Source organism: Nelumbo lutea, chromosome 6, assembly GCF_056320005.1.
Source record: "Nelumbo lutea isolate HS-2025 chromosome 6, American lotus-T2T, whole genome shotgun sequence".
In the NCBI taxonomy this organism is placed as follows: Eukaryota; Viridiplantae; Streptophyta; class Magnoliopsida; order Proteales; family Nelumbonaceae; genus Nelumbo; species Nelumbo lutea.
Genome location: NC_142689.1, coordinates 59,433,533 through 59,505,621, shown reverse-complemented (window position 1 = coordinate 59,505,621; position 72,089 = coordinate 59,433,533). Strand labels below are relative to the sequence as shown.

Below are 72,089 nucleotides of genomic sequence, written 5' to 3'. Positions count from 1 at the left end.
GATAAAAATAAATAAATAAATAAGCAAAACGTTATTTTCATCCCAATCTAATTCAACTTATCCGAGTTTTCAAAACAGGAGAGCAGGCAGCACACAATGTATTCGGATTTTCCATCCAAACCATCACAGTCGGTGGTGTCATATATGGAAAGCACACTTCTCCTTTACCCACCAAATTCTGATGGATTTTTTGTTTTCAATTGGACTTTCCTTATTAAGCAAGAGTGTGACGTTTATTTAAAGATCCAGCCACCCCTTGGGCCATCTCCTTTAGAGTCTCCACTATCCCATTTGTATAGTTTAACCATTTCCCAGAGATGGCATGGCATGTAGTGTGGTGTTTGTCGTGCTCAATAAATTATTCTAAGGTTTAAAATTTCATAACATATCAAGTCATATCAGTCAATATGTCATTCGAGCAAAGTTTTGTTACGTAGAAAAACCATGGGTTTTATATATTTTCGGTATCTCTAATAATTCATATAAGTACTCCCTCCCCCCTCTCTCAATAATTTGTATATTTAATGTTAGGTTTAAGCAATGTTTAAATATTAATTTGAAATTTGAATTTGAATTTGAAATTTGAATTTGAATTTGAAATTCATCATTAAAAATCAATATTTTAAAATCTGACCTAGAGGCTGAACCAATTTTGACTCTTGGTCGTAGGTCACCAGTAAACCATCTGACTCAAATGGGTTAAACTATATGCCTCTTCCAGGGTGATTCTTCAAGTATGCAAGTATTCTCTCAATAGCTTTCCAGTGCTGAACCCGAGGTGCATGCATATATTGACTCACAATACTTATGGCATAGGAAATATCTAGTCATGTCATACACAAATACAACAGTCAACCTACCATTCTCTGATATCTCCCCACATCTTTTACCAGCTCTCTATCCATGGCAATAATTCTATGGTTTGAATCAATAGGAGTGTCAGCTGGTTTGGTTCCTAACTTTCTAGTTTCCCGTAGTAGGTCAAGAACATATTTTCTCTGATAAATGAAAATCCCATGCTTGGATCTTACAACCTCAATCTCCATGAAGTATTTGAGCTCACCAAGATATTTGATCTCAAATTCTTACTGCAATAGCCTTTTGAGAGCATCAATCTCTTTTAGATCATGTCCTATAACCACTATATCATCTACATATACAATCAGAATTAACACTAGTGTCTCTCATCTTCACAAAGAGGGCGTGATCAGACTGGGTTTGTGTGTACCTAAAATGGATAAGTGCCCCTCTGAACCTATCAAACCAAGTCCTAAGTGATTATTTCAAGGCATACAATGATTTTCTTAATTTGCACACCTTTCCTCTACCAATACTTTCATAAAAGCGACTGAAATGTCTATATATACCTCCTCTTGCAAATCACCATTGAGGAATGCATTTTTAACATCAAGATGAAATAGAGGCCATGAGTTGATTGATGCTAGAGATAACAGAATACGAACTGAACTCATCTTAGCTACTAGTGCAAAAGTTTCTAAATAATCAATGCCATATGTCTGAATATAACCTTTTGCTACCAACATTGCCTTGTACCTCTCTATCTTGCCATCAGCCCTATACTTCACAGTAAACACCCATCTACATCTAACTGTTTCCTTGTCTGAAGGAAGATCAACTATTTCCTAAGTTTGGTTCTTAACCAAGGGTTCCCTTGCTTCTTGCATGGTTGTTTTTCACTCAAGTTTGGAAAGAACCTCAGAAACATTACTGGGTATAGACATATAATCCAAGGAAGAAAGTAAAGCTCGATAGGAGGGTGATAAGGCACTATAAGAAATATGGTGTGAAATGCAATGAGTTGTACATTTTCTCTTTCCTTTGTGAAGAGCAATGGGAAAATCAGGTCAGTGGGATCAGTTGCAACAATAGTGTTAAGTAAAAGAACATTATCATTAGAAGAAATGACAAGCACAAGCTCAAGGGGAATACTTGGAACTGCATCTACGGAATCTGGAGCTTTAGAAGGATTGATGGAGAGTGGTGAGGGTGGTGGATGTATGGAGTCAACCATCATTTGTCGGCGCTACTCAAGTAAAGAAATTGATGGAGGTGTTGCTGATGGCTATGCTGATGGAGGCACAAATCTACTTGAGAAGAATCACTTGAGAAGTAAAAGGTAGATTCAAAAAAAGTAACATCCATAGTGACAAATCTACTCCTCAACACAGGGACATAACAACAATACCCCTTTTGGTTTTGCGCATACCCAAAGAAAACACATTTCTTGGCCTTATGATCAAATTTCTTACGATGGGAGTCAAGAATGTGAACAAAAGACACACAACTAAAAGCCCTCAGAGGAATGCAAAACATCTCTACATCTAGAAAAAGAAGGATGAATGGTACCTTAAACCCCAAAATATGTGAAAGAACACGTTTAATCAAGTGCATAGTTGTAAGAATTACATCTCCCAAAAAATAGACAAGAACTAAAGCACATACCATAAGACTTCTTACCACATCCACAATGTGTCTATTTTTCTTTCTACCACTTCATTTTGTCGTGGTGTATGTGTACAACTACTCTTATGAATTATACCATGCTCCAAAATGTATGTTGTCAATTCCTTCTCAAGATATTGTCTAGCATTATCTCTGAAGGCCTTAGTTCTTACTCCAAATTGTGTGAGAACCATCTGATGGAACTGTCATACCAAATTAGGGACCTCATCTTAAGATCTCATCAAATATATCCAAAAATGCCGTGTGTAATCATCTACAAATAGGAGAAAATAATGGTAGCCACCCATGCAAGGAATATGATACGGTCCCCATACATCAGTGTAAACAATATCAAAAGCAAACACACTTCTTTTATCACTTGGTTTAAAAGAATGTTTATAATATTTTCCTAACTAACAACTCTCACACTCCAAGGTAGATAACCGAACAAACTCAAATAAATTTGGAAATAGAAATTTTAAAGAATTAAAAGAAAGATGCCCCAGTTGATTATGCTAGAGCATAATCTGAATCACTTATTCTAATCTACTACTACTGTTGTAACTAACATGATGACTCTAATATCTCAGAATCTCATCTAGAAGGCAAATTATATTCACCTCATGACCACTCTCAATCATCTTCTTTGACTCTAGATCTTGCAAAACATAATTATCAGGAAGGAAAGTCACTAAATAATTCAGATGTTTTGTCAAATAACTAACTGAAAGTAGGTTAGTATGAAGTTTAGGGACATGTAAGACAGAGGATAAAGTTGTTAGACAGTGTATGCCCTTAGTTCCAATCAGAATGATGTACATTATGACATTTAATGTAAATGAATAAAGTACATATTTGATTCATGTTATTATGGTGTGTTTCTGTATAATACCCTTAAACTGGGCACATATGAGACTCGTATTAGTTTAGAATCTTCACAGTCGTTGGATAGATATGGAGAGATTTATCCTGCCAAGGCTGACATTGATGTGTCGCCAAGTTGGTTGGGGTGGCTTGTCTCAGCTGCTAGGGTGAGACCTGAGGTACATGCGTGTAAGTTTTCTTGAAACCCTGAACCGGACTAGAATTTCAGTATTGCCCTGGACCTTGGAGATAGATGGGCAACACTAGAATATTAAACCTGACCCCTAGACTCGATTATGATACTACACTAGGTGTTGGATTGGGATATCTTTGATATGCCAATCAGTGAGATCCTTAGAGGAGGTCAAAACCTAAGTATGTTGGGACAGTCCAAGATTTCATCTAAGTGGGTGATCATAGTGACAGGATCATCCCCTTTGTCGGACAAAGTGAATGATCGATGATGCACTATCTCTGTTGGAAACCAAAACTACCAGCAGTTGATTTCAACCGTTGAAATTTGTTTTGCAAAATATATTTATATAGATATATATATATATATATATATATATTATGGTTTCAAAATGTTTGCAAAAAGGTTTTAATTTCTAGGATCCATGTAAATAGAGAGTGTAGCACTGTACCTTGTAACCGAGGGAGAGGTCCTCTCTTATCGGGTAGTGTTTGATCATTATGGGCTGAGAGGTTAAGTGTAAAATCATTGAGGGTAATACCTGATGGGTTAATTTTGCATCTGCCCACAGTCCTTGGGTTTTTATAAGGTGGCTTGACCCAAGAACCATTTAATGCAAATATTGGACCCATTAAAAACGCATGATGATGGACTCAGGGGTTCACGGCTGTTTAATTGTGAATAGAATCAGTATTAGAATAAACTGAAATGATACATCATTCCCGAGAGGGAAACTTATGGGTGAATCTTATTTATTTATTAGCACTTAAAAACATCAAAGCTTGCAGAGATCTTATATTAAGATATGATACGATAGATCCGATACAAGTATATATATTCATAATGTACAAATAGAAGCACATTGTCACTTGCCACACGTACATAATCTAGACAACTAAGGTTAGCACTTCAAATTTAAAGCCCCTAAACGTTACCTTAGATTGTAACAACAAAGCAAAACAATGTATACATTGCAAGTTTACTTGACAATTACTTCTACGCCAACCTCACACTGTAGCTGCGTTGCATTTCACATTTGATGCGACTCGCTACCAAAATAAATAAAAACAAATTAAGAACAGAGAGAACAATTAATCAAAAACTAAATGAATGCTGAGGTGCGTCAGCCCTCAGCCAATTGCAGTTCGTTTAGACGAATGAATTTGCACGCAAAATCTTTGCTGGGAGATTGGATTTCCATGAATGAATCTCACACAACATAAATGTTGTTTTGACTTGATAAAAATAAATAAATAAATAAAACGTTATTTTCATCCCAATCTAATTCAACTTATCCGAGTTTACAAAACAGGAAAGCAAGGCAGCACACAATGTATTCGGATTTTCCATCCAAACCATCACAGTCGGTGGTTTTATATATGAAAAGCACACTTCTCCTTTACCCACCAAATTCTTGTGGATTTTTGGTTTTCAATTGGGCTTTCCTTGCTAAACGTGTGGCGTCTATTTAAAGATCCAGCCACCCCTTATGCCATCTCCTTAAGAGTCTCCACTATCCCATTTGTATAGTTTCACCATTTCCCAGAGATGGCATGGAATGTAGTGTGGTGTTTGTCGTGCTCAATAAATTATTCTAAGGTTTGAAATTTCATAACATATCAAGTCATATCAGTCAATATGTCATTCCAACAAAGTTTTGTTACGTAGAAAAACCATGGGTTTTATATATTTTCGGTATCTCTAATAATTCATATAAGTACTCCCTCCCTCCCTCTGTCAACAATTTGTATATTTAATGCTAGGTTTAAGCAATGTTTAAATATTAATTTGAAATTTAAATTTGAATTTGAAATTCATCATTAAAAATCAAAATTTTAAAATCTGACTTGGAGGTTGAACCAATTTTTACTCCTGGTCGTAGGTCACCAGTACACCATCTGACTCAAACGGGTTAGACCATACTATGTCAGAAAATCTATATCTATATTATATATATAAGTGTGGATACAGTATGAAACTTTTTAAACTAAAATAACCCTCTATTTTTTTTTTCTATTTGAGAGGTTATAAAAATAATTATATTATAGTTTCAATGTCAGATTTAATGGATACTATAGTGGTTATATTTGTGTATTCCACTATAAGAAAATAGGCCTATAGCTACAGCCAAATCCGTAGCTATAGGTCTATAGCTACAGATTGGCTACGGTCAAGAAAAAGTAGCTACAGTCACGGTGGTTATAGGCAATAGCTACGGTTGAACAAATCCGTAGCTAGAACTAACCTGTAGGTACGGTTTGTGTCCATGAATAAAGCCTAATCTAAATAAGTATATATGCATTTGTAGTTATGGTTTTTAAGTCATCCGTAGCTACAATGTTTGCTTTTTAGCTACGGTTTTGTGATGTCTGTAGCTACAAGACCCAAGTTGCCCGTAACAAAAAATGAAAAGCATATAGCTACAGCTTAAATATTTGGTAGCAAAAGACATCACTCTGTAGCTACGGAAGTGAAATATCCAAAATAGATTGTAGCAACGGTTTGCAATGACTGTAGCTAAAAACGTAAAGTGTTTTTCATTATTTTTTGAAGCCTTCTTTCATGTATCGAATACAAGCACAACTAATAATAATATAAGATGAACTAAATTTTAAAATTCCATTAAAAGATTATATAATAAAAAATGAATTATATCTCAAGGTGCTTTAACATTCATGCTAAAAATTCAAGGTTCATGAATACATGAAACTCAATCCAAAAAAAAAAAAATTGGCATGTAAAATTTGATCAAATGTCTCCATCCACACGTGTGAAGTCTCCTCCTTTACCATGTTCAGCCTATAAAAAAATAATAGAAAATAAATTAGAAATCACATTTTTGGAGATATAATAGAAAATACTCCCCTAATTGTATTGAATATTTTCTTTGTGTAAATAAATACATTTTTACATATCAAAAACAAATGATCCTCTCTCTCTCTCTCTCCAAAGTATCAAACTGAACAAGTGAATATAACAAGCATACCATTGCGAAATACCAATCATATCCTCACACTATACATACAATATCAAAAGAAGGATGATCAAAGTAATGACTATGGCAGTTTTGATTAAAAGCTATATTAACTAATCTATCATTACACATATATTAGCTTTCCTATAGCAATGAGTTAGAACTAAAGATGTACTTTGACCTATGAGCTCAAGGTGGCTTTAAACAAAGACTCATTTTTTAGAGAGAGAATGGAAATGGAACTTTTATAGGTAAAAGGGGCATTGTGGGTATATAAGAGTTTGAACATCGACTAAAGTTGGGATTGAAATTCTCTCTTTGTTATATAGGTTCTAGATATATATAATAGAGTTTGGATTTGGTGACTACAAAACACTAGCACATCCTATGCACAACACAAATGTAACTGCACATAGGGAATATCTTGCCATGAAAGACAGCAATAAGTACAAGGTAATGGTGGTCTATATTGGATTCAGATTGGTTGAATAGGCCCTCCAAAAATGATTCGATCTCATATGCTAAAGATGCACATCCAGTAAACAGATGGTCCGGAGCTAAGATATTATCCATGTTTAAGATCAGCTGATTAAATGAGAATTAATAATGGAATCCTTGCCTCAGATTATGCCTTTCTATTCTTTTAATTTCTACTATGGAAATCCAATTGAATAATTTTATTTTAAACACACTTGAATTAGTCAAAGACAAGGCTGGAATGATATTTTGATCAATTTAAAGGTGGTTTGGTACCATTGCTGTTTCGTCATGAAATGTTTTCGATTGACGTATATCAAATTGGCATACAACTATTACTCTAGCTTATTTATAGTTGAAATATAAACTTACCTTCCGTATTGTGAAACCTAACCAACCTTTAATGCTTGTTTACCAAATAAAAGTGTTTGTACTTATTTTCCAACAATTTCCAGATTTAATACCTGTAAGCTATAATAAGTAAAGTGAGATGGACTTGAATAGAAGGCTGGAAACTCAGGATTTTGGTTCCTTCATTAAAAGGTTTTGTTGGTGATCTCTTCTCTCCTTTTTCCCCATTCTTTCTTCTCTATCCCAACTTTTTTTCATTCCTGTCTCTCCTCATCATCTCTTCTCTCTTTCTCTCTCCTAAGATATTCCTTCCAAAATTCTTTAAATTGAGTCACATTTTGTATATCAGGTTGAATTAATCTGATGATGGAAAGATGCTGGTAGTGTAATTAGGTATGTTAAACATAGTTACTTCTTATTCTGCAATTGGGATATTACAACTTGAAGTGGAAGGAGAACTTGCAAACAATTATCAACTGGTTTAGAAATGGAGGTAGCCAAGAAGCAAGAAGTAGTTTTTGAGGGGACGGTGGGTTCAGAAAAGGGTCATAAATCAGCAAGGAGCCTAGAAGAAGCTGTGGTTTTTTCTAGGATCAATGCAAAGCCAACCTACCCAGTATGTGGTTACTTCAGCCCTCATATAATATGCCGCTGATAGAGAGTAAATTATCTTCTGGAGATCTTGATATTACTGCTTCTACCTAGTTTCTTCCCAAAGAAAGTGTTTTTGCCAAATTGGAAAGTAGCAAATCAGTACTACTACAAAAGCCATGGCATTAGTGCAGCTTTTGTGGCAGGTTTGCCTTAATCTTCACAAAGAGTTCAGTCTGGAACAAGTAATTCTCTTGAAATAGGCATCACTTAAAAAATATGGGCAGAGATGTTCATGGGTGTGGAACCCAAGAGTGTCCTTTGAAATACTTGGGACTTCCTTGGGGGGAGGGGATCCTAGTGAGAGGAGTTTTGGGATGGGGTGTTGGAGAGATTTCAGAAAAAGTTAGCTTCATGTAAAAAGAATTATATCTCAAAAGGGGGTCAGGTCACTTTAATTAAGTCTACTCTTTCTAATCTTACAACTTACTTTTTGTCAGTTTTCAAATCTCTTAAAGTGATGCAAGAAATGGAAAGGCTAATGAGGTAGTTTTTGTGGGATTCAGGTGGGGATCCTCATAAAAACCATCTCCTGAAGTGGGAAGAGGTTTGCAATCTAGAGAAAGTGGGGTTTGGGGATAGGAAGATTAATTACGGAGACTCCCTAAAGAGACTGAGCATTGTGCCATCAGTTATTAAAAGCATTTATGGGGTACACCCAAATGGTTGGGATACTGTACCAACTAGGGTGCCTAATGTAGAACCCCATCGAAAGTGATCTGTCTTTACTTGTCAATTTTTTTACAACATATGAGATATGATGACGTCACAGGATGAAGGGTCAAGTTTTGAGATGACCTGTGGAGGGGACATTCTCCTTTTGGTCTCCCTTTTCCTCGAATTTATAACTTATCCAATTTCAGAGACAAAACTTCAGCTGAAATTGTAACCTAGGAAGTACTAGGTTGGTATGGGATTTGGGTTTAAGAAGACCTCTGAGAGATTTTGAAGCCTGTGTTTGCTCGAATTACTCAAAGATGTGCAGCTTTCCCTTCAGGGTGTGATGAGAAAGTTTGGTCACCCAATGTTAAAAGTTTCCTCTCTTCCTTCTTTAGAACCTTTCTTCCCACACTTGAGCCTCCTTCCTTCCTTTCCTTCTAGAGAATTGTGGTTTAGTCTGATTCCCCCCAAAGCCAAGATTTTCTGTTGGGAAGCTACCAATCAAATCATAGATACCCAAGAGAGGCTTCAAAAGAAATGGAAGAACTGACACTTTCTCATGTGTGTGTGTGTTCTGCTTGAAGAGTGGGGAGTCCACCAACCACTTGGTTTTGCTCTGTCCCTTTGCAGATCAATCATGGAAGTATTTTTTGTCTTTATTGAGAAAGAGTCGGGTTGCACCAAGGGAGGTTGTGGACCTATTCAAGACAGATTTCATTAGCTTTACTACTCAGAGACAAAAGGTCCTTTGGAAGTGTTGAGAGGGGCAATTTTGTGGGGGTTGTGGGCTGAAATAAATGCAAGACTGTTTGAGGAAAACTGCAAGTCTGTTGAAGAGATATTAGAGTTAACAATAATTAGGGTGACACATTGGACACTAGGAACAGAGGAATTCAAGGGAGTTTCCATGAATGATTTGCTGAGGGGATGGCAAACTTTGGCTACTTTTCAGGTTAGAAAACAACAAAGAGTGCTAGATTGGAATCCTTCTAAAGCGGGTGTAATTAAGTTCAGTTATGATGGGTATTGTCTGGGGAACCTAGGGCCGTCCGGGTTAGGGGGTGTAGTAAGAGATCAGCAAAGCACTGTTATTCTCAGTTTTACAGGCCCAACAGGACAGGGTATCTCTCTTAGGGCAGAGTTGTTAGCACTGATTCAAGGTTTAGAATTGATACAACAGTAGGGGTGGAAAGATGTTGTAGGAGAAGGGGACTATCAAACTGTGATTCCTCATTCAATTGGGTTCCTAGAGTGAAAATATGGTGGCAGATGGTTTAGCAAGAGCAGGGGTGGGGAAAGAGGTAATAGAATAGGGTTGCCTGAGGCTGGGTTGTACTAGGTAAAGATCCTGGGTTGTTGCTTCAAATATGTTGAGTTCACACTTAAACTCCTACCCCATATGATTTATTTTCTTCCTTCAAATTAGTTGAGTTCACACTTTAAACTCCTATTCACATATTTCTCCATCATCAACTTCAAGGCATCCTAGGCCTCCTATTGATGAAGGTTTGTCCAACCATGGACAATTGTCATCAACTTTAAATCCTAACCTTCAAACTTCAACCAAAGTACTTGGCTTGGCATGACACTCATATATGGGTTTTCAAGAATCACAACTAGGTTATGTTTGGATTGATGTGTAGGAGTCAAAAAGCAGAACGGATTCCATGATTCTATGAATGATGTAATGATACCAAGTTCCAATTCATTCTTTTATCTATATCGACCAAAAATGCAGCATAAAACCCACTACTTCAAATACTTTGTGCTGCCCTTTTTCCAAGGCTGAACAAAAGAATAGTAAAGGTATTAGATTGAATACATCAGTGTAAATAATACCAAAAGCAAACACACTTCTTTTATCACTTGGTTTGAAAGAATATCTACAATGTTTTTCCAACTAACAACTCTCACACTCCAAGGTAGATAACCGAACAAACTCAAATAACTTTGGAAGTAGAAATTTTAAAGAACTAAAAGAAAGATGCCCCAGCCGATTATGCCAGAGCATAGTCTAACTCATTTATTTTGCTGCTGTAACTAACATGATGACTCTAATATCTTAGAATCTCATCTAGAAGGTAGACTCCATTCACCTCATGACCACTCCCAATCATCTTCTTTGACTCCAGATCTTTCAAAACACAATTAGCAAGAAGGAAAGTCACTAAATAATTTAGATTTTTTGTCAAAGAACCAACTGAAAGTAGGTTAGTATGAAGTTTAGGGACATGTAAGATAGAGGATAAAGTAAAATCATTGGTCACTCTAATTGTTCCCTTCCCAGCAATGGGAATATGATAACCATCTACTGTAGAGACTCTGTCTCTACTAGAGAACAATTGATAAGAACTGAAGAGGGTACAGTCATTAGTCTTGTGCTCAAATGCTCCTGAGTCTATAATCCAGGGAGGTCCTTCCTTACCTGAAGTGGATGCAAGGTTTGTAGTTGCATATGAACTACTTATATGTGCCAAAGAGGTGGTGTAGTTGGCTCCTACACTCTGCTATCCGTTTGGAAGACTAGAACTAGTTGTATCTTTTTTACTCATGAGTTGTCCAAACCTTTCCAATTTTGTTATCACAGCTGCTACTGCAATGGATTCCCAATCAATTTGGGAAAGAGGGGTTGAAGAGTCTTCTGTAGTGGTCACATTCACATTTTCCTTCTTGTTCTTGATTCGAGCAGGCATAAGATGTGGATGGAGTTTCCATCAAGTATCTCTGGTATGCTTTGGCTTCTTACAGTAATCACACACCAAGTCTTTCTTATCCTCGTTCTGGTCTCACTACTCCCCCCTGTCTCCATTCGGCTTAGGTTTGGATGTACTAACCATGACCGACTGGTCAATCCCAAGCTATCTCAACATGACATTACTCCTGCTTTTTGTCCGTTATCCGCAAGAATATGAAGTCATGCAAGTAATATAGTAAGGAGTACAAAATCGTTTCCATGAGGAATGAATTATTTAGCCACCTATTAAATTCTTCTCAACTTGTTTAAATCAATAATTGATTTGGTTTGCGATTTAGGAATTCAAACTAGTGCTATTGATTAAGGAAATTAAATGACAAAAATACGTACCTTGAACAAAGTCAATAACAAAGTTGCTAGGGAATAATCCTATCACAATCATCAAGGTTCAACATCAATAAATCTCACGAGGGTTGTCATATTCCAAGGTGTTTCCTAAAGGCACCAGTCGGTCATTCTCAAGAGTTGATTAGCTAAACCTATGTTCAATTAAATGGAATTATGATCAATGAATTCTCATTCTTTTAATCGAAATCCCCTTTGCATAAACGCAAGTTGTGAATACACCTATACGGAAATCCTACCAACAATTGATATCTCTACCTAATTATTGGCCGAATAGTTGTTATTAGTTCCACCTCAATTATCATCTCTCGATGCATAATCTTGATCAAGTAATGATTCATTGGTCATCAGCCAATGACATGTAATCAGCACAAATAGCACAATATAACAAGAACCTCATCAGTTTTATTAATGAATGAAATTCAATGCATGATCAAGCATTAGTCCCTAACAATAAAAACCTAGCCCCTCATGATATAATTAAGAACAATCAAACTACCCTAATTACTTTCGGATCAAACTACTCTTAATGATAAGAAGGAGTCACTGCATACAAGAATTGACAGAACTGATTCAACAATCAAATCTTTAAGCTATCTGACTGAGGTGAAGTCAGTCTTGGGTTGGCGAAACCCTAATCTATGAGCAGCCTCTCTCAAGTGTAGCCCACCCTATCTCTGAATGACAAATCCTGTATCTCTATCAGAATTTAGTCACCAAAGATGCATTAAGAACAAGAATTTGTAGGTCATCAATTCAGGTATGAATGATTGCCAACCGAACCATGCAACTTATCTCTAAGGTGCATTTAGTCTATTTCTTAATTAGATGATCTAATTACCAAAATCTTTCTCAAACAGTTTAAGTAATCAAAGATGCAAGAACAATTTGGCCAAGATTGTTCTATAAATCGAAACCCTAATCAAGAATCCCAAGAACAAAACATACTCAATCAGATCTGCCTAAGTTTAACTACAAAGTAGGATCAAAGCTCATCATGGTTCACATAAAAGGAAGAAAGAAGAAATATTAAATAGAGAAACCTCAAGAACCCTAATTGAATCTAAGTTACCAAACTGCTGAACCAAAGAGGAAGACACTTAAGATCTTTGCATCAGTCTTCGATCTTCTTGTTGTGATTCTCCTTCAATTCGCATTCAGCAGCCTCCTCCTCTCCCTAGCAGTCTTCTTCTTCAATTTTCTTTTAGGGGTTTGAACCCTAATCTCTTCTTTTTCTCTCCCTTTTATATTCTTCTGTTTAGCCTCCAAGAGAAGCCTACAAAATCTCCTAAAATTTCTCAACACGTCAGCAATGCAGTTGCAGATAATTCGGTCCCGATTTTGTCCTTGATTCAATCAGTATCTATCAAAACTCAAAACATGAAAGTTGTATACATTTTCCTTATCTTTTCAACACATCTTAAATCATGTCAATCCCAGTTCGGATAAGAGAGTTATGTCCAAATTACGACACGGTTCCGAAACTGTCCAGAATTACCCGATTAGCCTTGTTTTTCACTTAACGCCTTCTTTCGTGTCCTAAATCAAAATATAAGAATAATGAAATTTATGCACTAAATAAGTATAAAAGACTAAATATTAAGGGATAAAAATATGATAATTTTCATTCTCATCACTTTCCTCTCTAGAAACAAAGGCATAGGCTTGAGAGAGTGTCACACTCTCCCTAGAGAGGATATGCTGCCTTGCAATGTTGAATTCAGGATTTGGCCCTGCCAATAACTCAAAAACCTTATTTTTCTCTACCAGTTTCTGGTAAGTTGTTGCATCATTGACACTTTCCCACATCATAGTTTCTAAGTGGTCTATTTTCTACCAAAGGGTTTTCAGCATGGAGAAATACATAGCAAGTGGTCTATCTTCCTGTGTTATACTAATCACCTAATTTCTTAGCTGATAAGTTCTAGCTACATTTTGTTTCTCAGAATAGGTTTTGGTTACTCCATCCCAAATCTCCTTAGCAGTATTAACCCACAAAAAATTTTTCCAATGTGAGGTAACATAAAATTACACAGTCAGGACATCACTATGTAATTCTCTTGTACCCATCGAGAGGAATCTATATCTAGTTTCCTTTCCACCCTAGTGATGTACCCTAACTTTCCGCGGGCACCAATGGCCATCTTAGCAGATTGTGTCCATTTTAAATAGTTTGTTCCATCCAATTATATTATAGTAATAATTCCAGACCCAAAAATATCATTACCACTTCCAACACCCAGTCCCATGGTGGATTTCAGCTCGGTATTCCAATTCTCCATCTTACATCAAACAATTTAATATACTGAAAGAAGAAAGTTGAGAGCTTCCAAGAACAATTTTAAGAGATACACACAGAAACAAACCCTTCCAGGAAAAGAAAAACCCTAACCGGAGAGAAATCTCTCTCCTCCCAACGTCTCCCAACAGAGAGAAAACTGAAACGACCACTCTAGAAGGCCTAGAAAGGTCCAGAAAGCTAACTACCCTCTACAAAATAATAAAAGAAATCAAACGATACCTGTATGCCCAAGATCAGATTAAGAATAGAGAGTCCAACTTTTCTAGGACTCTTCCCCATACTCCAGTTCCTCTTGATTTTGATGCTAAGACGAAGATCACCTTCCTGATGACTCAATCTCACCAAAAAATCCTAGAACTAGGTAATCAAAAGAAGATCGATCAGCCTCTTCTTACTTCATGCAATCAGCTGATCTATGGCTGCATAAAAATGCTTCAAGAACCCTAAACCTTGCTTTTACCAAGTAGAAATCTACTGAATTAAAAAAAAAAATATATATATATATATATATATATATATATATATATAAATAGTGTTTTCTTGAAGAGAGAAGGAAAAGAGAAAGAGAAGAACAGAAGAAAAGATTTTAAGTAGGAGATCAATATTCTGGTTGCCCCCTTCACTTGTTATTTATAATAAAAAATATAACAGTTTGAATAGGACTCAAAAACATAATAAGATTTGGACTCACATAACTATTGTGGTCCCCACTACCTATCTAAATCCTAACATAACACAACTATTCTAAAATAATCACAAAAATCGTCAAAACTTCAACACTCTTATTAAATTCTATAATTTTAAGTTATTTTTCACTAATAAATGCTACTAATTATATCTATGTACTATTTTTAACAATATAAACCTATATATTTTAAAAATGAATAAAAAAAGGAAAAATTCTCAATTAGTATCCTATACTTTGGGCCTAGTGTCACTTTGGTCCCCGAACTTTAAAACGCGACAATTCAGTACCTGAACTTTCAAAATGTGTCAATCCAAAACCTTCCGTTAACCAATCTATGAACCAATCGTTAAGTGACATTTAAAAAGACAAATGCCATTTGAATGTCATCTAATTTTCTTTATCAACCATCCACATGTTGATAAAAATGAACAGATTCAAATCCTTGCCTCTTCTATTCAAGAAAGTTGGGGTTACGTTTCAGTGGGCATTTTGCTGAACCCCAACTTTCTTGAATAGAAGAGGCAACAATTTGGGACTGTTCATTTTTGTCGACGTTTGGATGGTTGATAAAGAGAATTATATAACACTTGAAGGGTATTTTTGTCTTTTCAAATGGCACTTAATGGCTGGTTAATGGGCTAGTTAGTGGTAGGTACTAGATTGGCATGTTTTGAAAGTTCAAGTACTAAATTGTTGGGTTTTAAAGCTCGGGGATCAAAGTGGCACTAGATCCAAAGTGCAGGGTTCTAATCTGGAATTTTCTCAAAACAAAATCATTCTTTATACAAGTGGTGGCTAAGAAATTCAATCATCTGAATCAAATTGATCAATTTGAGATACATAATTTAGAACTAACCAAAAATGAAATATAAAAATTAATAATAAATAGTTCAACTTTTGGGTTAAATATGCTAACCTTTAATGTCATCAATAAATAATAAAATTTAATAAAATATAAAAATATAAAAAATACATGAATTTTTTTACCCCATATATGAGAGTTTTTGTTTGTCTTTTTTGGGGGTATCATCGGAAAACAAAAAGTTGTACGAGAGGAAACGAACAACCAATTTTCTCTTAAAGTTAAAAGATTCCTCTTAAGAGATGAGAGTTAAGAGGAAACGAACAGGCCCTAAATGTGACATATCAGAATTATTTTTACACACAAAATACAAAAAAAAAAAAAAGAAAAAATTGAACACATCTATAATTCTATATTTACACTACTATTAAAAATATGAATAAAACCGTAAAACTTTCCATTGACTAAAATCAAGAATTTAAAAACTGACCCAGAAACGAAACCGCTTTGGCTTCCAGTTCTCAGGTCAGCGGTTCAACTGTCTAGTTTGAGAGGGTTAAACCGGTAAGATGTAAAACATAATGTAACTTTTCTCTTTTGACCATTAGATTAGGATTATGTTAAAATCCACCAGTAAGAAGTGAGAAAAAAGAAAGAGAAGATGAAGAAGAATAAGACAAGGAATCATCATCAGAGGTGGTTGTCACCATGTTCACCGATCATTGTTGCATAATCGTTTTGCCCTGAGAAGAAGAAGAAGGAGCTACTGGTGTCTATCTCCAAGTTCATCATCACTACAACTGTAACACCATTTGCCCTTGCTAACTCTGTATTTTGATGCCTTAAGTGCATCATTTCAAGGGTATTTTCAGCTTTAGAATAATCAAAATGTGCCATCTTCCTAGTTAAATTCAATATTGTAGCCTCTGAGGGTCTCTATGCAAATCTCATGAAAAACTGAGGAAGTTTCATGGCTGAAATGCAGTTTTTGGGAAGCTGTTGTGAAGTCCAACTGGGAGAGGGGGCATTTTTGTGAAAAACTGAGCACAGGAGGGTGCCTCCTATCTACTAAATCCAAAATGGCACCCCTCCTACTATATTAGCATGCTTCCCACTCCTTAACAAACCCTAGGGTGCCTTCTAACTCATTCTTTTCATCCTTAACTGATAAGCCTATATTTGTATATATTTTCATACCTCTAACTTGATGATTTTAGGTAATAATGTTTTTGGAATTAGCATGATATTACACTAATTATATGAAATTGTCTTGCAAGATGATTTGAAGCTCAATTGTGCAATTTTAAGGAGGAATTTGATTTAATTGATCAAGATAATCATAGAGGAAGGACCATGCAGCAATGATGTTCTATGGTGTAGCTATGAAGGAGAGAATCCATTGAAATCGGATTTGATATGTAGGCACAAAAATTGAGAAATTTTTTATTTTGATATAGTTCCCGTATTTTGGGCATAACTTTCTTCCTACAACTCGGATTGAGGTGATTCAAACGGATAATTTAAGATAAGAGATAGGGCTAAAACTCTTGTGTTTATCACTAAACATAAATCCACCGATAACCAAGTGTAACTCATGCTTCAAGTTTCGGGTCTGGCAGTTGGCAGTGCAGAAGCGATAGAAATTCAACTGAGACAAAGACTAAGAGACCTAATTTGTGTTGAATTAGGAGTCTGCATTGAGAATCAATTGATGGGAGGCTGCACTATAAAAAATACCATAGACTTAAGGCAAATGGGCACATCCTTAGAGAAAATTCAGTAGAGAAGAGAAGAGGAAGTAGTCTCAGCACATCAGAAGAGAAGATGAAGCAATTTCAGTACGCTAGAGAGGAGAGGAAGAATCTGAATTTAAGAGGGAGAAAGGCTTAGTTGCTGCATTTGTCTTCTACCTTCAAAGGCTAAAGTTTTCTTGTTATTCTATTCATTCTTGATGTGTTCTTGCCGTATTTCCCCTTTAATTTTCTTGAGTATGTTGAATGTAATGATGTCTAGCTAAATTCTCTTAGCTAGGGTTTAGATGGATTTTGATTTTAAGATTATATAGTTATTTGTTTAATTCAATTCAAGACCTTTATTATTTGCATAATTAATTTTTATTGCTATGCTTAATGCTTTAAAAGAATTGGCCAATCTTTTAATGATTTGATGATTCATGCATGACTGACCAAAGGATTGTTATGAATTAGATCCCTATGCAATAAAAATCGCATGATAGACTATGATATCGAAAGATGATTAATTCATGTGTGGGAATCAAGAAAGCTTAGTAAGTCAAATCCCCTTCTATGATTAGAGGTTTCTAAAGAAATTAATGTTTATTTTTCCTTTTGACAACCACTTAGAAATTTGATGGTAGAATTGGATTAATAAAGGATTAATATGACTTGAGAAAGCTTATTAATTAATTTAGGGAAATCCACCATCATAGGCAAGTGACTTTAATATAACTTAGGTTAATTTCGGTCTTGAGTTGGATTAAATAGGTAATTATGTAACCTTGATTGAATGAAATCTAAACCCTAGCTGCACTCATCCATCAATTCAGTTTTTATTAAGTTCTTGGATTTGCATTTATTCTTTTAGCTTTTATTCATTCAATTGATTCATGAGTTCAACTTAGGTTAGTTTAAAAAAGATTTCGTATCGTGATCTAGTCTCAATGGGATCGACACTTTTCTCATCATTATACGCACATTTGATTATGGTACACTTGCCTGAATTAACTGTGCATAAATCACACAACATTAACAAACCCTAGCCGCCCCTAACTGCTAAATCCTCACTTTCCATCCCTTCTAATCTCCACCATCCATTGTAGTGCACTTTCTGTTTAGCATTCTAACCCTAGCGAGCCACATAACTTCTAATATTCACTATTTAGCCTTTAGCCATTAAATCTCAGCCCTACATAATATTGGGTGCCCTCTCCTTTTCTTTTCAGGCTTAGGATCACCTTAGAACAATCCTAACCCACTATTCTAAACCCTATGATGGCTATATTTTTGCAAAAACCCAACTACCATTTCCCTCTTTCTCTCTAATCCTAATTTTATCCACCCTTCTCTATAAAAAGGACCACAAGGGCCCTTGAAAAGGGGTTGGTCAATTCACCCAGTTCACAAGGCTAAGGTGTCTTGAAGAGTTCAAGGATTGTAGAAGGGAAGGACGCCCAGATCTTGTCAGGAGGGGTTCCTACAAGTAGTCCAGCCAATCTACAGCCACCGCCACTGGATTTGATCAACCATCATTTTATTTTCTTTATTTTCTTTTATGCTACTTTTATTTCAACAATCTTTTTAGATTTAATTTTTGTTCGTTTGTGCGTTTTGCAAATCCGAATTCGTTCGATTCAAGCCTAAGGTGTCTCGAGGAATTCAAGGGCTAAAGAAGGGAAGGATGCATAGATCTTGTCAGGAGGGGTTCTTGCAAGCCGTTCCACCAATCTATAGTTACCGCCATTAGATCCGAATTCTGGATCACTTTTATTTATTTCTTTTGTTGCTTTCAGTGTTCTTTAATTTCTGAATTTTAATTATTATTTTGTCTAATTCTGAACCTTTAATTTCAGCATTAATAAATTTTATTTTCTTATTTTCTACAATTCTCAATTCCATTTTCTTTTTATTTGTTCGAAACAAAGAATATTAATTTTCCCTCGCTTCTCTGTGGATTTGACGCCTTCCTCACCACGTACTACATTGTTTAAGGTTACGTGAGGATTGGAAAAACTTTTAAATATCTAAATTGGTGTTCTAAAGTGGTTAATGACACACTTCCACCAACACCAGCCGTCTTCTTACATCTCTCTAAATCTCCCTCATATCCTAAATCCTTTGCTTTGTTGGTGTACCTCAGATTTTAATATAAGACTAGTGTTTAATATCTCATCTCTTGCATTAATTTTTTTATTTCTTCATTGGAGTTGCAATTTTTTTTTTTTACACTTACAACTTAAAAAGAACCACAAAAATGAGAAAACTCAAAATCAAAATGGACAAACTAAAAACCCTAACTAATTTTGGCTATTGGGAAAAATCGAACAAGATTATGAGATATGAAAGTTCTTTTTTCAACTTGAGAACCGTTGATTGAGTCAAACATTTTAACGATTAAACTGTCCAAGTCAACGATTCTTTGACCATTTCAACGTTTTTTGTAATATAGTGGTTCAAGGCCAAAACGGGAATAGTTGACCTAATAGGTTCTTGGGCCTAACAGTTTGATTGTCTAATTGAAGGGATGGGAGATCCATCATATGGATGGCCAAACCTTACAAGAAGGTTGGGAAAATTTTCAAAAATTTCTTTACTCCCATCTGGGAATCGTATTACCAATTTAGAAAACTGCATTTTCAAGGTTCGTTCTTGTAACCAAACCAGACCAAATCTAAAACCAAGATTAGGGAGAGGTATACCTGATACAGAATCCACGAAAAAATGCTCCTCCCAATGCAGGTGTTCACACCCAAAGAGTGTACCAAATCCTCCCTCCACTGAAAATGACACAACATAGGATGAGGCAGGATCAACAGGTAGTTCTTCACCAAGAACCTTTGATTCTTCAACAAGAATCGATAGGGGTAGTGAGCACAGCTTCAGAATTGTTTCTTCTAGCAAGAAACAATATCAAGATCAAATCTTGATCCATTCTAAGAAATGGAGATCGAATAGGGTAGGGCGGCAAGAGCAGGGAGAGAAAACTGAAGGTAGAAATAGTCAAACTGTGTTTTTTTCTATGTGTATTTTCATATCCGCCTTGCTCTTTATATATAGCCTTAAAGAGATAATCTCCTAATCTGATTAGGAGTTTCTTGATCCAAATCTTTATTTGGATCTAACTCTTTAAGTGATAAGGATAATCCCTTATCTTATCTGTAGTTCAATATTAGCTACTCCTAATCAAATTAGGAGTTCCCTGATCCAAATCTCTATTTAGATCTAGACATTTTAAGTGGATAAAAGTTATCTTCTTATCCTTATCTAATAATCCATACCCAAATTCGCCCCTATTTAATTAATCCAATTAACCCTATTCGAAATGGGCTTTAGACTCATTAAGCTTTCAGGTCACTTCCTTTTAATGTGGGGTAGTTTGGCTCTCTTTGTATGGCATGAGACCCTATCATTGATCTACACATTAGCCACATGGGTTCAGCCTAGCCTCTGTTACAAGGCCTAGCTGAATTCACTACTAAATACAGTGAATCCCTGAGTCCATCACCATGGAATCTTAACGGGCCCAACATTTACACTAAATGGTCCTTGGGTCCAGCCATCTTATGAAGGCCCAAGGACTGTGGGCAGATGCAAGATTAGCCCATCAGGTATAACCCTCAATGGTCTTACACTTAACCTCCTAGCCATTAATGATCAAATACTGCCCAACAAGAAAGGACCTCTCCCTCGGCTGCAAGGTATAGTGTTGTACTCTCTACTCACAAGGATCCCATGAATTAAAACTGTTTTGCAAACAATTTGAAACCATAATATACAAGTATGTCTCTATATAAATATATTTTGCAAAACCAAATTTTAAACACATTTGAAATCCATTGTCGGTAGTTTAGGTTTCCATCAGAGATAGTGCATTTCCCCAATCATTCACTTTGTCCGATAAAGGGGCTGACTCTATCACTATGATCACCCACTCAGATGAATTCTCGAACTATCCCAACATACCTAAGTTTTGACCCCCTCTAAGGATTTCATTGATTGACACATCAAATACAGCCCAATCCAACACTTAGTGTAGTACCATAATTGAGTATAGGGTCATGTGTAACATTCCAGTTTTTTTCATCTATCTCCATGGTCTAGGGCAATACTGGAATTTGGTCTAATTCAGGGTTTCAAGAAAACTCACACTGCATGTACCTCAGGTCTCACCGTGGCAATTGAGACAAGCCACCCCAACCAACTTGGTAGCACATCAGTGTTAGCCTTGGCAGGATAGATCTCCCCAGATCTATGCAATGATTGTAAAGATTCTAAACTAACACGAGTCCCATATGTGTTCAATTTAAGGGTATTACACAGAAACATACCACAATAACATGAATCAAATATGTACTTTATTCATTTACAATAAATGTCATAATGTACATCATGTTGATTGGAGCTAAGGGCATACACTATCTAACACCGATTTTGTCTGGTTTTAAAACAGTGATTAAAATACTTTTTTTTTTTAATTTAGTTCCAATTTAACTACAAGGCTTAAATTGTAAATTGAGCTACTACTTTTCATCTCATTCAGTTCCCTCTATTTAAACCTTACATTTTTTTTTTGATAAATGAACAAAAGGGAAAAGATATATTAAAAAGATAAAGTACTACAAAAAGAAGAGTCTAGTCAAACATGTAGGTCTGTCAATGATACTTGAAATTTCACAATTTGATCGGATTATCACATATTTGGATAAGGTGTTTATATAATCATATTTGAATTTTGCAATCTATATTTGATTAAGAATAAAAGACAAAAAAATACATAAAGTTTATTAAAAATTTTGGACATATTATTACTATAATTATCATCATCTAGAATTGTCATGTGCAAAGCACATGCGTAATTACTAGTTATTATTAAAAATGTAAATGATAGTGTGGAACTTTTGTTTAGCTAAAATACTCCAATTTTCATTTTGGTCCCTCTCTAATTGTAAGGATAAAAATATAATTTGAACAATCACTTTTTTCCTCATTCAAATCCCTCTCATTAAGGATTATATTTAAGACATTATTGCCTATTAACATTCATGTTATCCTATTCTTGAGTATAATACCCCTATTTTGAATTTGATTTCTCTCTAATTCTAAAGGCACAAAATGTAATTTGAATTGCTACATTTCTACTCATTCAATTTCCTCTCATTAAGTCTTGTATTTAGGGTATTAACTCCCATTCTTTCATTGAATACTACATTAATTAACCATATAAAAGAAAAGTAAGTGTGAAAAAGAATAATTATTTGTATTGATGATAAAAATGGAGTTGTTTTATTATTTGGTTGTGAGCCAACAATATCTTTTGGGTCGAATGTGTCAAACCTATATGTTATAATTAAATAATAATAAAAATTGGAAAGATGAAAATACACAAAAAGTATAAAAAGGTACAAAAAATTGTAAAAAAATATTTGGTCACATATCTAATATCATATATTCATCATATTAAAAAAAAATAAGTGTGGAAAATAAGAATTATTTTTATAGACATAGAAATATAAAAAAATTGAAAAACAAATTTGGAAATTCATTATTTACTATTATACATATACATATACATATAAATGCATACACAGGAGGTTTTAAAAGTTTAAAGGCATAGTTGAAGCATAATGGTCCAAAAAGGTGAGACGTAAGCCTCAACGTTTGAGGAAAAAATAATTAAGATTTGTAAATTGATGAAAATAACATATAATATGCCAAATTAAAACAATAGAAATTACACATATCCATAAACTAGAAGTTATAAGTTTTGGCATTTAAGCATTCAAAAAAATAATAACTAATCAATTAACAATTATAAACATTTTACATTTCATGTAAAAATACCAATTTATAATAATAATATTATTATTATTATTATTATTAATATCAACAACAACAATAAAAGAAAAAACTTAGGACATTACATTTAGAATAATAATAAAAATCTCACTTGATTTATCCAAAAGAAACTAAGAACTTGATTAGTCCTTTTTGCATTGAACTCTCTTAAAACATTAAAAAAGCTAATAGAATTTGATTTGACTTATTGGTTTTTCTATTTCACTTTTTTATTTGGCCTATAATTATTGAAGTGTTTTACATATGTTATATATATATATATATATATATATATATATATATATATATATATATATATATATATATATAAAATTAAATCACTAAGTAATCATTGATACTTAAGGTATATGCCTCATGAGTCACACGTTGAGGCTTGAGGCTAAGCCTCATTCTCATAACAAAGGCCTCACATCAAAGTTGTTAGGCTTAAACCTTGAAGAAAATGCACCTCGCGACACATAGATCTTGAAAAGTTACCCAAAATAAATAAATAAATAAATCACCCCAATCAGATATCAGATCACAAAGTTATGGCTTTGGTCACCAGCTCGAATGGATCAATGGCTAACTTCCCGAGTTGGATGGCTTTTCACCAATTCTTGGGTTTTAGTAGAATCAAACCTAGAATGATGGCAGGGTGATAGATTGAATGGTTCAACTAGCCAGCGTAAAGTTATGGCCTCTAGTCACCAAGTTGAATATGTTAATGGCCAACCGCTCAAGATGGATGGTTTTTTACCAATTCGTAGGTTTTAGTAGAACCAAACCCAAAATGAGGCCGGCTGACAATTTGAACAGTTCAGCCAACTAGGTCAATGGCAAGTTAAAACCACTATTAAATAAACTTATGAAAAACTACGAGTAGAATGATTTAAACAGTAGTTAATAAAATCCACCACTACGCCATACTATTGTTGCTTGTCATAAACATATGTATTTTGATTCTTAGGTGAAGTTCTATTACCATGTGAATTTTGGCAATTATAAGGTGAAGTTTGATTACCATGTGATTTCGATAGAGGAGCAAACCCAAAGATTAGAAGACACCCCAAAAACAATCCCAACAACCCCCTCAAGTAGGCCATTTGGAAGGAAAGCAAGAAGATCAAGGTCATATTTGGTTTGTTGCTACGAACCCTCGTTCTTTCAATTCTTATTCATTTTGGGCAAGAATGAATAACATGAGAGTGTTTGGTTACAAAATTCTTTACATGGGCCTCATTTTTTTTAGAATGATAAATGAACCTATGGCACAGAAATTGAGATAACCTATTGTACAAAAAATAATTGCATCCCTGTACGTGTTGCTCATTTTCACTCTTCAAAAAAGCTCTATGCCAATGGTCAAAAGCTCTGTATTAGTGGTCATGAACCACTAGCCTAGGTCTAAAAACTGCCAACATAGATTTTTACTAGTGGATGGTTGGCGGTTAATAGTGCTATCATGAAAACTTATGCTAACAGACATTAACCACCATCCATATGTTAGTAAAATTCTATGCTAGCGGTTTATAGACCTAGACTAGAGTTCATGACCACTAATGCAGAGTTTCTTTTGAAGAATGAAAATGAGCAAGATGGGACATGATCATATGAATTTTTATTAATTTGTAACCAAACATGTTCAAAATTTATTCTCATTCTTGTCACAAAAGAATCATTTTTTTTTGTTTTTGAAAAAAATGTATATGTTTGGTTCATATCAACATCTTTTCATTTTACCCATTTTATCCATCCTATAATTTTTTTATTTTGTTATTAGAAAGAATGAGCAATAATAAGATTTTAACAAAACATGGCCTAAGGTTCCTAATAAAATCAGATATTTTATCTTAGCATGTTTGTCATAACACCATTGCTATTGACTAGCAGATGCACCACAAAAAGGTGCACTACAAATGAGGATAGTATGCACCTATAGTTGTATTGTGGTTTTGCATGTGTCTACTTACAAGTCCACTTAATTACAAGATGAGTGAGACCTTGTTCGATCATATCACCCTATTGATTGAGTCTTGGTTCAAGGAGGACAAATACCTAGTGCATGTGTCCTCTAAATGGATCACGTTTCAAGCTATTGTCTCTTGGGAGATCTATAAAGTCTCCAATGACTTTGTATTTAGAGGTGATTCTTGGAGTCCAATCATCACCATTTATGGGAGCCTCAACCTACTAGGGGAGTTATTTCGCAATGAGCTGAACCCAAGCATATCTGAATCAAACCTTCATATGGCCGCTACTACTTAGGCACCACCCTCACCCAACTAGGTGAAGATCAACAGTGAAATAGGCTATGATCAAGCCTTTGGTAAAGCTGGTATTACTTTTGTAATCAAAATGACTTTGGGTGATACCTTTGATACCAATGCTCAATGGGTAACTTACATCTTCTTTAGATGTTGAGCTCAGGGCTATAAGAATCGAGAAAAGAGAAGAGAGAGAAATAGACACAGAAGAATGGTTGGATGATCCTTTATTGGAGCTTTCAATAATATTTATACAATTTATCAAGGAGAGTTTTACACAAACTATGATAACAAGTATCCTTTTGCTATTCGGACTTATATCACATAAGTCCCACTATTATCCACTGTTGAACTTTGAGAACTCTACTATTAACACACCCCCTCAAACACAATGGCCTAAAGAGGATGTTGACTTGGCCACACAATAGTTGAAAGCGAGTATGAGGTGAATCTTTAGTCAATATATCAACCAATTGGTCTTGTGAAGAAAGATAATGAACAACCAATGCACCTCTATTTATTAGATCCTGAATGAAATGGAAATCCACTTCAACCAATGCACCTCTTTTTAATCTCTATCCTAGCCGATAGAGTTATCTTGTAATCTCTATATAAGACATTAATAATATGTGATAACACAGCTTGCATTCCTCCAAAATTATTCTCCTAACTTGGTATCAGAGCCAAGGCCGGCAACTCCACTTCGTTCTCCACCCCTTTCCCTTCACCTTTCGGCAATCTCGCCAATCTCATCTCTTTAAAACTAGACAAACACAATTATTTGTTGTGGAAAGGTCAATACATCAACGATTCTACAAATAGCTTTGGTATCAAACAAGTGTCCACCACAATACATCAACGATTCTACAAATAGCTTTGGTATCAAAACCGTGAATTCTGCATTTACCTCCTGGAAAATCCAGGATAAGTTTCTGCTTAACTGGGTGCTTGCAACGTTGATTGAAGGTGCGTTGGCTCAAGTCGTCAGTTGCAACTCTTCACCGAAGCTTGAACTACCCTAACTCAAGTATATTCCTCCCCATATCGAGCTATGATCATGCAACTGAAGAATGATCTTCTCATTGATGCTCTTGAAGTTGCTGGACACGCACTCTCCTCAGATGATATAATCCTCTATACCACAGGAGGTTTGGGTCCAGATTATGACCCCTTGGTCATAGCTATTACCACCAGACACCATCCTCTATCCCTCGAGGAACTTCACAGTCTTCTTCTTCTTCAGTTCAAACATAGACTTGACCGTCAGCATACTCCTCTCCCTGACACACAACTCTCCACCAACTCAGTGGTGCACAAACCAAGAGTTAGACCACCAACTCCTATCTTGGTGGTCATGGTGGAACCCCATCTTCGCGTGGCCGAGGTAAGGGTCGTAACAATGGCACTAACCCATCTCAACCAAAGGTTACTTGCCAGGTCTATGGCAAGATTGAACACTCCGCTCTCTCCTGTTTTCACCGTTTCGATCTCAGCTATCAAGCCTCTGGCAATACCTCTCAATCTAAGGCTATTGTTGCGGATAACACCTCCGATTCCTCTGATAGCAACTAGCATCCAGACACCGGTGCCACAAATCGTTCAACAAAAGATCTTGGGAATCTCCCCATCCGTTCTGATTACAGTGGCACCGACAAAATAGCTGTGGATAATGGGACAGGTTTGGATATTAAACATATTGGTTATGCTTCTCTTCACACCCCTTCCCGTATATTGCATTTAAATAATGTTTTGCATGTGCCTGCTATCACTAAAAATTTTTTATCAGTTCGCCAATTTTTTTGAGACAATGGCATTAGTTTTGAGTTTGATGACTCTGGTTTCATTGTGAAGGACAAATTGTGGGGGACTCCACTCCTTTTTGGGCCAACTAAGGATGACCTCTATCAGCTTTCTCCATCTAGTAGCTCAAATAAGATACTTGTGGCTTTCATGGGGGTGAATACTGAAAACTCAAATCATATTTACAGACACATGGTATCTTACATCACCTCAGTTGCCCTCATACACATGCTCAAAATGGAGTTGTTGAGCGTAAACATCAACATATTGTTGATACGGGCTTGACGCTTCTTGATAATGAACAACTCCCTCGACACTTCTGGCATGAGGCATTCTCCAGTTCAGTTTATTTGATCAATCACCTCCCATCCCCCTAAGCTTGGCCACAAGTCTCCCTTTGAGATACTTTTTGGACATCCCCCAAATTATAGTTGCTTCAAAGTCTTTGGGTGCAATTTCTATTCCAACCTGCGCCCTTACAACAAAGAAAAGTTTGATTATCACACTCTTTGTTGTACTTTTATCAGATACGGTTCTTGCCTTAAGGGCTATCATTGCTTGCATAAGTCCACTAGTCGCCTCTACATTTCTGATGATGTGATCTTCGATGAGAATACCTTCTCCTACGATGTTGGGCCTTCTCAGAGTAATCACCATAAAGATGCCCTTCAATCTTGGGTCCACCACTTGTACTGGCCCCATGTCATCAGCCAATGAATCATTTTCCAGATCCTCTTTCGGTTCACACTAAGCATCAGCCTGCATCTTAGTCCGCTGACACACCCACCACTACTGCATCTTCACCGGCCCATTCTCCAACTCCGTTGGCTCATTCTCCTGAAGCTTCACTGGGCTCACCTTCTACACAACCCAGCACTGCGGCTCCCAGTGGGTTGTCCTCTACTACAGGCCCACTCGTTCCTCTCATTTTAGGTTCAGTTCCTACCCATGGCATGCAAACCAGATCCAAATCTGGGGTGTTCAAACCCAACCCCAGATACACCTTAACCTCTATCACCACTGAGATGGAGCCCACTTGCTTTACGCAAGTCGTCCATGATCCTAAATGGCGTAATGCATTGAACTTTGAGTTTACTGCTCTTGTTCATAATCATACTTGGTCTCTTGTCCCACCACCTTCTGACAAGAACATTGTGGGCTGTCAATGGGCTTTCAAGATCAAGTGTCATGCTGATGGAACCATTGAACATTACAAAGCACATTTAGTTGCGAAGGGTTATCATCAACAAGAAGGAATTGATTTTGTAGACACCTTCAGTCTTGTGGTCAAGCCTTGCACCATTCGGTTGGTTCTCTCTATTGCCACATCCATATCTTGGCCCACTTGCCAATTGGACATCAACAATGCGTTTTGTCATGGGTACTTAATTGAATATGTTTATATGACCCAACCGCTTGGTTTCCAACACCCCTCCTTTCCTGATCATGTGTGCAAGTTACACCAGTCCCTCTATGGTTTACAGCAGGCTCCATATGCTTGGTTCACTCAACTCCATAATTTCCTAATTGTACATGATTGCATTGAGTCCAAAGCTGATGCCTCACTGTTTATTCATCACACATCCCGTGATGTTACCTTGATACTCGTTTACGTTGATGACATTATCATCATTGGATCCAACTCAACACTCATTGACAAAATCATTAATGCTCTCACCTCTGAATTCTCCATACGGTACCTTGGACCCCTCCACTTTTTTCTTGGGCTTAAGTCACAACCAACCTAATCCAAATATGCTTTGGATCTCCTTCACCATACCAAAATGGCGGATGCTAAACCTTGTACCACTCCTATGGCGGCTACCATCAAACTCTCCACTGAAGACTATGAAGTTTTTGATGATCCTACATTATACAGCAGCACTGTGGGTGCTCTACAGTAAATGGTGAACCATCTAGATTTGACCTTCTCGATAAACAAGGTTGCTCAGTACATGTCCAAGCCCACTATTAGTCATTGGGCTGCTGTAAAGCGTATCTTACGGTACATTAAGCATACCTACACCATGGTTTCCACACTCACCATTCTCGCTCCACTCAACTTCATGGATACAGTGACTCCGATTGGGTTGGGTGCTTAGATGACTAATGCTCACATGGAGGATAATGTGTCTACTATGGGTCTAATCTCATCTCTTGGTCCTCAAAGAAACACTCCATAATATCCAAATCAAGTACGGAAGCAGAGTATAGGTCTCTTGCAATCCTTGCAGCTGAGCTTGTTTGGATCCAAATGCTCCTTCATGAAATGGGCTTTCCTCCTGCCTCCTCTCCAGTTTTGTGGTGTGACAACATCAGGGCGACTTACTTAGCTTCTAATCCTGTACATCATTCCCCCAGCAAACATGTTGAGCAAGATTTTCATTTTGTTCGGGATAAGGTTCAACGTTGCCTCCTTGAAGTCCATTTTGTCACTACTGTTGATCAGACAACTGATATCTTCACCAAACCATTCCATGTTTGGCACTTTACATTCTTACATGACAAGCTCTCCCTGACAAGCATGACATCGCTTGAGGGGGCGTGTTAGAGATACCCCATCTCTCACATAACCCATGCAAGAGTTACCCTTGTAACGTATGTAACCCACCTAGATAAGTTTTATCCTCCTGGAGTTTCTGTACCTCTCGAACACTATCTTGGATGATAGAGTTATCTTGTATTCTCTATCCTAGCCAATAGAGTTGTCTCGTAATCTCTATATAAGACATGATAATATGTGATAACACAGCTTGCATTCCTCTAAATTTATTCTCCTAACTAGGAAGACGCTGATGAAATACCAAGTTTATGTGATAAAGATTGAAGACAAACAATTTCAGCAATGAGATCATCCAAAGAGTAGAATTCGGCTGGATCAGCGGTAGTGGGTTGTTTACGTGCCCTCCAAGAGATGAAATTGTTACCTAGAAAGAGAGCAAATCCACAAGGGAATTGTTAACCATCTAGGCGACTTTCCTAATCAGCATAGCAGTTGCTAGAGAGCAGAATTCGGCTTCAATACTGGATAGAGTGGTAGTGGGTTTGTTTATGTTCCCTCTAGGATATCAAATTGTTACCTAGAAAGAGAGCAATCCACTAGTGAAGCATCAACCATCTACGCAGCCTACCCAATTAGCATCACAATAGCCATGAATGGAGAGAGAAGAGCTAGGAGAGAATTCAAACACATAATCATTGGTACCTTTCAAATATCTTTGTATTATTTTCACCAAATTCCAATGAAGATCAGTGGGAGCTTGCAAAAACTGACATGCCTTATTAACAACAAAGGCAATGTCAGACCTAGTAATGGTGGCATACCAAATAGAGCCCACAACACTTTTGTATGTAAGTGGATCACCTAAGGGAATACCATTGGACTTTAAGAGTTGAAAGCTAGTGTAGAAAGGAGCATAAACTAGTTTAGAACTATCTAGGCCACACTTAATGAGAAGATCTATTTATGCTTCTTGTAAGAAAGTTGCAAACTATTATTGGATATGTACACCCAAGAAGTAATGAAGAAGACCAACTCTTTAATAGCAAACTTTTGAAGTAATTAGTGCAATAGAGAATTTATGGTATCTAGTTTACTACTAGTAACAAGCAAGTCATCAATATAAACCAATGAAAAATAAGTAAACAATCATGATTATATATGAATTATGAGGAATCAAAATTTGGTGCAACAAAGCCCAAGGATTGAAGTAGAAGCTTCATTTTGAAAAACATGCTCTTGGAGCTTGTTTGAGCTAGGGGTGTCAACAGTATTCAAAAATCTGATTTCAAATTCGAGATTCAACATAATCGAATCGAATTCAAATAATTCAAATATCTAATCAGTCGAATTCTGATTCATACCAAATAGCTAATCAGATTCAAATTCGTATATGACCTTATTTGATTCGATAAATATCCGAATTTGATTGATTATTTAATTCTTATATATAATATATAAAATATTAAATGTTTTATATAAGTTATATGTATAATAATTAAATTATATAAATAATTTAATTATTTATATATTTTATATAAATAAAATATTTATTTTATATATTTATTAATTGCCTAAAATAATTAATTGGCCAAATTTGAATCAAATCCAATATTCAAATATTTAATTGAATTCAAATTTTAATTTTCAATATCTGTTAGATATCGAATTTCCTAATCATATTCAAATTTGGATATTGCTTGATTTAAATTGAATTCGATCCGTTTACACCCCTTGTTTGAGACCATAGAGGGCCTTTTGGAACTACAAACATATGTTGGAAACTAAGGATCCATGAATCATTGTGGTTGTTTCATATACACTTCGTCACTGAGATCTCTATGAAAAAAAAAAAAGAAAAAGCATTAGAAACATCCCATTGTTAACATTGGCCTAGCAAAGTATCTCCAACATTGCTCTAATAATTAGTTTGTTTCACTACTAGGTTGAAAGTATCTCCAACATCAACACCTTGTTGTTGGAAAAATCCTTCTGCAACTAATCTAGCGTTAAAATACTAGATACAAACCATATATGTTCCTTTTCTTCTAACCATCAAGCTCTTCACACATGGCCTAATATCATTCAGCACTCCTATTGGCATATAAAAAACAAATAGCTTCCATTGGGATGTCAATAAAACAAGCAATCAAATTAATAGGCAATGGATACCTTGTTACTATAGATGTCTATGATGCACTAGACTAAGACCTTGCAGTCATAAAATTAGATCGAACAAAAGCTGGAAGAGGAGCCATATCTCTCTAATAACTTTGTACATTGATGCCTTAAAGGCATCATTTCAAGGGTATTTCCGGCCTTGGAATAGTCAAAGTGTACCATTTTCCCAGTTAAATTCAATGTTGTGACCTCTGAGGGTCTCTGTGCAACTTTTGTGGAAAACTAGAGAAGTTACATGGCTGAAATACAGTTTTTGGGAAGCTGGTGTGAAGTCCAACTGAGAGAGGGGGTGTTTTTGTGAAAAGCTGAGAACAGGAGGGTGCCTTCTATCTACTAAACCTAGAATGGCGCCCCTAGCCACCCCTGTCTACTCAACTTCCACCTTCCATTCCCTTTTAATCTCCGCCATTCATTTTAGGGCACCCTCTTTTTAGCTTTTTAACCCTATGGCGCCACCTAACTTCTAATCCTCACCATTCAGCCCCTAGTCATTAGATCTCAGCCCTCCATTCCATTTTCTATCTCAACCATCCACTCTAGGACGCCACCCACTCCTTTTAATCTCCACCTTTCAAGCCTAGGCACCTTAATCTCCACCCTCTATAATATTGGACACCCTCTCCTTCTCTTCTCAGCCTTAGGATCCACCCAGAACCATCCAAACCCTTCATTAGAAATCCTAGGGCGCCCATATCTTTGCTAAAACCTAGTTGTCACCCCCCTCTTTTTCTCTAATCCCAGTTGTATCCATCCTTCTCTATAAAAAGGACCCAAGGACTCCTGGGATGGGGTTAGATTCTACTCCCATGTAAGATGGAAGGCTGATCTTGAGAAGTTCAAGGGTAGAGGAAGAAGATGATGCCTAGGCAAGAGGAGGGGTTCCTGCTTGCAGTTCACCTAAGCCACTACTGCCACCTCTGGATTCGGATCCTAACCATTAGTCTTAGATTTAATTCTTGTTCTTTCATTTACAATTCCATTTTTTCCTTTCTACAATTTACTTTCAATCAACTTGATTTTTGTTTTCTTTTCTATAGATCTGGAATTTGGCCAGGTAAGACGGAAGGCCTAGATTGAGAAGTTCGAGAGTCAAATGAGAGATCCAGAGACTTCTACCTCTGATCGGATTACAGACTTTTTATTTTGTTCATTTTATTTATTTATTTATTTTACTGCACTTTTCACTTACAACAATGTTCGAATTTTAATTTAATTAATTAGATTTTGTGTTTCTGCAACTCTTAATTGTGTTCTCTTTCCCTTATTTAAGTAAATAATGATTTTTCCTTGCTTCCTTGTGGATACGACCTGTTCTCACCATTTAATGCATTTGTAATTGTTTGAGAATCGAAAAAAAAATTATAAATATTAAAACTAGTATTCTAAAGTGGTCAACGACGCGCTTCCAAACATACAACTTTTTGGCGCCATTGCCGGGGAAGCAATGGAGAAAAATTTTTATTTGCTTTATTTGGAACTGTTTCATTATTTTATTATTTTCGTTTTATTACTTGATTTGTTGTCTCATTTTAATTCTTACTTCTTTTTGATTTTGCATAACGAAATAGTGAAAAGTGGGGTACCGAAGCATTGCAGGACTACGGGAGAGAAGAGAAGAGAAGATTAATTGGATTCCGTTTCAAGTATAGTCGTCCCATTTTATTTTTTATTTTTGATATTTATTTTTGAATTCTTTTTTTGGTAGAATAGTGATTTTTTAATTTTTAATTTTTTTTCTAGATCTGATTTATATTTTGTTAGTATTTTTTCTCTTTCATTTTGTTTCTAGATCTATTTTTTTCTCTATTTTAATTTCTTGTTCGAATTTCTGTTTTATTAGGTTTGTTAGTTTTTTTTATTTTCAAATAAAAAAATTATTCATTTATTTTATTTTATTTTTTTATTACCGCACAATCTTTCTTTTTTTTTTTCTATCTTCGGTCTCATCTTTTGAGTAGCTAATTTTTTTCTTGTTGGAATTTATTTTGGTATTTGTTAATTTACTTTTAGAATAATTAAATTTTTATTTTTTGTTTGCAATAATTATTTGTTGCTTTGTTCAAATTTAAGTTTAAATTTCAAATCTGAATTTAAATTTAAATTTTAGTTTGAATCTGAATTTTAATTTGAATTTGAATTAATTTCAAAATTAAATAAAAAATAATAAATTAATGAATATTTTAAAAGTTTTGCATTTGCATTCCAACACTAAGGGTTTGATATTCTAGAGAATGCATCATATAGGATTATTTAATTGTTGAAATTATCTTGTTAGTTGTGAATTTGTTAGGTTTTCCTTTTTTATTATTTTAATTGCTTCTTTTGTTTAGTTTGTTTTATTATTTTATGTTATATTGTTAAATTGCATGTTAGAAATTATTGTTCATGCATTGTAATTAGTTGCATTTGCTTTGTTTTTTTTTTTTTGTTCTATTTTCGTTAATCCATTTAAGGGCAATCCAACTTAAATAAGATAAGGTGGTGATTTCATCACCCTTCCTTGGCCCAAAAATCACCATCCTTCACATGCGGTTCACCCTAAACCTAAAATTTGGATAGCAAGATCCTTTAAAGAGACTCACATTTGGTTCAAAAGTGTATTGAATTTTAGGGAAACTTGTGATTATTTTCCATAACCGACGGTTGGTGTCTAAGGAAAGAGGTTAAACGGCTCAGCCTAAGCGGGTTTTGTGGTTACTTAGTTAGGCCCTTGCGAGAGCAAGGGGAGCCTCCCACATCCCCACCTCTTACCTAGCTAACCAAAGGAAGTGGTGTAATTCCATGTGAACCTAAAAGGATTCACAACTGTTGAACCACTAGTTTAGGAAACCCTAGGTCAGTACATAGGTTGTGTGTGTGAATTGCTTGAATTTAAAAAATAATAAAAATTCAAATCTGAATCTGAATTCCAGGAAATTAAGTTTCAAAATCTAAATTTGAATTTAAATTTCAAATTTCATATAAAAAAGAAGAAAAAGGGTGGTTAAGTCAAAATAAGATAAAATGAATTCAATGGCTAGAGTTTGTGGAATGGGAAACTACTTCCAACTTGAGCCATGAATAGATTGGAACCATGTGCCTCAACAATTGGATAGGATTAATGGGATGGCCCAAAGACTTGATCAAGTCCTTGCATTTCGTCAACAAAGTGGCCCATACCCAACATTGTCTATTAGATGGTGTATGCCCTTAGCTCCAATCAGCATGATGTACATTATGACATTTATTGTAAACGAATAAAGTACATACTTGATTCATATTATCACGGTGTGTTTTTGTTAATAACCTTAAATTGGACAAGTATGAGACTTGTTTTAGTTTAGAATCTTCACAGCCATTGGATAGATCTGGGGAGATTTATCCTGCCAAGGCTGACAATAATGTATCACCAAATTGGCTGGGGTGGCTTGTCTCAGCTGCCCGGGTGAAACCTGAGGTACATGTAGTGTGGGTTTTCTTGAAACCCTGAACCGGACCAAAATTCCAGTATTGCCCTAGACCTTGGAGATAGATGAGCAAAATTGGAATGTTACACCTGACCCCTAGACTCGATTATAATACTATACTAGGTACCAAATTGGGATGTCTTTGATATGCCAATCAGTGAAATCCTTAGAGGGGGTCAAAACTTGGCTACGTTGGGACAATCTGAGAATTCATCTGAGTGGGTGATAATACTGACAGGATCAGCCCCTTTGTCGGACAAAGTGAACAATCGAGGATGCATTCTCTCTGATGGAAACCTAAACTACCAGTAGTTGATTTCAACCATTGAAATTTGTTTTTGCAAAATATATTTATATAAAGATATACATATATGTATTATGGTTTCAAAATGTCTGCAAATGGTTTTAATTCTCGGGATCCATGTGAGTAGAGAGTGCAACACTGTACCTTGCAGCCGAGGGAGAGGTCTTCTCTTGTCGGGCAGTGTTTGACCATTATAGGCTAAGAGGTTAAGTGTAAGACCATTGAGGGTAATACCTGATGGGCTAATCTTGCATCTGCCCACAATCCTTGGGTTTTCATAAGGCGATTGGACCCAATGACCATTTAGTGTAAATGTTGGGCCCATTAAGAGCCCATGGTGATGGACTCCAGGGGTTCACTGTCTCCTACGATGAATTCGGCCAAGCCTTGTAACAAAGGCTGGGCTAAACCCATGTGGCTGATGTGTAGATCAATGTTTGGGTCCCACACCATACAAGGAGAGCCAACTGGGCAACAGGTTAAGAGGTTAAATGAGCACATAAACTTAATGGGCCTAAAGCCCAATTCGAATTGGATTAATAAGATTAATTAAATAGTGGTGGATCTGGGATTTGGATCAACAGATAAGATAAGGAGTTATCATTACCCACTCAAAGAGTCCAGATCCAAATAAAGATTTGGATCAAAAAAACTGTTAATTTGATTGGGAAGGTTGATCTTTATCTGTAGATAAGATAAGGGATTATCCATATCTGTTAAAGAGAGTTCATATCCAAATAAAAGGTTTGGATTAGGAAACTCCTAATGGGATTAGGAGATTCTCTCTTTAAGGCTATAAATAGGAGAGAATGGCAGACCTCCAAACACATAGTTCGCTGAATACAGAGAGAAGACTAAACAGTTTGACTGCTTTTGTCTTCTGCTCTTTTCTTCCCCGCTCTTGCCACCCCTACCCAGTTCGATCTCCACTTGTGAGAGTGATTAAGAACCGTTCTTGATATTGCTTCTTGCTAGAAGAGGCAATCTAAAGTTGTGCTCACCAGCCCTCCACTACATTCTTGCTGAAGAGCCACCCTGCTGATTCTGCTTCACCTCACACTATGAAATCTTCAGTGAGAGCAGTTTTTGGTTTTCTCCTTGGGCGTGAACACCTTCATTGGGAGTTACTGTTACTTCGTATCAGGTATATCCCTCTCCTCCCTTTTGGTTTTAGATCTGGTCCGGTTTGGTTCAAGATTGATTCTTGAAAATGCAATTTTCTAAAATAGGGAATGCGATTCCCAAATTGGAGATAGAGAAATTTTTGAAATTTCACCCAACCTTCCTACAAGGTTCGGCCATCCATCCTGAGCCACGGATAGATTGGAACCATGTGTCTCAACAACTAGATAGGATAAATGGAATGGCCCAAAGATTTGATCAAGTCCTTGCATTTCATCAACAAAGTGGCCCATACCTAATGTTGTCATCCTATCCAACATGTTCCATCTGTGCAAGCCCGGCCCATCATGTTAGCCAGTGCCCTGCGGTGGACCCATGTGAACTAGTCATTCCAGACCAAGTACATGTGGCCAACAGATTTTTCCAACCCAATGCTAACCCATTCTTTGACTCATATAACCCTGGGTGGAAAAATTAGCCTAACTTCAGCTATAGGGCCCAAGTCCAAGAAACCACCCTGCCAGATATGCACTCTCAATGGTTTGAAGCCCAAACTCACTAGGAGAACAATGATTACCCTGAGGCTCAACCATCACAACCATGTCAAACCTACACACAGTCCCAACAGCAATACCCCCTACCTAACTCCATGGCCCAACAATTTCAGAGGCCACAACTGCAAAGCCAATTCCAGCAGATGTACCCTAGGAACCAACCGGTCCAACCTTATCAGGCTTACCCACAACCTCCTCAGACCCGTACAATTGATGACCAATTCATGCAACTTCAACAGTTGATCTTAAATTAGTAGTAGTCCATCGATAGATTAGAGAGCCAAATAGGACAGCTAGCCAAAGACAATGCGAGGAGAAAAGTAGGGCAACTACCAAGGCAACCGGTTGTGAATCCTAGAAATCAGCCACTGGGTTTTCCTCCACAGCAGATTCAACCACCTCCTAAGAACCCTCAACTTGAAAATACCAAGACTATTACAACCTTAAGGAGTGGGAGGATTTTAGAGGACCCGTATGAGAAAAAGAGAGTTAGTAAAGAAGAAAATGAGCAAGAAGACCCTAAGTTGGGAGGAAAAAAATGAAAGGAAAAATTAAAAGAAGATCCTATAGTGAACCAACACATAGTTCCCTTTCCAACTACACTCATAGTCGGGTCAATGCGAAAGAAGAAAGAGACTCGCAATTAGGAGAGCAGGGGAGTCCATATTAACTTCCCTCTCCTTGACGGGACCAAACATGTCCCGGCCTATGCCAAGTTCTTGGAAGAACTATATACTCAAATGATGGAGCTACAATCGACCCCACAAAAAGTGATGCTCTCGGAAGATGTTAGTGCGGTCCTCCTAAACCAACTCTCCCGGAAAATGAAAGACCCCGGTGCTCCTCTCATAAGTTGTGTCATCTCTGGATCACCTTTGATCGGGCCCTATTGGATCTTGGGCCCAATACAATCTGCTTCTGTCTATTATTTATAATAGGTTCAGGATTGGTGAGTTAAAACCTTCCCCGTTAATTCTGCAACTCGTTGATTGGTCAGTCAAGACTCCTCAAGGTGTTATTGAGGGCATCCTTGTTAGGGTAAAGGGTTGCCACTTCCCAGTGGATTTTATCATCCTAGACATGACCCCAACCGAGGAACTGAACCATAAATTGATAATCTTATGATGTTTTTTCTATCAACGGCTAATACAAACATCAACTGCAAATTAGGAGAAATGGACATTTCATTTTGGGAGCGGAAAGTCCAGCTAAATGTATTTAGTGCCACTAAGTATCCAAACCTAGGGTAAGATGAGTTCATGGTAGATGTAGTGGATGATCTTTTAGATGCCTTGTCTAACCCTTGGCTAACCCAATCTGAGTCGTGTTAGTGTGAAGAAGAAAGTGAGCTTGAGAATGTAGATGGGAGAAGTGTGTGAATGTGTCTAGATGAAGATGTTAAACTTAGCGCTGGTTGGGAGGCAACCCAATGTAGTTTCTAGTTGTTTTTAGGATTAGAGTTTTTCTTTTCTTGATTATAAACCAATTGGTAGACCTTGAACCCCTCAAGAAAACCCTATTGATTGTTCCCTTTGGCCCAAGTCCTTTTTGCATCATCCTAGTCATGCCATTGGGGACAATGGCACTTAAGTTAGGGGCTGAGGAAAGTGAGAGAAAAAAAAGAGAAATTTTGAAAAAAAAAATTGAAAAGCTAAGCCTTTAAAAATGCATAACTAAAAATTTTATTGAGGATTTTTTAAATCTTTCAATTAAAAGAGATTCCCAAACAGAAAAAGTTTAGGAAACTAATAAAAGAATACCGAATTTTGTAGAAATTGGTAGCAAGTGATAGGAGTCAAAATTGGTATTATTTGAATATTGTCAAAATTGTTTGAAAATTGGAAAATAGTCCCAAGTTTTTCCCTACTAATATAAGAAGAGAAAGATTGAGAAATTAAACAAAAATTTTTCAAATTGTTAGAAACAGTGGACTATCCTGAACAATGTGTGAAAAAAAAAAGGTCAATGGACACCCTAGACTTAGTAACCAGGTCTCTTCACCTAAGTCAAGTGTCCAGATTTGTGTCAAACAGAAAAGGGAATGCCAAAGACACTTACCTAACACTTAGTAACCGGGTCTCTTCACCTAAGGCAAGTGTCGAGATTCATGTAAAATTGTGGAAGGTAACAATAAAAATAAGTGTGCACATCACGTTCACGGGTAGAAATCCACTATCGAAAATGATAAGAATAATACCCACCTGATTTCAAAAATCAATCTCAGATTTTCAAGACAGTCTACAAATTGAAGGGTAAATAAGATTTTTAAGCCAAATTTCTACGATATTCAAAGTAAGACAGTTTTACCCCTTAAGCTCAGTATCGATCTATACAAAGTTTGAGAATTTTGGAATCAGGATACTTGTCTAATTTTGTGAGGGATGATCTTGCAATGGGAATGATCTCTTTACTTAGTGTAATTTTAAGGCTGCATTGCTAAGGGACTAGCAATGGTTAAGTTGGGGGTGTGAAAACTCTAAATTTTAATGCCTTAAGGGCATCATTTCAGGGGTATTTTTGACCTTAGAATAGTCAAAGTGTGCCTTTTAACTAGTTAAATTCAATGTTGTGACTTCTGACGTTCTCTGTGCAACTTCTGTGAAAAACAGGGGAAGTTATATGGCTGAAATGCAGTTTTTGGGAAGCTATTGTGAAGTCCAGCTAAGAGAGGGGGTGTTTTTGTGAAAAGCTGAGAATAGGAGGGCGCCTCCTACCTGCTAAACCCAAAATGGCGCCCCTCCTACTGTATTAGCATGCTCCCCTCTCATTAGCAAACCCTAGGGCGCCTTCTAGCTCATTCTTTTCATCCTTAGCAATCCCTAGTCGCCCCTAACTGCTCCACCTTCCATCCCTTATAATCTCTACCACTCATTTTAGGGCACTCTATTTTTAGCTTTCTAACCCTATGGTCCCACCTAACTTCTAATCCTCAGCATTCAGCCCCCAGTCATTAGATCTCAGCCCTTCATTCCATTTTCTATCTCAGCCATCCACCCTAGGGTGCGACCCACTCCTTTTAATCTCCACCTTTCAACCCTAGGCACCTTAATCTCCACCCTCCATTTTTGGGCACCCAAATTTCAGCCCTACATAATATTGGGCACCCCCTCCTTCTCTTCTCAGCCTTAGGATCAATCCATAACCATCCAAACCCTTCATTAGAAACCCTAGGGTGCCCATATCTTCGCTAAAACCCAGCTGCTGCCCCCCTCTTTCTCTCTAATCCCAGTTGTGTCCATCCTTCTCTATAAAAAGGACCCAGGGGCTCTTGAGAAGGGGTTGGACTCTAGCCCCAGGTAAGATGGAAGGCTGATCTTGATAAGTTTAAGGGTAGAGGAAGAGGAGGATGCCCAGGCAAGAGGAGGGGTTCCTGCTTGCAATTCGCCTAAGCCACTATTGCCACCTCTAGATTTAGATCCCAACCATTAGTCTTAGATTTAATTTTTGTTCTTTCATTTCCAGTTCTGTTTTTTTTCCTTTCTACAATTTACTTTAATTTAGTTTTATTTGTTTTATTTTCTACAAATCTGGAATTCGGCCATGTAAGATGGAAGGCCTAGCTCGAGAAGTTCGAGGGTCAAAGGAGAGATCTAGAGACTGCTACCTCTAGTCGGATTACAGACTCTTTATTTCGTTCCTTTTATTTATTTATTTATTTATTTTTCTGCACTTTTCACTTCCACCACTATTCAAATTTTATCTTAATGAATTTTAGTTTAATTAATTAAATTATGTGTTTTTGCAACTCTCAATCATGTTCTCTTTCCCGGATTTAAGTAAATAACGATTTTTCCCTCGCTTCTTTGTGGATATGACCCATTCTCACCATTTATTGCATTTTTAATTGTTTGAGAATTAGAAAAAAAAATTATAAATATTAAAATGGGTGTTCCGAAGAGGTTAACGAAACGCTTCCGAACACACCACTCTCACAATGGATTCAAGGTTATTGGTTTTGAGATGAGGTGGTGAAGAGAAGATGAAGAAAGTGTTATCAGTGGTATGAGAAGGAGATAGTGGGGAGGGAGGAGACGATGGAGGCAAAGAAGGAATTGAATGTTGTATAGGCAATGGTGAAGTTAGAGATCAAAATAGGACAAGAAAAAACTTTTTTAATTAAAAATAACATCACGACTAACAATGGTGCACCTAGTAGTGGGATCAAGACATTGTTAATGTAAGCCCTCAAACAAGGATAAAAAGCATGGCCAAACACCTTAAGAAAGTGATAGTTTGGGGGTGAACCAAAGATAACCTCCTAAGGAGAGAGGTTTGTAAAATAGGCAAGGGGAACCTATTTATTAAATAAGCAACTATCTCAGATGCCTCATATCCCAAAAATAAAATGGAAGAAATGGTTTAGAAAATATTGTTAATGTAGTTTCAATTATGTGCTTATACTTTCTTTCTAGTGCACCATTCTGAACATGCAAGTGAGGACATGAAATGTGAAGTTGAATGCCAAATTGATTAAGATGATTAGCAAGAGAACAATATTCACTACCCCAATCTAACTGAAACCATTTGATTTTACAAGAAAAAAGGTTTTCAACATGGTCTTTGAAATGCAAGAAAGTAGACAACGCTTAGGATTTATTAGCAATAGGATATAACCAACAAAAGCTGAAGAGGTAGGGGATGATGCACCATGAAGTGAAAGATGATAGATACCATCTTTATTAAGACCTTGCACGAGAGGTTCCCTAAACAACCAATCCCTCACCAAAAATAAGATGATAGATACCATCTTTATTATCTTGAGCAAATTGACTACCAGATAATAAATTCTTAGGTATTTGAGGGACACAAAGTTATCTTTAAAATAAAATAAATGGCTGAAAGAAGAGAAAGATGAAATTCCACATAAAAGATAGGTTAACCTTATTTATTTTCAATACAAATATAATATGTCTCATTATACTCAAACATTGATTGCAAGTTTTTGAAGTGAGGAATAATGTGATGAGATTCCAGGGAGTCAAAGTACCAAGAAGGAACATGGTTAGATTGAGTTATGCCAGCATGATAGGAAGAAGAATTGCTAGAAGACTATTGACCATGATAAGAGAGATCAAAACACCTTGTTGGGGTCGTACCCCAACTTTTCTTGCTTAAAATGTGGGGGCCGACATGGCTTGAGCCCATCTAGTGTCCTCAGCCATGTCAACAACACAACGTCAGCCAGGCCATGGTAGTAGAGGTGGACACATGTACAGTCGTGGTAGTGGGCATGTTGGAGGCGAGATTCAAGGGGAGCTCATGGTAGAGGACGTAATAATTGTCCGATGAGGTGTAAGCATTGTGGCATGGATAGACACATTGTTAATTTCTGCTATGATCTACATGATCCACCTTCATCTTGGGCAAATCATGTAGTGGCTAGTGGTGGTATGGAACAAGGAAATCAATAGACTAGTTAGACACCTCCATCTACAGATGCCTCAGGACAAGAGATGATGAGTATTTCACGTACTGAATATGAGGGATTAATCTAGGCAACTTCTTAGCCGAGTATAACTACGCTTGCCCACTCAAGTATGGTTTGTCTGGCATTCAAACCCTCCCATTAGATGATTGACTCTGGAGTTTCTGATCATATCACTGGGACTCCAAGTGTGTTCTCTTCACTTTCTTCATCTTCTAGTACCCATACTGTCACCCTTGCAAATGGTTCCACTTCCCCAATAAGTGGTATCAGTGATTTTACACTGGTTCACTCTCTTTGTCTTCAGTTCTACATGTTCCTGAATTTCCATTTAATATTATGTCTGTTAGTAAATTAACCAAGCCTCTTAATTGCTCTATCACTTTTTATCCTTCATCTTGTGTATTTCAGGATCTCAAGACGAAGATGAAGATTGGGGGAGGGCGTAAAGCCGGTGGACTGTATTACCTTGATGGTGGTGGTGGTTCATCAACAGCTCTTCAATCATCTCTCTCCCCTCTCTAGTGGCATTATAGACTTAGTCATCCATCTCTTAAAGCTTTGATGCAATTTATTCCAACATTAACACATCTTTCTACTTTAGATTATGAGTCGTGTCAATATGGGAAACATCATCGGGTTTCCTTTAGTCGTAAAGTTGAGAGTCGCTTGTCGAGTCCTTTTTCTTTGGTCCATTCGGACATTTGGGGTCCAAATAAAGTAGTGTCGCACAATGGATACAAGTATTTTGTTGTTTTTGTTAATGATTATTCAATGATGACATGGCTTTATCTTATGAAAGAAAGAAGTGAATTATTTTCTATTTTCCAAAAGTTTTATGCTGAAATCCACACTCAATTTGGTGTCCACCTTAAAATCCTACGTTCAGATAATGGCCGAGAATATTTTTATACACCATTTCAGCAATATTTAGATCAACATGGTATTATTCATCAAAGCTTTTACTCTTACACCCCTCAATAAAACGGGGTAGCTAAAAGGAAAAACCGCAATTTCTTAGAAACAGCTTGGTCCTTATTACACCAAATGAATGTTCCCAAATGGTTCTAGAGTGCTTACATCCTGCTTTTTTATTAATCGAAAGCCAATGTCCATCCTCGATGGTCAGTATCCCTTCTTGGTTTTGTTTCCTACATTTTCCCCTTTTCCTCTTACCCCTAAAGTTTTTGGATGTGTGTGCTTTGTCCATAACCTTGGCCTTGGACTAGACGAGTTGGATGCATGCTCTACAAAGTGTGTCTTTCATGGTTACTCTAGGACCCAGAAAGGGTACAAGTGTTATAGTCCCAATTCTTGACGTTGTTTTGTGTTTTTTGATGTTACCTTCTTTGAATCGGTTTCTTTCTTTTCTAGGTTAGACATCTCTTCTCCTTCCAGTCTCCTTCCACTTCCAATTCCTATTCCAAACCCTATTCCTCTTATTCCAACTGCGACTAAGTCTTTGCCTCTGATGCCACTTCCTCCTACACGACAACCTATCCAACAAGTGTATACGCATCAACATACACTAGCCCCTCCAACTTCTTCACCATCAACGGATCCAATAGTAGTTTTTGCAGCACCACCACACCTAGTATCTAACCTTGACCTTCCCATTGCCCTACGGAAAGGTAAACGTAGTTGTACCCTCCATCTTATCTCCAATTATGTTTTTGTTTCTCACCTCTCTCCTTCCCATCGATAGTTCATTCATTGTCATCTTCTAGCTCTATTCCCAACGATGTCCAGGAAGTCCCGATAACCCCACATTTTGATGCCTTAAGGGCATCAATTCAGGGGTATTTTTGACTTTATAATGGTCAAAGTGTACCATTTTCCTAGTTAAAATCAATTATGTGACCTCTGAGATTCTCTATGCAAATTATGTAGAAAACTGGAAAGTTTTCTAGGCTAAAGTGTAGCTTTTGGGAAGCTGGTGTGAAGACCAGCAGAGAGAGGGGGTGATTTTGTAATGAATTGAGAACCATGCTCCCCTCCACTTAGCAAAGGGAGACTTTTTAACCTAATCTTTTCACTCTTAGCAAACCCTAGCCGCCCCTAGGTGTTTAATCTCCACCCTCCACCTCTTTTAATCTCAACCGCTCATTTTTGGGAACCCTAGGGCACCACCTATTCTGTTAATCCTCACCATTCAGCCCCTCACCTCCAAATCTCAGCCATTCCCTCCATCTTATATCCCAATCATTCAATATAGGGCACCACCTATTCTTTTAATCTTAACCCTTCAACCCTATATGTTCTAATCTACACCCTCCATTTCTGGGCACCCAAATCCTAGCCATACATAATATTGGGTGCCCTCTCCTTCCATTTTCAGCTGTATGATCACCCCAAAACCATCTTAGCCATCCATTAGAAACTCTAGGGCGTCCCCAACTTTTCTAAATCCCAGTTGTCACCCCCCATTTCTCCCTATTTCTAGTTGTGTCCACCCTTCTCTATAAAAGGGGTCCCAGGGGCCCTATAGAAGGGGTTAGTCAATTCACCTAGTTAACAAGGCTAAGGTTTCTTGAGGAGTTCAAGGGTTGTAGAAGGGGAGGACGCCCACATCTAGTCAAGAGGGGTTCCTGCAAGCTGTTCAATCATTCTGCAACTACCGCCACTGGATCTGATCAACCATTCTTTTCTTTTCTTTATTTTCTTTTATATTATTTTTATTTCTGCAATCTTTTAGATTTAATTCTAGTTCATTTCTCTATTTTGTAGATTTGAATTCATTCGGTTCAAGGCTAAGGTGTCTTGAGGGGTTCGAGGGTTCTAGAAAGAACGGACGCCCAGTTCTTGTTAGGAGGGGTTTCTATAGGCTATCTGGCCAATCTGCAGCTACCACAACCAGATCCGGATTCTGGATCATTTTTTTATTTCTTTTATTTCCTTTGTTGATTCCCATACTTTACTAAATTCTGATTTTTATTTATTGTCTTGTTTAAATTCGAAACATTTAATTTCAGCAATAATAGATTTTATTTTCATATGTTTTTCTATTCCCGATTACATTCTCTTGTCCGGATCTAAGTAGATTTTAATTTTTCACTTGCTTCCCTGTGGATATGATCCGTTCTCACCCATTTACTACATTAGTAGTTGTTTGAGAAACGGTAAAAGTTATAAATGTTTAAACTAGTGTTCCGAGGTGTTTAACGACGCGCTTCCAAAGACACCAAGTTTTTGGTGGCATAGCCGAGGAAGAATGGAGAAAATTTTTTATTTGCTTTTTTCGGATCTATTTCATTATTTCTTTATTTTCATTTTATTACTTGATTTGTTATCCCATTTTAATATTTGTTTCGCTTTGATTCTACAGGACGGAATAGCGAAAGGTGGGGTACCGGAGGATTGCGAGACTAAGGGAGAGAAGAGAAGAAAAGAGAAGTTGGATTACATTTCAGTTGTAAAAGCCCCATTTTGTTTTTAATTTTTAATTTTTATTTTTGAACTCTTTTTTTGGTTGAATAGTGATTTTCAAATTTTTTTTAGAACCGATTTTTTTAGTATTATTTTGCTTCCTTTTTGTTTCTAAATCTCTTATTCTTTCTTTATTTTATTTATTGTTCAATTTTTTTTCTTTATTAGGTTTGTGTTTTTTAATTTATTTTAGATTTAAAAAGAAAAAAAAAACGATTATTTTATTTTATTTATTTTTTGTAGCATAATTTTCTTTTGTTTATTTTATTTTATTTGCTTTTTGTTTAATTTTTTTTAGATTTGTTTTTTTTCTTTTATTTTAGATGAAAAACAATAAAAATAAATAAATAAGAAAACAATTTCTGTTTATTCTATTTTATTTATTTTGGCAGCATATTTTTCTTTCACTAGTTTTATTTTCGTATTAATTTTTAGATTTGTGTTTTTCTTTTATTAAAAAACGAAAAAAAATAAATAAATAATTTAGCATATTTCTTTCTTATTTTATTTTATTTTTGGTTTAATTTTTTTATATTTACATTTGTTTCTTTTATTTTATCTATTTCTTGCATAATATTCTTTTTGATCATTTTATGTTCAGTTTAATTCTTAGATTAGCAATTAGTTTGTTAGAATTTATTTTTGGCAGTTGTTAATTTTGTTTAGCACAATTAATTGTTGTTTTATTTTCTGTTTGCAATTATTATTTGTTGCTTTATTTAATTTTTTTCTTTCAGTTGTTTAATTGAATAATTAATTGCTAAATAGGAAATTGTTGAAATTTTTTAATTTGAGTTTAACTTTCAAATCTGAATTTAAATTTAAATTTTAATTCAAATCTGAATTTGAATTTGAATTTGAATTTGAATTTCAAATTTCGAAATTTAAATTTTAAATTTTCGAATTTAAAAAAATTTGAAAAGAAAAAGAAAGTTCAAAAAAATCAAATTTAAATTTTAGGAATTTAAATTTCAAAATCTGAATTTGAATTTAAACTCCCAAAAATTTAAATTTTGAAATAAAAATATTAAAAAAAATTGGTTAATATTTTTCTTGCATTTTCATTCCATTATTTAGGGCTTGTTATTCTAGAGCATCACCATATAGGTTTATTTAATTGCTGAAATTATCTTGTTAGTTGTGAATGTGTTAGGTTTTCTTTCTTTTTATTATTTTAATTGCTTATCTGGCTTAGTTATTTTATTCTTTTATGATATTGTTGAATTGCATTTTAGAAATAATTGTTCATGCATTGTAGTTAGTTGCATTTTGTTGTGTTTATTTTGTCTTTTCATTAACTCATTTAAGGGCTTCCAACTTAAATAAGATAAGATGGGGATTTCATCACCCTTCCTTGGCCCAAAAATCCCCACCATTCGCGTGCGGTTCACCCTAGCCTTAATTAAAAATTTGGATAGAAATACCCATTAGGGAAGCCTCAAATTTGGTTCAAAGGTGTGCTGAATTTTAGGGAAGCTTGAAATTACTTTTCATAACCGGCGGTTGGTGTCTAAGGAAAGAGGTTAAATGGCTATGCTTAAGTAGGTTTTGTGGTTACTTAATTAGGTCCTTGTGAGAGCAAGGGGAGCCTTCCACATCCCCACCTCTTATCTGGCTAATCAAAGGAAGTGGTGTAATTCCAAGTGAACCTAAAAGGATTCACATTAATTGAACCACTAGTTTAGGAAGCCCTAGGTCAGTCCCTAGGTCGTGTGGTTAATTTGTTTGCCTTTAAAAAAATAATAATAACTAATAATAAAAAAAGAAAATTAAAAAAATTAAAAATTTGAATTTGAATTTAAACTTTAGGAATTTAAATTTCAAAATTTGAATTTGAATTTAAATTTTAAAAACTTAAATTTTGAATTAAAAAATATTTAAAAAATCATTTTTGAATTTTGAAATTTAAATTTAAATTCTAAAATTTAAACTCAATTTTAAAAAATTTAAATTTTAGAAAAAAAAATAGAAAGTTTCAAAAGTTGAGTTTAAAATTCAGAATTCAAGTTGCAAAATCCACATTTGAAATTAAACTCAAAAGTTTTAAATTCAAATAAGAAGAAAAGGGACTTTTGTGTTGTATGTTGGGAATGAGATCTTTAAGGAGAGAAACTGTAGAAACTATACCTGAAATAGAGAGATACCTCCATCATCAACACCAAAATCAAATGGCTGGAATCAATGATGCCCAACCTAGAAAGTTGAAGGAATACTTAACTCCAACACAATACAACCCTTCATCCTGCATCCAGTTACCTGATACTCAGGCCTTACAGTATGAAATTATGTCAAGTACAATCCAGATGCTTCCATCCTTCTATGTGAACCAAAGTGAGGACCCATACAAGCACATAGATGAGTTCTTGGAAATATGTTCAACTGTAAGGATTCAGAATTTCAACAATGATGCCCTTAGATTGACTATTTTCCCCTTCTCCTTGAAGGATAAAGCCAAGCATTGGTTAGGGACTATAGGGAGACCCATTAGGACTTGGGAAAAAATGCAACAACAATTCCTTAGGAAGTTCTATGCTATAGGCAGAACCAATACCATGAGGAGAGATATCACGGGATTCACCCAAACACCAGGTGAACAAATTCATGAGGCTTAGGAGAGGATGAAAGAGTTAATGAGAAAATGCCGACACCATGGCCTATCCCAGTGGCACATTGTCCAGGCCTTCTAGCTCTATATTATTTCTGACTTCATAGAGCCCTGCCCTCTTTGAGGAGAGATATCACAGGATTCACCCAAGCACCGGGTGAACAAATTCATGAGGCTTAGGAGAGGATGAAAGAGTTAATGAGAAAATGCCTGCACCATGGCCTATCCTAGTGGCACATTGTCCAGGCCTCAGAAGGTCTGGACATATCAATACAAGTAGATGGTAGATGCATTGTGTGGGGGGAGGCATTTATGAGCAAGAGCGAGGATGAAGCTTATAATCTTTTCGAAACCCTAAGTGAGAATTCTATCAATAATGTGTCGTTGTATTCCTATGAAAGGTCAATGGGTCCCTCAAAGAGGGCAGGGCTCTATGAGGTCAGAAATAATATAGAGTCTGAGGCAAAAATGGACTTGAATGCCATTTCTAGAAATTTGGATAGGGTAGACCTTCTAGCCTAGAAACTCGACCAGTTTTTCACTCTTAACTAGCAATCGGGCCCATCTACCTCTTATCCCAAAGTATGTTCCATTTGTGCCAGCCCAGCCCACCATGTTGATGACTGTTCTACTGCGGCCCAATTTCCACCTTTTATCCAAGAACAAGTTCAGGTGGCCCAGAGTTTCTCAATTCCCAATAATGATCCATATTCTAATACTTATAACCCTAGGTGAAGAAACCATCCTAACTTTTCTTGCAGGTCACATCAACCTAATGTACAGTCCCATCAGCATCCGTCCTACTCCATGGCCCAACAGTTTTAGAGGCCAGTAGTACAAAACTAGTTCCAACAAGTGTACCCTAGGAGTCAACCAACCCAACCATATCAAGGCTACCGAAAACCCCCTCAATCCCGACTAGTAGACGATCAATTTATGCAACTACAATAATTGATCCTAAATCAACAGTAGTCCATTACTAGGTTAGAAAACCAAATAGAACATCTAGTTGAAGCTAATGCAAGGAGGGCAGTGGGGCAACTGTCGAGTCAATCGGTTGCAATCCCTAGGAATCAGCCACCGGGTTTTTCTCAGCAAATTCAACCAGCTCCTTAGAATCCCCAATTCGAAAATGCTAAAGCTATAACAACTTTAAGGAGTGGGAGAATTTTGGAAGACCCATATGAGAAAGAAAGTAAAGAAGAAGAAAAGGAGTCAGAAAACCCTAAGCTAGGGGGGAAGAAGAAGAAAGGTAAAACTTAGAAAAAGAGCCTAAAGTAAACCAATCTATAGTCCCCTTTCCTACTGCACTTCATAGTCAGGCCGTCATAGAAAAAAAAAAAGAGATTCGCAATGAGGAGATCAGGGAACTTTTCAAACAAGTATACATTAGCATCCCGCTCCTTGATGCGATTCAACATGTCCCAGCTTATGTAAAGTTTCTGAAAGAGCTATGCACCCAAAAGAGGGAGCCTTGATCGGCCTCACAAAAAGTGATGCTCTCAGCAGATGTGAGTGCGGTCCTCCTAAACCAACTTCCCCGAAAAATAAAAGACTCGGGTGCTCCTCTTATTAGCTGTATAATTTCTAGAATCACTTTTGATAGGGCCCTATTGGATCTAGGGGCTAGTGTGAACCCGCTTCCGTCCATTATTTGTGAAAGGTTCAGGGTTGGCAAGTTGAAACCTACTCCAGTAATTCTGCAACTCGCTGATCGGTCGGTCAAGACTCCTCGAGGTGTCATCGATGATGTCATTGTTAGGCTAGAAAACTGTTATTTCCCTGTAGATTTTGTTGTCCTAGACATGACCCCAACCAAAGAACTAGACCACAACTCGATAATCTTAGGACAGCCATTTTTAGCAACGGCTAATGCAAATATCAATTGTAAATCAAGGGGAAAATGGACATCTCATTTAGGGATCAAAAGGTCCAATTGAATGTTTTTAATGCCTCTAAGCATCCAAACCTAGGGGAAAATGAAGGCAATGTAGGCATAGTGGACAATCTCATAAATGACCTACCTACCCCTTGGTTAGCCCAATCCGGTCCTGGTTGGTATGAAAACAAAAGTGAGTATGCGAGTTTGGATGAGAGAGATGAATAGTTGCATCTGGCTGAAGACATTAAACTTGTCGTTGGTTAGGAGGCAACCCAACGTAATTTTTTTAGTTAATTTTAGGATTAGAGTTTTTTTTTGTTTTATTTTCTTGATTCAATACCAGGTGGCATACCTTAAACCCCTCAAGAAAACTCTACTCATTGTTCCCTTTGGCCCAAATCTTCTTTGCATCATTTTAGTCATGCCATTAGGGACAACGGAATTTAAGTTGAGGGGAGAGGAAAGAGAGAAAAATTGAAAAAAAAAATTGTAAAGCTAAGCCTTTAAAGATGGAGAATTAAAATTTCACCGAAATTTTTAAAATTTTCCATTAAAAGAGATTCCCAAATAGAAAAAGTTAAGGAAACTAATAAAAGAATATTGAATTCTATAGAAATTGGTAGCAAGTGATAGGAATCAAAAAATTGGTCTTGTTTGAATATTGTCAAAACCGTCTAGAAATTAGAAAATACTCCCAAGTTTTCCCCTATCTAGATAGGAAGAGAAAGATTGAGAAATTAGACAAAATTCTTCAAATTGTTAAGTGACAGTGGACTACCCTGAACAGTGTTGCAAAAAAAGAGAGAGAATAAAAAGTCAATAGACACCCTAGACTTAGTAACTAGGTCTCTTCACATAAGTCAAGTGTCGAGATTCGCATCAAACGGAAAAGGGAATGCCAAAGACACTTACCTAACACTTAGTAACCAAGTATCTTCACCTAAGTCAAGTGTCAAGATTCGCATCAGTGAAAGGTAACAACAAAAATAAGTTCAGGAGTAGAAATCTGTTGTCAGAAATAATAATAAGAATACTTGTTTGATTTTAAAATCAATCTCATATTATCAAGACAGTTTGCAAATGGAAGGGTAAATAAGATTTTTAAGCCATGTTTTGGTAATATTCAAAATAAGACAGTTTTATCCCTAAAGCTCAATACCAATCTATATAGAGTTTGAGAATGTTAGAATCAGGATGCTTGACTAATTCTGTTAGGGATGACCTTGTAATGGGAAAGATCTATATACTCAGTGTAATTTTAAGGTTGCATTGCTAAGGGACTAGCAATGTTCAAGTTGGGGGTGATAACCCTGCATTTTGATGCCTTAAGAGCATCAATTCAGGGGTAGTTTTGGCCTTACAATAGTCAAAGTGTACCATTTTCCCAATTATAATCAATTATGTGACCTCTGAGGGTTTCTATGCAAATTATGTAAAAAATTGGAAAGTTTTCTAGGCTGAAGTGCATTTTTTGGGAAGCTGGTGTGAAGACGAGTTGAGAGAGGGGACATTTTAGTAAAGAACTGAGAACAGAAGGGTGTCTCCTATCTACTAAACCCAGTTGGCGGCCATCTCACTGTATTACCATGCTTCCCTCTCCTTAGCAAACACTAGGGAGCCTTTTTTGAACTAATCTTTTCAACAGACCAGTCAGACACCTCCATCTACATATGCCTCAGGACAAGAGATGATGAGTATTTCACGTACTGAATATGAGTGATTACTCTAGGTAACTTCTCAGGCGAGTACAGGTACGCTTGACCACTCAGGTATGGCTTGTCTAGCATCCAAACCCTCACATTGGATCATTGATTCTAGAGTTTCTAATCATATGACTGGGACTTCAGGCATGTTCTCCTCACTCACTTCATCTTCTAGTACCCATATTGTCACCCTTGCTAATGGTTCCTCTTCCCCTATAAGAGGTATCAGTGATGTTAACACTAGTTCACTCTCTTTGTCTTCAGTTCTGTATTTCCCGAATTTCCTTTTAATTTTATGTCTGTTAGTAAATTAACCAAGCCTCTTAATTGTTCTATCACTTTTTACCCTTCATCTTGTGTATTTTAGGATCTCAAGACAGGGATGAAGATTGGGGGAGGGCATAAAGCCGGTGGACTGTATTACCATGATAGTGGTGGTGGTTCATCAACAGCTCTTCAGTCATTTCTCTCCTCTCTCTAGTGGCATTATAGACTTGGTCATCCGTCTCTTAAAGCTTTGAAGCAATTTGTTCCAACATTCACTTATCTTTCTACTTTAGATTGTGAGTCGTGTCAATATGGGAAACATCATCGGGTTTCCTTTAGTCCTAACGTCAAGAGTCGTTTGTTGAGTCCTTTTTCTTTGGTCCATTCGGACATTTAGGGTCCAAAAATAGTGTCACACAATGGATACAAGTGCTTTGTTGTTTTTGTTGATGATTATTCAATGATGACATGGCTTTATCTTACGAAAAAAGAAATGAATTATTTTCTATTTTCCAAAAATTTTATGCTGAAATCCACACTCAATTTGGTGTCCATCTTAGAATCATAAGTTCAGATAATGGTCGAGAGTATTTTTATACACCATTTCAGCAATATTTAGATCAACATGGTATTATTCATCAAACCTCTTGCTCTTACACCTCTCAACAAAGCGAGGTAGCTGAAAGGAAAAACCGCCATCTCTTAGAAATTGCTTGCTCCTTATTGCACCAAATGAATGTTCCCAAATGGTTCTGGAGTGATGTTATGCTTACATCCTGTTTTCTTATTAACCAAAAGCCTATGTCCATCCTCGATGGTCAGTATGCCTTCTTGGTTTTGTTCCCTACATTTTCCCCTTTTCCTCTCACCCCTCAGGTTTTTGGATGTGTGTGCTTTGTTCATAACCTTGGCCCTGGACTAGACAAGTTGGATGCACGATCTACAAAGTGTGTCTTTCTTGGCTACTCTAGGACCCAGAAAGGGTACAAGTGTTATAGTCCCAATTCTCAACGTTGTTTTGTGTGTTCTGATGTTACCTTCTTTGAGTCGGTTCCTTTCTTTTCTAGGTTATACGTCTCATCTCCTTCCACTCTCCTTCCACTTCCAGTTCCTATTCCGAACCCCATTCCTCTTATTCCTACTTTGGCTAAGTCTTCACCTCCGATGCCACTTCCTCCTACATGACAACCTATCCAACAAGTGTATACGTATCGACATACACTGGCCCCTCCAACTTCTTTACCGTCAACGGATCCAATAGTAGTTTCCATAGCACCATCGCACCCAATGTCTGACCTTGACCTTCTCAGTACCCTACAGAAAGGTAGACGCAGTTGTACCCTTCATCCTATCTCCAATTATTGTTTTGTTCTCACCTCTCTCCTTCCCATCGATAATTCGTTTCATTGTCATCTTCTAGCTCTATTCCTAAGGATATCTAGGAAGCCCTGATAACCCAACATTTTGATGCCTTAAGGGAATTAATTTAGGGGTATTTTTGGCCTTAGAATAGTCAAAGTATACCATTTTCCCAATTAAAATCAATTATGCAACCTCTGAGGGTATCTATGCAAATTATGTACAAAATTGGGAAGTTTTCTAGGACAAAGTGCAATTTTTGGGAAGCTGGTGTAAAGACTAGCTGAGATAGGGGGTGCTTTGTAAAGAACTAAGAATAGAAGGGCATCTCTTATCTTCTAAACCCAATTGCACCCATCCTATTGTATTACCATGCTCCCCTCTCCTTAGCAAACCCTAAGGAGCCTTTTTAACCTAATCTTTTCACTCTTAGCAAACCCTAGCCGCCCCTAGGTGTTTAATCTCCACCCTCCACCTCTTTTTATCTCAACCACTCATTTTAGGGCTCTCCTTTATAGCTTTTAAACCCTAGGGCGCCACCTATTCTGCTAATCCTCACCATTCAGCCCCTAACCTCCAAATCTTAGCCACCCCCTCCATCTTATATCCCAACCATTCAATATAGGGCACCACCTATTCTTTTAATCTTAACCCTTCAACCCTACATGTTCTAATCTATACCCTCCATTTTTGGGTGCCTAAATCTTAGCCATACATAATATTGGGTGCCCTCTCCTTCCATTTTCAGCCATAGGGTCACCCCAAAACCATCTTAGCCATCCATTAGAAACCCTAGGACGTCCCTAACTTTGCTAAATCCCAACTGTCGCCCCCCATCTTTCTCTCTATTTCTAGTTGTGTCCACCCTTCTCTATGAAAAGGGTCCCAAGGGCCCTATAGAAGGGGTTGATCAATTCACCCAGTTAACAAGGATAAGGATTATTGAGGAGTTAAAGGATTGTAGAAGGAGAGGACGCCCAGATCTTGTCAGGAGGGTTTCCTACAAGCTGTTCATCCATTTTGTAACTACCGGCACTAGATCTAACCAATCATTCTTTTTTTCTGTTATTTTTATTTCTGCAATCCTTTAGATTTAATTCTTATTTGTTTCTCTATTTTGCACATCTGAATTCATTCGGTTCAAGGCTAAGGTGTCTCGAGGGGTTCAAGGGTTGTAGAAAGGATGGACGTCTAGTTCATGTCAGGAAGGGTTTCTGCAAGTTGTATGGCCAATCTGCAGATACCGCCACCAGATCCAGATTCGGGATCATTTTTTTATTTCTTTTATTTCCTTTGTTGATTCCCATACTTTATTAAATTTTGATTTTTATTTATTGTCTTGTTTAAATTTGAAACATTTAATTTCAGCAATAATTGATTTTATTTCATATTTTCTACCATTCCCAATTGCATTCTCTTGTCTGGATCTAAGTAGATATTAATTTTTCACTTGCTTCCATGTGGATACGACCCATTCTCACCCATTTACTACGTTATTTTTTGTTTGAGAAACGGTAAAAATTATAAATGTTTAAACTGGTGTTCCAAGGTGTTTAACGGTGTGCTTTCGGAAACACCTAGCCCTTATCTCACTGGGGTGGCGTTAGGCAACGGAAGAAGAACTTTGCGCTCTAGCTCATAATCATATGTAGGATCTCACCACTCTTCCCCGTAGTAAGTATGTTATAGGATGTAAGTGGGTTTACACAGTCAAGTATTTGCCTGATGGTAGTGTTGAGAGATTGAAGCTCAGTTGGTTGCCAAGGGTTATTCACAGTTATATGGTATTGACTACACAAAGGCCTTCTCTCCTGTTGCCAAGATTAGTTCTATTCATGTTTTGATCTCCCTTGCTGCTATGTATGATTGGCCCTTGTTTCAACTTGATATCAAGAATGCATTCTTGCATGGTGATTTTCTTGAGGATGTATATATGGAGCAACCACCCGGGTTTGTTGCCTAGGGTGAGGATGGTAAAGTGTGTAAGCTCAAGAAAGCTATTTATGGACTTAAATAGTCTCCTCATGCATGGTTTGGAAGGTTTAGTGAAGTAGTGAAAAAGTTTGGCATGAAGCAATGTCAAGTCGACCATTCAGTATTTAGTTATGATTCTGATGCTGGGAAGATTTTGTTGGTGGCATATGTGGATGATATTGTTATTACTAGTAGTGATAGGTTCGGGATTGATAAGTTGAAGATCTTTTTGCATGATCGCTTTCAAACAAAGGATCTTGGCAAACTAAAATATTTCTTAGGGATAAATTTAGCAAGGTCCAAACAATGTATTAATTTGTTCCATAGGAAGTATATCCTTGATCTATTGGAGGAGACAGGGTTGTTGGGTGCCAAACCAGCTAAAACACCTATTGAATTAAATGTTAAGTTGAGTAGTGATACAAGTGAGGAGTTTGAAGATCCAATAAGGTACAGAAGGTTAGTGAGTAAGTTACACTACCTAACTATCACTCGACTAGATATTTCATTGACAATTGGTGTGGTGAGTCAATTTATGCAGAATCCCTGGATCCCTCATTGGGATGCAATTCTAAGGATTGTAAAGTACTTTTAAGTTGCTCTAGGTCATGGTTTGCTATACAAGAGTGGAGGAAAAGTTGAGATAGAATAGTACACCGGTGTTGATTGGGCTGGTTTTGTATCTAACAGAAGGTTGAGTACAAGTTATTGTACCTTTTTTGGGGTAACTTGGTGACATGGAAGAGTAAGAAACAAACAAGTGGCAAGAAGCAATGCAGAAGCAGAATACAAAGCCATGGCACATACAACCTATGAACCAGTGTGGTTGAAGAGCCTTCTATAGGAGATGGGGTACTCAATTGGCACACCAGTGAAGCTTTATTGTGACAACCAAGATGCTGTCCACATTTCTTCCAATCCAATCTTTCATGAGAGTACAAAACATATAGAAGTTTATTGTCACTTTGTAAGAGAGAAGGTTCTTAGTGGAGTAATAAGTACAGCTTATGTTAATACAGGAAGCCAATGGGTGGATCTATTCACCAAAGGGTTGAGTTGGGTATGAGTGGATTACATATGTAACAAGCCAAGACTATATGATATATACTCTCCAGCTTGAGGGGGAGTGTCAGTGTCGATTAATAAGGATAGAATGGTCATTTAAGTTTTATTAGTATGGTGATGTGTCTTTGAGCTAGATGATGTGTCCCATACTTAAGTAAGGGCACAAGAGTCATTTGTAATGAAAAATAGAAAGGTTAATACACATTGGTCGACTGGAGAGAATTTCTCTCTTCAGTTCGAACTAGATTTCACTCCTCACTCTTCCTTCTTTCCTCTCTTTTCTTTTCTTCCTTCTTTTTCCTTTCTTCTCTAATTAATCTAAAGACAACAGGTATACAAATCTGAACTTTATCAAAGTTGAACCTGATGAAGTGTGCCTTTGGTGTCAGTTTGGGCAAATTCCTAAGATTCATGGTGGCTCAAAGGGGATTGAGGCCAACCCAAAAAAAATCCAGGCCATCTTGGATACTTAGTCTCCTTGGACATATAAGGATCCATGGACCATTGCCTCCCATTCTTCAAAGCATTAGAGAAAGTGAAAGACTTCTAATGGATAGAAGAGTGCAAGCAAGCCTTCTAGCATCTGAAGCAATACCTAAGTTCTCTGCCCCTACTAATGAAGCCGGACTCAGAAGATCAACTGCTATTATACCACATCGCTTGTGATGAAGTGGCCAGTTTGGTTCTCGTGAAAGAAGAAGGTGATGCTTAGAAGTTGATCTAGTGCATTAGAAAAGTGTCCATTGATGCAGAAACCAAATGCCCAAACCTAGAGAAAGTTGTGCTTGCCTTGGTGACCTCAACCCGCAAGCGTAAACCTTTCTTCCAAGCCCACAACATTCCCATTCTCACAAATCAACCCCTAAAGCAAGTACTACAAAAGTCAAAAACCTTAAGATGCTTGATAAAGTGGAGTATAGAGCTAAACAAGTTTGACCTCAACAATGCTCATCGGCCCGCCATAAAAGCTCAAGCCTTGGAAGACTACTCCAGAATGCACTTTCTCAACCCTAGATCTAGACAAGAGCCCACCACTTGGACTATCCACGTCGATGCCTCTTCTAACCAATAAGGGAGCAATGTTGGTCTCCTCCTCCTCGGACCATATGACACCACCCTCAAATACGCCCTAAGATTTGACTTCAAAACTTCCAAAATGAAGCTGAGTGTGAATCCCTCATCGTCGGACTCTAACAAGCCCAAGAAGTTGGTATGAGGCACATCAAAGTCTTCAATGACTCCCAGCTTGTTGTAAACTAGGTCCATGGTAAATTTAAAGCTTGAAAGCCCAATATGGCCAGCTATCTAATGAAGGTTTGAGAGCTCATCACCCCATTTGAGCACTTCTCCATACAGTAGATACCATGGACGTAAAAGTTTGAGCCAATGCTTTGTCCAAGCTAGTCTGCTCATCACAAGACGACCTCAGGGGAACCGTCCTAGTCGACACCCTAGCTCAGTCAAGCATCGCTGAAGTGACTTTGACGACCTTCCTAGTGTAGTCCCAACCATCCTAGAAAGACTCCATCTAGTACCTCTAGGACACGACACCCTTCCGCACAACTGAACTAAATCTAGAAAGCCGATACACCGAGCAACTCGGTATTGCATCTTCAGAGGGAACCTTTATCGGAGGTCACATACCATGTCATACCTAAAGTGTCTTGCCCCCAATGAAGCTGAGTACATGCTCCAAGAAATACATGAAGGAATCTGTGATGATCACCCCAATGCCCAGACTCTTACACACAAATCTCTCCGACAATGGTACTTTTGGCCAACCATGAAGAAAGATGTTGCACAACTCATACAGAAGTGTGACTATTGTCAAAGGCATTCCAATCTACTCCACCAACTAGTGGTCCCCCTAACACCGATCAATAGTCCTTAACCTTCCGCTTAGTGGGGCATGGACATTGTCGATGCCTTTTCTCCTACAGCCAAGGACCCATGATGAACTCCCTGGCTTGGCTTGGCACAAGAGTAGAGCTAGTTGAGGATCACAACCAGCCCATTAAGGATTTGCCAACCAGCTCCTATGTGTCCAAGCACCACTGAGCTCCCCAATTGTTATAAGAGCTCAGAAATGCCTCATCCAGCCCGGCTTAGGAGGACTCCGAGCCATTGAATGGGTGCCCTCACCCCATTTGAGGACAAGTAAAAGACCTTGGCTGCTCAATGTCTAAGGCCAAGTTAAAGACCTCGGCTGCTCAAAGTCTAAGGCCAAGTTAAAGACCTAGGCACACTCGAATCCTGAGGTCACCCCTAGATAAGTGCTTGGGGATAGAGGAAAAAGAGTAAGAGTTGGGCAGAAGTAGAAAACACTTCGTTTCATTTATCCCAAAAAAAAAAAATTCCCTGTCCTCAGGTTGCTCGATAACCTTTCCCTACTCGGTCTAATTTCCTACTTGGGGATGCAAGGGCTGATTGAGAGGTTCAAGGCTGAGCACTACTTTGGCCACCTCAAGAAGCATCTCAACCACCTTTTGGTAACGCTCGAACCCAAAGACATAGAAGTCAATGGCAAAGTCATCCAGCTCCTACTCGTACTACGTTAAAGCATGGAAATCCTTGACTTCTCGACTCTTGGCCTCCTCGACAACCAGGCCCCAAGCCGCCTCAACCGCAAGAGCCTTCCCTCGGCCTACTCTGCGGTAGCCTTGAGTTCGGCCAGCTTCTTCTTCAACTGGCGGGCCTTCTTATCCTTGGCCTTCTTTGTGTCCAGCGCAGCCTTTACGGCTTATGTCTTACCCTTCAAGGTGTCAATGAATTGAGACACCCCAAACATCTAATTCACCAAATAAATGACCGAACAAGCACCCTGACAACATAGAACAAATCAGAAGGCCGAAGCTCGAATGATAAGCTAAATTACCTATATGGCCAACTTGATGGTCGTGCAGCCAACTACCCCGCTCGTTTGCTCCCACAACTCTTTGGCCACCTCGAAAGCAGGATCCCCTAGTTGATCACCTCACACACCCTCTCTCCAACGAGGGTGTTAGTAAGCTAGTTCGGTCGATAGATTGAACCATGATTTTCAAAACCAGACTGGACCGGATGGTCAGACTGAAAAACCAAGAACCGGTGAGTGATTGATTCCATTTTTCCCCAAAACCATTGATTTTGGTCAACAAATCAATGACCTGGGCAGTTAACAGTTTGAACGGTTTTTACCATTTTTTTATTTTTTTATTTTTTGTCAGAACGGGACTGTTAGGCCCAGGAACTGGACCCCTGATTGGTTCAATCTCTGGGTTGATTTTAAAAACCTTGGATTGAACTCTCACCCTCGAGGGTATAGGATCTCGATGGCAATGCAGGATGCGGAGGCCTCATCTACCTCTCGGTGTCTGAGTCAACCTCTACCACCTCCTCGTAGAGGCAGTTCAAAGGCCGAGGAGGTACCACACTAGCACTCGACCCCACCAACCACTACAAACGCACCCTTGGGGTTGGACGTCGTCTACTACCGATTTTGTACACGCTGGAGGTGATGAAGTCGAGCCGGCTCGGCTCTTTCTCTATCTAACTTCTCGACTAATTTCAGGCGACCCTCTATCGGTGACATTTTCAAGTCTACAAAAAAGAAATAGTTCATCAATACATCTTGACAAAGCAAAGGCAGAATAGGACAGTGGTACAAGGTCATTACCATGCCGAGTTAGACACAGTTTGGCACTAATCAGCCGAGCCTCGGACGTGTACTCCATCAAGCTGATCCAAAGATTGGCCATTTTACCTAATGTCTCCCTCTCCTCATAGGTCAGACACTTGGTCACAAGCGCTTTCACTTTGGTAACCGAGGTTATCAGCTTCAATCTTAGGAGCCAGTCGCCCTCTAGACTCATGAAGAGGTCTTGCCCTTCCACCTATGGACGGAAGAAGGGCACCCTCCAAAACTTCTTCAGGAATAAAGGGTATGAAACAGGTTGAAGGTAGTGAGTGAGTATTCTACTGTTGGCGATTGGCAGCATTAGTATGTGGTGGAGAAGAAGTCGAAGAAGAATATCGTTGATTCAACCATATCTCCTGATTCCGTAGTAAGCCATGTAAATCATCAATCGTAAGAGAGGAAAAGTCCAAATTTGTGGTGATTGATGTGATGAAAGAATCATAATCAGCGCCAAAAACATATAATGCACATTGAAAAGATCTCAAGGATGTACTGAATCGCTTGAAGCCTGCAACTGATCAGCTGTGTTTTTTACGAGTTTGGATCTAATAGGCACAATGTTCTAAGCACGTCCAATAATTACTTGAAAATTTTTTTGACACCTGTCCCTTAAAATACCCTCACCCCACCCTTGAAAAAGATTAAAATTCACTTTTGACACTTGTCAAAATACTTATCAAGTGTTCATTTAATGTATTTACTTATGTTGTGCTTAATAGATCTTTTCTTGTTTTTTACTTGTTGTGTTTGTTGTGTATTCTGTTATAGTGGATGATCCCTTCTTGATAGTCATTAATAGAGATCAAAGTTGGAGTATTCTAACCGGTGGAGGGGCATAGGCACTTTCTAAGGCTACGTTTGGTTTGAAGGAAATGGTAGGGAAAGAAGGTTTTCCTACTTTTTCCTTCAAACCAAACACAACTTAAAGCTTCCCAAACCGAGTGAGAAGTGCGCAATCCAAATTCCAACAACTTGTCCAACGATATTTTTCGAAGCAATGTTCTAACTTTACGCAGGCTGTATATTGTGGGTTGATATTCTTCTTAGTTGGATTTGTTGGGATCAGCAACTCCTTTGGGAGGACAAGATGGAGCCATCGACGATTCCTTCTATATCATGAATGTGAAAATTTGGCAAGAATTGTGCATGACATGACAGGTAGTGGTTGCCGGTAAGCTTAATAGGGAGATAATGTGTTATATTGGACATCACACATTAATAATAGAGGAAGAAAGTGAAAGGAGAGAGTTGTTAAATTGAGAGGTTGATGTTTGAGTGTTGGATGAGGTTGACTCAAACGCCATTGGTTCCAATACCATATAAGAAACAACAAAAGAGAAGAGAAGAGAGATAAACACATAGAAAGAATGGTTCGGTGCTCTTTTATGGAAGCTTTCAATAGTATTTAGGGTTTTTTATAGTTCAGTCAACTCTTAGGGTGGAGCTAAGATTTTTACGGGTGGACTGAATCCTATCCGTGGATTGATGGTAAATTCATGGGCAGGATGTGGTTTATAGGGGGGCTATGAGTAGGAGGGGCTGTAATTCAGATTTATGAGGTGGATTGCAGTTAGGGGTGAGCAAAAAAAATGAAAAACCAAATCGACCAAAACTAAACCGAAAAAGAGGTTAACCAAACCGATTGGTTCGATTTCAGTTTGATATTCTTAAAAAAACTGATAATTTCGGTTCAGTTTCAGTTAACCATTTAAAAAAACAGCAGTTAACCGAACTGACCGATATATATACAGTAATACATATTTATATAATATTATATATATATATATATATATATTATCTTTTTTTTTTTTTTTGAAAATCAAATAAGCACTTTCGACGGTCTGAGAGACTTTAAGACTTTCTCTTTGAAACTTCCAAAGAGAAACTTCGAAAATCGAAAATCAAAATTTTCAAAGAGAAAGTTTCGGCCTCTGTAGAGTGCCAGACTGGAGACTATCAGTCTCTTAGTCTCAAAAATAGAAAAATTTCAAGCCTTTATCCCTTTCTTCTCTTTTGTCTCGGTGGTTTTCCTTCCACCAGATTCTCAATCTCTCACAGTCTCACCCACTCAGACTCTCAGTTATTTCTTCCCCAACGTACCGATGGCCTCCAATGCTCTACCCTCCGACCGAATCACCGATGGCCTTCGACAATCAAGTCACCAACATTCGACACTCCGACCAGGCGACCAACTGTGCCTGTCTCAACTCACTCTTTGTTTTGTGTTCTCTCTCTCATACTCTTCTTCTTCTTCCCCAATGGGCCTGACCTACTAACGAGCAAGCCTTCGATCGACGTCTGGCATCTTCTCTCAGATTCAACTTTCACTTTCTCAACCAGCATCTGGCGTCTCCTCTCAAATATGAAATCTCAATCTCTCATCTCTCACTTGACACTCAGACTCACTGATCTCTCTCAATCTCTTCTCTGCCAGTCTCAGTCACTCATCTCTCACAATCTCTCTCTCATCTCTCTCACTCTCAGTTCACAATTGTGTTCACTCTCCAGACCATCGACAGGAAAGGTTTTTCCCCTTTTTTTTAATATTGAGGGCATAAAAAAAATAGAAAAACTGAACCATGGTTAACCGGTCGACCGATTAACCAGTTGCATCGGTTTGGTTTCGGTTTGGTTAAATTGAAAAACCAAACAGTTTGGTTCGATCCAGAAAATCACCCCACGGGCACCTCTAATTGCAGTCCACTTATCCCTAGTATATATGCAATTTCTCTGAGACAGTTTTACACAAATTATGATAACAAGTACCCTTCTCCAATTCAGACTTATATCACATGAGTCCCATTCACATCCATTTACCGATATAAGAGTAATGGTAGAACTCTACTGTTAACAAGGGCAGTTCGGCTAGGCTGTGTTGAGAGTTCAGACCCATTGATCGGGCTTCCAGAATATTGTTCTTAAGTCCGATGCAGAACAAGTGATTGAAGTTATAAACAGCCATGGAGCCTTTGCCATTCGCCCCACTGTGATGTTGGGCTGCAAATACCCACCAGATTCAAGCCACACCCTAGACAGGCCAACTCTTTGGCCCACCATTTCGCTCAGCTCATCAAGAACCGTCCTAACACCTAGATGGATGAAGTCTTGAATTTACCAAGAATAATAATAATAAAGGTAACAACCTTATTAATCGTCCTTGGATAAACCCATCTTCAACGCTCCCTTTGAACTATGAGATCAATTCAACCCACCAAATTGATTAACCAAGTAAACTCTACAGAAGCATGTTACTAGAACAAGCATGGTGACTTTGGGAGTCACATCGTCATTCTTAGAATGATTGGGATTGGAGTGCCTTTTAAGCTGCAGTAGAGAAGACAGAAAAACTGCCCGCAAGTCTAACAGATGAGAGATGTTCCACCTACTTTCACAGAATTCAGCTTGGTTCTATCGGATCTGCCAGAAACATAGACAGACCTTTTGCCGCTAAGCCCATTCTAATTAATTGCGTAGAACACAACGTACCAGCGGGTTGCAACAGTTTGTTTTCTTTTCATAAATGCGGATCTGATGTGGTATGTTTGGCTTTTTATATGGAGTGATTTAGTAATTGAAGGTCGCTACCAGGGGAAAAATCGTTAAATATAAATTATGTATTGGAGAAAAACATGATCCAGCAAACACCTTATCCAACAAAAGTGAAACCCCACCAAATATAAAACTACAGAAAAGAATCCAGAACAAGAAACCCAACGCCAACCTTCCATTGAACAACACCAATCTGCCAACAAAAACCAGTCTAACCAATCTGCCAAAGAAAAGGCAACACCGGCGTCCACCTAAATCCTAAGAAAACTCAATCTTTACCATTTCCCACTAGATTCATATGCATTCCTACTAAACTCATACAATTCTTCTCTTTAAACCTAATAGTCTAATACCGTAAAGTAACCAACTGTTCAGGGCTTCAAGCCCGGTGGCATGCTCCCTTGAACCATATTTTCCAATTGACATCGTCAACAAATTTTCAAACTTTTTGGTATCCAATGTCCACATTGGAAAAAATGAAGATATTCAAATTTCTTTTGCTTGAGTTACCGTAAATGGCAAAAGTAGCAATTTCCTTACATCAGAATGTGAACTACAGCAAGACCAACAGCGGAAATGGACACAACAATTCCTATGCAATACTTGATGACAACATATTTTGCTGCTTCCAACTAAGCCCTTGATGCATGGTTTGCTACTTCCAACTGAACCCTTAATGCATGGATTTCTTATAGATAAGATTCAAAAGATCCAAAAATTCAATACAATAAGCCAACTATGTTTAATTACCAAAAATAAATAAATAAATAAACGCCAAACTATGTTTCAACCATATCTAAGTATCAATTTCATTCATAAAGCTCACCTGATCAAGCTTGTTAGTACGGTTGGTGGTTTCTGCATTTTGATTGGCTAGCACATCACGGATGGCATACCTCAATTCACCACAAAATTTTTCAATCTCTCGTTGTAACATAGACTCCGTTGGTTTTCATCGAGTCCATTTTGACATTTATGGCATATACCCACTTCAAGGAACTTATGTCCAACATAACTTTCATATAAGTCACGGAATCTTCCTCATTGTTCGTAGCTTCCATCGAGTAACTTTCTTGATCATAACTATAATGAACTGGAGGTCTAGAAACCCGAGTAGATCTTCTAAGTTGGATGTTATTTAGAACCTGTGGGTTATCTCCCACTACTCTTGAGATCTGTTCATCAAGAATAATTTCCTAACAATGATCATTCAAGATATAGTCTTCTTCCAATAAGTAGGCGTTTCAACTAACAAACAACTTTTATTCTCTTTGATCATAGAAAATATATCCTACAGAGCCCTTGGGGTAGCCTACAAATAGGCAACGACTGTTCTTGGATTCTAATTTGTCTGCACTTGTTCTTTTAATGTATACTGGACAATCCCAAATTTTCAAGTGTCTTACACTTGGTTCATAAGGAGTCTTAGGAATCGATTTGGTTGGAACTCGGTTCAATACGTATATTGCAATCTCCAATGCATGTCCCCAAAAGAATATAGGAAATTCTGAATGGACAAAGAGTGATCAGACCATATCTAATAGAGTCCAACTTCTTCTCTCTGACACACCATTTAATTGTGGTGTAGCAGGAGGAAACAAATGTGATATAATCCCATTGTCCTTTAAGTAGTCCCTGAATTCGTCAGAGAAATATTCATCTCCTCGATCTGATTGAAGGGTTTTGATGTATCTCCCCAACTGCTTCTAAAATTCTTGTCTAAACTCCTTGAATTTTTCAAATGATTCAGACTTATGTCTCATTAGGTACACATAACCGAGAATAATTGTGGGTGAAAGTTATGAAATAGCAGTGTTGATTTTGTGTCTTAACATTCATGGGACCACATACATCTGTATGTATCAAGTCAAGTGTGCTTGTAGATCTTTTAGGATTACATGTAAATGGTCGTTTTGTCATCTTACTTTGAAGGCAAGGCTCACAAGTTGGTAGATCTTCAATAGTTAAAAAATCTAGAGGACCATCCTTCACCAATCTTGTGATACGCTCTATATTGATATGGCCAAGTCGGTAATGCCACAGGCACGTGGGATTAACTATATTGTGTATTCTTTTCTTGGGATTGTGTTCCAATGTAGTTTTAGTTAGATTTGTTTTTGAAGAAGAACAGAGGGCATAGAGACTATTCTCTAGTTCTCCATAAGTACCGAATTTGTTATTCAATTTAATTATAATCTTATTACTAAATAAAACAGAATAACCATCCTTACATAACTTAGAATCTGAAATCAAATTTCTTCTAAGTAACAGTACACAAAGACAATATTTTAATGTTACAATTCCTTCTCTGAAAATTAAATCTATTGTTCCTATAACAGTAGTTGTAACTGTTGTAGAAGTCCCCAAGTAAAGCACCACCTCGTCATCAATCAGCCTTCTGCTTTCCTTGAACCCCTGCAATGTATTACATGCATGAATGGAAGCCCAGAGTCAATACACCAGGATGCAGAAGTGACCAACATATTGGTCTCTACGACAAGAGATTTGAAAATACATTCTTTGTTTTTGCGGGATTCTAGATATTGAGGACAATTTCCATTCTAGTTCCCAATCTACTTGTAGAACTAACATTCATCTGATGATTTGTCCTTTTTCTACTTTTTCAGCTTGCCTGTCTTCTTCTTAGGCCTCTTCTTATCCTTCCTCTTTATCTTGCCAAATTTTTCACCTTCAACAAGCATTGCGATCGGCTTGTCCTTCTTTATCAGTTCCTCAGCCCTTTGCAACATATTGCTAAGCTCTTGCAAGCTAACTTTTAGCTTGTTCATGTTATAGTTCATGACAAACTGATTGAAGGACAAGGGTAGAGAGTTTAGGACGACATCAATTTTTGTGTCATCATCAAGTTGGGATCCAAGAGCCTCTAGTTTGTTTATATAACCCATCATTTGCATGACATGGTCATGAACCGGTTGACAGAACGATTCTACTCTTCATACATCATCTTTAGACTATCCAAAATATCTTTGCAAATATCGATCTTATCAAATTGCCTCTGGATAGAGTTGTCTAAAGAGACTATGACGTAACATTGGGCAAGAGAGTTCTTTTCTTCCCATTCCTAATATTCCCTCCTTCGTGCTTCAGAATCCCTATCACCCGGACGTTTCGGTGTTGGGTTCTTGGCAACCTTGTCCAATTTCTCGGATGTGAGCATCAGATTAAGGTTACGGTACCAATCTACATAACTAGGTCCTTTTAACTTGTTATCATCTAACAACTTAGTGAATTGTTTCTATGCCATTTCTAATAAAAGGTAATAATAATTTGTCCACGACCTGAATATTGTTGCATGTTATTTTACATTGAACAGACTTTTATCTGTGTTCCATCTCCATTTATTCATCTCTAAGATTTCCCTCCTATCTCAATGATAAGGACACGGTTCATGTCCCTAGAAATGTGGGAAATACATATGTGCATGGGGTTAACTATTTCAGCTGCATAACCCCACCACTTTCACGAAGGACCACATATCCACCCATTCAATGAGTTTTCCCTTTGGCCTCCATCAGGCAAGGTTTATTGCCATTTTAGGTTAAACTTTTTTATCTGGTAATTGTAGACCCGTCATATCATGGGCCTCAAGGTACCATGAAAGAGTCTTCAATTTTAGGATAGGCCTTTCCCACATTAGTCTATGACGCCCTCATCATCTCATGAAGCAATCTCATTTGTTGCATCAACAAAATGGATAGCCCAATTTTATGATGCATCTTCACCCTCCAATTCAACCCATTTTCATGCTAATAACGAAAGGCCTTTAGAGAAATCATCCTATAATATTCCCTATCTCACTGCACTTATATTAATCTGAAGGGAACGAGTAAAACAGTCCTTAGGTCTGATATATGTCATACGAAAGTGGCTCCCACTGACTTTCATAAAGTCATATTCGAATGGGCCAACAATAGGCTAGGGTTCTGCAAGATTCCTCTTGGAAAGGAAGTTGATCAGGGGCCCATCAAGAAGGGAGATCATGCAATGATCTAAGGGCATCATGGCAATGATGTGCATTCAACCATGATGTTTGCAGAGAATCACATAAGTCTAAACATGGGCCAAGCACTTATGGCCCATGAACGAATTACATTCATTCAACACATCACAAGCACACACATAAATTGATCAAAATCAATTCAAAGCTTGTAAAACCTAGATTTATTTAGGTTAACACATAATCAGCCCATTAATGGTCCAAAATTATCCAATAATTTTATCTTAGTATATGGGAAGCGGTTCGACCCATACTGGTTCTACTTTAACCTAACACAAATGAGATTTTCAAGAAAGAGCCAAATTGGTCCATGCAATGGGCCATCAAACCACTGGCCCAAATCCGATTTTGAGTAACTTAAAACGTGACCTAAGGGGTTGTGATCAGACTTCAAAGACCCACAGGTTTGGCCCAACTAGTATGAACCAAAACTAGGTCAAATCAGCTTAGGGTTTGGTGTCCAAAACATGCAGTAATTCACAAAAATAATGATCTGAAATTTTTAAGTCAAGATTCACAATAAAGGTGGTAGATAATAAGCAAATAATAAGCTAGGGATGAAAGTGTGGTGGTCCGAATCCGATCCGGAAAAACTGCAACCCTACAAGAAACTATAATTCGCAAATTGCTATCTATCTACAAAATCTCTCTTCTCCGCGCGCTCCAGCAATTTTTCCGAGGTAAAAAAAAAAGGAAAACCTTAACTTCTATTACTTACACCAAGAAAAATCCTAATACATTTTTCTAAAATGAAAAAAAATAATTAATGTGTGCATGCTACACATTGTTTTTATTGTTTATACATGGTTTTGATATGGCGGCAAGGGGAGCACTTCGGCCCATCAAAAAGAGGCGGCTGGCTTTAGCAAAGTTCGAAGGGGAGTAGGACTCTCAACCAAAAGCTGCAAGAAAGAGTATAAAAGAAAAAGGAAAAGAAGAAATTAGGGTTCAACCCCTTGACACAATAATGAAAAAGAGAAGTGCTAGGAGAAGGATCACAAGGCTGCTGAAGGAGAATTGGAAGGAGATCGAAGATTGATGCAGAACTTTTGAGTTGTCTTCTTCTTTAATTCGGTGATTTCAATAACCTAAGTTCAACTAGGGTTTTTCTTTGTTTGAATCTATCTTTCTTTCTACTATGCGAACCATGATTGATGTTAATTCAGATCTGTAATTAATCTTTTAAGCTAATCCGATTGATAGTGATTCAGTCTTAGGATTTCTTGATTAGGGTTTTTGATAATAAGAGTAATTTTGGTCGAACTGCTCTTGTTTCTTGGATTACTTAAACCATTTGAAAAAGGGTTTAGGAAATCAGATCAACTGATCAGGAAGATGGAATGAATGTATCTTAGAGATAATTTGCATGATTCATTTGGCATTCATTCATCAAGAATTGGCTTCCTTTGATTTCCTTATCGTTAATGCATCTATAGCAATTAAATTCTTGATAGAAATATAAGAGTTTTTGCTCGTAGATAGATGGGTATGTGCTCGAAAGACGCTGCTCATGCAATTAGGAAATAGCCAACCCATAGCTGAAATCAACTTCAGTTGGATAACTTAATGATATAATTGTTGAATCGGTTCTGCTAGCATTTTTGTGAAACACTTTCTCTAATTCCTTAAGGTGGTCTAATCCGAGAATACCTAGGATAGCTCGTTAATTAGGAAATCAGTCTTTAGATTTCGGACTATCAGATAACATAAGGTAGATCTAGTACTAGTAGTTGTTGGATTAATCCCCGTGGGAATGATACTCTACTCGTTAGTTACTTGATCGGCTAGTGAACTTGTTAGTGTAATCTAAATGCATCAATGATTATTACAAACCAAATAATCAAATAATAATTTTTTGAGTGCACAAATCTTGGCGCCACAAAAGATTTCGATCTCCATTACACAATCAGCCCAATAAATCAAGAAATCATAGTATAACAATTCTAAATTATATCAGAATATAATCATAAAAATTTCAAATCAATTCGCCCAAATCTAAGAACCGATTTCTCAAAAAAACTATTAACTGCTCAAATCGGCTAGACTAGTTCTTGTCGATTTGAATCTTGGTTTAAATCTGACCTTTTTTTGTTCAAGATTGAACCTTTGACTCTGATACCACTAAAGGAAGGTGAGAATTCATCAAATGGTTGGCTGAACCATGCTAAATGGCTAGGCGAAATTTCAAAAGTTTTTCTTTAACCTTCTGGGAATCGCATTCCCTATTTTAAAAAAACTATATTTTTCTAGGATCAATCTTTACTAAAACTAGACCAGATTTGAAACCAAACAAGAGGGAAAAGAAAACCTTATACGAATTCCACAAATGTAGCTCCTAAGGTGGTAGTTCACGCCCAAATCAAATCCCAAAACCAACTTCCACTGAAGATGGCATAGTAGGGAGGTGAGCACGATTTTTCTCTGTATTTTTCTTGCAAAAAACAGAGAGAGAACTGATCAAGATCAGTCCCAAATATTGATATCGAACTAGGGTTTCTTGGGCAGCAAGAGGAGAAGAGAGAGAACTGAAATCCAGAGTGATATGGAGTAGTTCGATCTCTTCTTCCTTTTAACCTTTAAGGAGCACCCCTCCTTATCAAATTAGGATGTTTTATCCAAATCTTTATTTGAATTTGGACTCTATCATAAGATAATAAAAAATGTGGTGCTATACTAACTTGGACTACAGTAAATAATTACCACTTTATATAATATTAGGATAATAAAAAAGAACAACTCTTTTATGATAAACATATGCGACAAATACAATAGTTAGATTTAATAACATATAGATAAGTTCCCTTTAACAAGAAAAGGTGACATCATTATTTAATAATTGTAAGTAACCAATTCTCTAATATGCAATGCTACAGGAATATGTTGCTTATCAAAAAACAAAAAACTACAGCAATATGCTTTTGGCACATAATCATAAATCATAATTTTAGAGAGAAAGGTTATCTTCATAGTTTTCAATTCACATTTTAAAATATCTGCCACCCTTAATGGTATTTTAAATAGTAGACAACAGTGAGTAGAGAAGGGATTGTAGTGGAAAAAAGAGAGATACATGCAATAATTGTACTTGCAATTATTGCATGCCTTTTGAAAGTGTTGCGCCTAGGGCCTGAGGTGCACCAACACCTCAGTGTGGCCTCGAGGGGAAGAGCCTCTCGGCATGGAGGGCCTACGCCCATTTGAACCAGGTAAAGGACTGATTGTCAAAGAAGTCTAAGTTCAACACACCCAATACGTTTGCCGAGGATGACCTCAAGAAGTCCAGATACTGCATGATGATGCCCTAGTGATAATAACAAGCATCACCAATTTTGAAGTATGTCGAGTGCCCATAAACACTAGCAGCTCAGATCGGTTGGCATCATTTTTTAGGAAGCCTTCCTAAAGATGAGGATCAAACACAATCAACTACAACCGATCAACATACATCTAGCCAGCCTCTATTGGTGACTCACTAACAACGTAGGGGAAGATCACCTTACCGATGATGGTGGGATATGGTCCTTAGAAAAGCACATTGATAGTAGGCTTTTTTGTTGTAATGGTCTGGTTGTCAAACAACATCATCCTTGGCCGACCAACACTTAACACCCTCCGAGCCTTGATTTTCACTCATCACTTAGCGATGAAGTTCCCCACTAACCATAGTACTAGCACAATTCGAGGAGACCAGTGCACTACTTGGCAGTGCTATGTAACATCCCTAAAGGGGAAGGTTGCCTCCCGAGAATCTCTTACTACTGACGGCTTTGACCTCGAAGATGATCTCTACACACAACATAGTCAACCCATTGAGGGTTTGACTTAGGTACCTCTCTTTAACAGTGATTCAAAAAAAACTATCCAAGTAGA

General features: G+C 37.3%; 1 non-coding gene across 1 annotated transcript; it reads right to left on the bottom strand.

Moving 5' to 3' along the window:
* Positions 1-48,670: 48,670 nt before the first annotated feature.
* LOC148849108 (small nucleolar RNA R71) lies at positions 48,671-48,777 on the bottom strand. Its single transcript, XR_016101590.1, has one exon. It is a non-coding gene; the product is annotated as a small nucleolar RNA R71 (small nucleolar RNA).
* Positions 48,778-72,089: the final 23,312 nt, after the last annotated feature.